The sequence below is a fragment of the Balaenoptera acutorostrata genome, chromosome 12, assembly GCF_949987535.1.
Source record: "Balaenoptera acutorostrata chromosome 12, mBalAcu1.1, whole genome shotgun sequence".
NCBI lineage: Eukaryota > Metazoa > Chordata > Mammalia > Artiodactyla > Balaenopteridae > Balaenoptera > Balaenoptera acutorostrata.
This window is the reverse complement of record NC_080075.1, coordinates 40,833,894-40,905,982: the sequence shown is the minus strand read 5'-3', so window position 1 is coordinate 40,905,982 and position 72,089 is coordinate 40,833,894. Positions and strand designations below refer to the sequence as shown.

Genomic DNA, 72,089 nt, shown 5'->3' with positions numbered 1-72,089 from the left:
ATGAATCATGAATGTTTTTAATGACATCAAGAGTGGTGAATCCTTTTCAGAAGTTTTTCAGTTTGCTTTGCCCAGATCCATCAGAGGAATTACTATCTATGGCAGCTATCGTGTTATGAAGTGTATTCCTTAAGTAATAAGACGTGAAAGTTGAAATGACTCCTTGATCCATGGGCTGCAGAATGGATGTTGTGTTAGCAGGCATGAAAACAACATTAACCTCATTGTACATCTCCTTCAGAGCTCTTGGGTGACCAGGTACATTGCCAGGGTAGCATTTAAAAAGGGATTTCTTTTTCTGAGCAGTAGGTCTCAACAGTAGTCTTAAAATATTCAGTGAACTGTGTGGTAAACAGATGTGCTGTTATCCAGGCTTTGTTGTTCCATTTATAGACCATAGGCAAAGTAGATTTAGCAGAATCCTTAAGGGCCCTAGGATTTTTTGAATGGTAAATGAGCACTGACTTCAAATTTAAAGTCACCAGCTGCATTAGCTCCTAACAAGAGGGTCAGCCTATCCTTTGAAGCTTTGAAACAGGCGCTGGCTTCTCCTCTCTAGCTATGAAAGTCCTAGATGGCATCTTCTTCCAATAGAGAGCTGTTTCATCTACATTGAAAATCTGTGGTTTAGCATAGCCACCTTCATTAATTATCTTAGCTAGATCTTCTGGATAACTTTCTGCAGCTTCCACATCATCACTTGCTCTTTCACCTGCACTTTTATGTTATGGAGATGGCTTCTTTCATTAAACCTCATGAACAACCTCTGCTAACTTCAAACTTTTCTTCTGCATCTTTCTCACTCCTTTCAGCCTTCACAGAATTGAAGAGAATTGAGGGTTTGCTCTGTATTAGGCTCTGGCTTAAGGGAACATTGTGGCTGGTATGATCTTTTATCCAGACCACTAAAACTTTCTCCATAGCAGCAATGAGGCTGATTATCTTTCTTTTTTTTTTTTTTTTTTAAAGATTGATTGATTGATTGATTGATTGATTGTTATGTTGGGTCTTTGTTTCTGTGCTAGGGCTTTCTCTAGTTGCGGCAAGTGGGGGCCACTCTTCATCGTGGTGTGCGGGCCTCTCACTATCGTGGCCTCTCTTGTTGCGGAGCACAGGCTCCAGACGCGCAGGCTCAGTAGTTGTGGCTCACGGGCCTAGTTGCTCCGCGGCACGTGGGATCTTCCCAGACCAGGGCTCGAACCCGTGTCCCCCGCACTAGCAGGCAGATTCTCAACCACTGTGCCACCAGGGAAGCCCTGATTATCTTTCTTATCATTCATGTGTTCACTGGAGTAGCACTGTTAATTTCCTTCAAAAACTTTTCTTTTGCATTCACAACTTGGCTAACTGGCACAAGAGGTCTCGCTTTCAGCTTATCATGGCTTTCAATATGCCTTCCTCACTAAGTTTAATCATTTCTAGCTTTTGATTTAAAGTGAGAGACGTGATTCTTCTTTTCACTTGAACACTTAGAGGCCATTGTAGGGTTATTAATTGGCCTAATTTCAATATTGTTGTGTCTTGGAGAGTAGGGAGGCCTGAGGAGAGGGAGAGAGAGAGGGGAACAGCTGGTTAGTGGAGCAGTCAGAACACACGCAGTATTTATCAATTAAGTTCATGTCTTATATGGGCTTGGTTTGTGGTGCCCCAAAACAATTACAATAGTAACATCAAAGATTGCTGATCACAGATCATCATAAGAAATATTTATTAAATAAAAAAGTTTGAAATGTGAGAATCACCAAAATGTGACACAGAGACATGAAGTCATGAACTGAGCAATTTATGTTGGAAAAATGGCACTGATAGATTGGCTTGATGTGGAGTTGCCACAAACCTTCAATTTATAAAAAATGCAGTATCTGTGAAGTGCAATAAAATGAGGTAGGCCTGTATATGTAATTAAAGCTTCTAAAAATAATAAGGGAAACAATTCTGTATGGAAGGAAAGTAGGATACGTGTTTTTGGTTAAAAAAAAAAAAGGTATGAGGGATGGAGATACATTTTTGTTGAAGGAAAAGGAAGTAATTTTGTCCTAAAGTAAAGCTGATTATTTCTGAATGGGAAAGAGAGCAACTGACAAACTAAAATAGACATTAAAAGTTATAGAAGTTTTAGGAAGAATCAATATTGTCAAAATGACTATATTACCCAAGGCAATCTACAGATTCAGTGCAATCCCTATCAAATCACCAATGGCATTTTTTGCAGATCTAGAACAAAAAAAAATCTTAAAATTTGTGTGGAAACACAAAAGACCCTGAATAGCCAAAGCAATCTTCAGAAAGAAAAACAGAGCTAGAGGAATCAGGCTCCCTGACTTCAGATTATACTATAAAGCTACAACAGTAATCAAAACAGTATGGTACTGGCCCAAAGACAGACTTATAGATCAGTGGAACAGTATAGAAAGCCCAGAAATAAAGCCACACATCTATGACAAAGGAGGCAAGAATATACAATGGAGAAAAGACAGTCTCTTCAGTAAGTGGTTCTGGGGAAACTGGCCAGTCACATGTAAAAGAATGAAATTAGAACATTCTCTAACATGATACACAAAAAATAAACTGAAAATGGGTTTTTAAAGACCTAAATGTAAGACCGGATACTATGAAATTCTTAGAGGAAAACATAGGCAGAACACTCTTTGACATAAATTGCAACAATATCTTTTTGAATCCACCTCCTAGAGTAATGAAAATAAAAACAAAAATAAACAAATGGGACCTAATTAAACTTAAAAGCTTTTGCACAGCAAAGGAAACCATAAACAAAATGAAAAGACAACTCACAGAATGGGAGAAAATATTTGCAAATGATGAGACCAACAAGGGACTAATCTCCAAAATATACAAACAGCTCATGCAGCCAATATCAAAAGAAACAAACAAAGCAAAAACAACCCAATCAAAAAAATGGGCAGAAGATCTAAATAGACATTTCTCCAAAGAAGACATACAGATGGCTAAAAAGCACATGAAAAGATGCTCAACATCGCTAATTATTAGAGAAATGCAAATCAAAACTACAAGGAGGTATCACCTCACACTGTTAGAATGGCCAGAGAGTGTGGAGAAAAGGGAACCCTCCTACACTGTTGGTGGGAATATAAATTGGTACAGCCACTGTGGAGAACAGTGTGGAGGCTCCTTAAAAAGCTAAAAATAGAGCTACCATATGATCCAGCAATTCCACTCCTGGGCAAATATCCAGAGAAAACCATACTTCAAAAAGAAACATGCACCCCAATGTTCATTGCAGTACTATGTAATAGCCACGACAGGGAAGCAACCTAAATGTCCATTGACAGAGGAATGGATAAAGAAGATGTGGTACATATATACAATGGAATATTACTCAGCCATAAAAAAGAATTAAATAATGCCATTTGCAGCAACATGGATGGACCTAGAGATTATCATACTAAGTGAAGTAAGTCAGATAGAGAAACACAAATACCATATGATATCACTTATATGAGGAATCTAAAAAAATGATACAAATGAACTTATTTACAAAACAGAAACAGACTCACAGACTTAGAAAGCAAACTTATGGTTACAAAAGGGGAAAGGTGGTGGGGGGGGAGGGATAAATTAGGAGGTTGGGAATAACATATACACACTACTATATATAAAATAGGTAATCAACAAGGACCTACTGTATAGCACAGGGAACTCTACTCAATATTCTGTGATAACCTATATGGGAAAAGAATCTGAAAAAGAATATATATATATATATATATATATATATATATATATATATGTAAAATATATATATGTAAAACTGAATCACTTTGCTGTACACCTGAAACTAACACAGCATTGTAAATCAACTATAGTCCAATATAAAATTAAAAAATTTTAAAAAGGTATAGAAGTTTTATAAAAAAGGAATCTTGGGGACTTCCCTGGTGGCGCAGTGGTTAAGAATCCACCTGCCAACGCAGGAGACACCAGTTCAAGCCCTCGTCCGGGAAGATCCCACATGCCACGGAGCAACTAAGCCCGTGAGCCACAACTACTGAACCCGCATGCCACAACTACTGAAGTCCTTGCGCCTAGAGCCCATGCTCTGAAACAAGAGAAGCCACTGCAATAAGAAGCCCGCACACCGCAGTGAAGAGTAGCCTCCGCTCGCCACAACTAGAGAAAGCCCGTATGCAGCAATGAAGACCCAACGCAGCCAAAAATAAATAAATAAAATTAAAAAAAAAAAAGGAATGTTGGAAAAGGAATTTTATGTGTGATCAAGCTGACTAAGATTAAATAATTTATTATAAGGGTTTTAAAAATAAGCTTTAATATCAAGTTTACTTATGTAAAATCTGAACTTAATTTTCTTTCATCTGCTAGAAGAACAAAGTTTACTTGAACTATTGGTCTGCTCCTATCTCTCAGTTGCCTCAGCTTGCCATCTAGCAGTTGATAAAGGTATGCCAGGCCCAAGTTAATTGAATTTGCACTGTCAGTATGTTCTAGAAAAGTCAAGCAGAAAATTAAGGTGGTCTCAGGTTGGTAGTGTCCCAGAAGTGAATGCCAAACACACATCCTCTTCCAGAGACCTGGGCTTCATTCCCCGCTGACAGCCATCATAGGATACCACCAATTTTTGGACACATCCAGATTTCAGTGATGTTAAATGTGAAGAAATGTGTTCCTCAGAATTAATAATATATATGGGCATGAAACAGATGTGCTATTGGCTGCACTGGTGATCAACTCACCCGGATTTGCCAGGAACTTTTCCTGGTTTTAGCCGTAAAAGTCACACTTCCAGTGAAATCTGTCAGTCCTGGACAAAGTTTGACCACTCTACCTAACTCAGTCCTCTTCTGGGGTCATCTTCTCTGGCCTAGGGGCCTTGTCTGCTACCATGCATCCCTACCCAGGGGGAGGCTAATTGCACCACGCTGTGGACACCTGACCCGGGGCTTTCTGCCCACAGGTCAGCCAGCACCTAGGACTTGAGGTCTAATGCGGAAGGATGGGAGAATATGGAAATCTGGACTCGGGAATCTAAAGAACCGAGGCCATGCTCTGAGAACACTAGACCTGGCCTGGCTGTCAGGTTCTCTTGGGTTCCTGTGAGTTGAAAAATTACAGTAAACGCTCCCTCTTATTTATTTACTTTTTGGGGGGTGAAGGAGTTAACTTCAGTACATCTTTGGCCCTTCTGGCTTAAGGGGCCCTGACTGAGGCAGGGAGGCTGTGCGCAAGGCTTTTTAGAGTCTACATGTCTGTCCTAGGTGCTGCCAAGAGGGGACCAGCCGTGCCAGTCAGCCGGTCCGAGTGCCCGGGGGACAGGTGCTCCTCAGGCTCAGGTGTATAAATGAAGCAGAAGTAACACGAACTCCATCCAACGTAATCAGCAGAATGACATGAATTATTTCCTAAACAAAGGCCAAGAGAATAGTTTAACAATCTGTTTTATCTGTGTGCTAATTAACTGTACTTGGGGGTGTTTTTGTTTCCAAGCTCCTTTTCACATGTTTTCCATTTTCTCCTCTCCCTACTGCATCAGTAGACTTCTCCAGGGAGGAATTATGTCTCCTTTCTCATATTTGCCCCTCACAGGGCCCAGCAGGGTGCTTATTCTCCTGTAAGCTCCTCAACAACAGGGGGCAGGTCTTTGTGGCTTGCTAACACTGAGCACTATCATGGCACCTAATAAGTTCTCAAAGAGTGAGTGTTGAATGGAGATGAGCTTTAGACTCAACAGTAAATATCTGAGCTATGGATGGAGTTCATCCATTCATTCACCGAGTATTTAATGAACTATTATATGCCAAGTACTACGCTAGGCCGTGAGTATTCAGTGATGAATGAGGTAGGTACTGTCCCTGCCTCCACACAGCTTATGCTGTAATGGAAGTTCAGACACAAACCTAATAAGCAGACAAATAAAGTCATAATAAGTTTTGATAAATGCTATGAAAGGGGGCAGAGACCTAACTGAGATAAAATGATTAGGGAAGATCCCTCTTAGGTGGTGACAACTGTGAGGGAGGAAAAACTTTTCCTCTACCCTCTTGGGTTTAGTAATAGGGGCCTGTGAATTAAAGTGACAAAAGAAGTTAGCAAGAGAAGAGACAGAATTTTATTCATGTACGTATGCAGGAGTTCACAGAAAAATGTGACTGAAAGAGGCTAGTACAATTTGGGGCTTATATGCCATCTTAATAGGGGAAGGAAAGGGGGAGAAAGGCACTTATGGGAATATAAATGACTTGTAGAAATGATTCTCCAGGGCTTCCCTGGTGGCGCAGTGGTTGAGAATCTGCCTGCCGATGCAGGGGACACGGGTTCGAGCCCTGGTCTGGGAGGATCCCACATGCCACGGAGCAACTAGGCCCGTGAGCCACAATTACTGAGCCTGCGCGTCTGGAGCCTGTGCTCCGCAACAGGAGAGGCCGCAATAGTGAAAGGCCCGCGCACCGCGATGAAGAGTGGCCCCCACTTGCCGCAACTGGAGAAAGCCCTCGCGCAGAAACGAGGACCCAACGCAGCCATAAATAAATAAATAAATAAATAAATAAATAAATAAATAAATAGTATAACTTAAAAAAAAAAAAAAAAAAGAAATGATTCTCCAAAGATGGCCCTTAGGAGAATAGATGGGAGATGTGATAGTTTTGTGACAATGTCTGGGTGATTTCTCATCACCTTGCAACTTCTCCCTCGGTGATAGGAGTCAATGTTTCCTGGTGCAAAAGTCTTAGGGAGGGGATTTATGATAGTTGAATTCTTTGGGGAGACTCTGCTTTTAGGCAGAAAAAGGGAGTTCAGGAAAAAAACCTTTTCACTGTGGTATATTCCGGACCCCTTCACTATGAAGGTGGACTCTTAAAGGATGAGGAGGAGCTAGCTACACACCCCAAGAGTCAGAAGAGGGTTTTCTAGCCAGAGGGACTGTGTGCGTAGAGTCCCTGGAGCAGAAAGGGCTTTCTTCCTAGAATGTAAGCAACAGGAAGAGAAGTAAGAGAAGAGCTGGAACAGGAAGGCAGGGCCAGACCATGAGCTGGGTCTGGGGGGTCCCGGCATGGATTTGTGATCTCTGGGATTTTGGAGTGAGCTTTCTAGAAGCCACAAGGCTTATGATTTTCCATGAGGTCTCCACTCCCAGATGAGGAAGCCCGAGGCAGCTTCTCTGTGGGATCACAAAGCTTTACAGCTGGAAGGACCCTGAGACATGACAGGTTCCCATCTTTATTTTACAGCTGTGCCGCCAAGGCCCAAGGGCGTGTGGATGGGGCTCAGCCTCCCCCTGAGGGGCCCTGCAGCCCTCCTCACCGTGGAGCATCCTCAAAGCACACCCGGGACACAGAAGCAAAGGCCCGCATATGCCTTCACCGACCAAGTCAGGCGGCTAGACTCTCAGCTCAGTGATGGGCATAAAAGCAGGTATCTGGTGAATTCATGAACAGTCACAGCGCGCCCTGGGCCTGGCTCTGAGCTGTTAAGAGACACGAATACCTCATGTTTACCCAGGGCTCTGTGCTTCTCAAGGTGATTTCATACAGATTAAATCATGTGGGCTTCTCAGCAGCCCTGCGAGGGCTGCACGGTGGGGTGAAAGAGCTCGGGCCTTGGGGTGGGGAGAGCTGGGCCTGAACTCCCCCTGAACCGTGTGATCTTGTACACGTTACCTCTCTTCTCTGAGCCTTAGTTTTCTTCAGCTGTAAAATGGGATCCTGGTCTCCGTGAGGCTCCAGAGAGCCTGTGTGTGGAGTACCGTGTGGGGCGCCAGCATGCAGCAGGTTCTGCTATGAGCTGCGGTGTTGCTGCTGCTGGAATGTGCTGGGGGGCAGGTCCCATTCGATAGAGGAAGAAACAGGCAAATGGTCCACGTTCTCTCACTGAATGTTCACCACCAACAGTCAGTTGAGGATGAGCGAAGGCAAGCAGCTTGGCTTAGGTCGCTGAGCACAGAAGGTGTCAGCTGGAGCCAGCTCTGAATCACCTTTGGGGAGGGGTGGCAGGACCACCTAAGGCTTCAGGGGAGGGAATGTTACACTGACCTCACTAAGACTGCCTTCCAGTCACTTCCATCTCAGACCCTCTCCCCTAAGGTACCTGCAGGGCTGGGAAGTGGTCCTGTCATGGACACCCCACACCTGGCTCAGGTAGGGCAGTCATGCCCTCTTCCTTTCTTCTGGGCCTCTTGACCTTCTTACCAAGTGCCGAGCTTGCCTGAACATCCCTGCTTCCCTGCCAAGGCCAGGAGCTAACCAGGGACCAAGAACAGGAGCTCAGAGCCAGAGGCTAGTGGTGGCCTTAAAAATGTGTGCGAGAATGAATTCTGAGCCAAGGTGGCTTTTCAAAAATTTTAAAAATTGACATGTACCCACTGCAACCAATGAAACATTCAAAGGGAAAAAACAAAACAAACCACCCTCAGCTGGTCCACAGTCCCTCAGGTGATCAGTGTTACCTGCTTGTGGGTCACCTTTCACAACTTATCCTATACTCATTGTTATGGACTGAACTGTGCCCCCCAATTCAAATGTTGAAGTCCTAACCCCCAGTGTGACTATTTGGAGATGGGGCCTATAAGGAGGTAATAAAGGTTAAGTGAGGTTGTGAGAATAGAGCCTTCCAAAGCAGAGGCCATGTGAAGACACAGTGAGAAGACAGCTGTCTACAAGCCAGGAAGAGAGGCCTCACCACAAATAACGCTGATGGCATCTTTGTCTTGGACTTCTGGCCTCCAGAACTGTGAGAAAATGCATTTCTGTTGTTTAAGCCACCCAAGCTGTAGCAATTTGTTACGGCAGCCTTAGAAGACTAATATTGAATACATTCATATAACCCCTATGCAAAGATGCAGGCACAAAGAGGAGAGGGAGTTTTATTTGTTGTTTATTTGAACAAAAATGGGATCATGTTATACTCACATTACTGTGGAACTAGCGTTTCTCATTAATACGATTTAAAGGCCATCTAGGGGTTTCCCTGGCAGTCTAGTGGTGAAGACTCCATGCTTCCACTGCAGCGGGCATGGGTTCGATCCCTGGTCGGGGTACTACGATCCCTCATGTCACGCGGCATGGCCAAAAATAAATAAATAAAGGCCATCTGGCTCCTTGCTCACACCCACCTCCAATTCCATTAGGGCATCCCACAGCCCCCGAACCCTTCAAAACCTATCCAGAATCCCATCGCTTCTCCCCACCTTGCTGCTTCCACCTTTGTGTAAGCGCCATCCTCTCTCTCGGCAGCAACCTCGTCATTCTTCTCTGCTTCCACTCTTTTTTTTTTTTTTAATAAATTTATTTATTTTTAATTTTTATTTTTGGCTGCGTTGGGTCTTCGTTGCAGTGTGCGGGCTTCTCATTGCAGTGGATTCTCTTGTTGCAGAGCACAGGCTCTAGGCGCATGGGCTTCAGTAGTTGTGGCTCGCGGGCTTCAGTAGCTGTGGCTCCCGGGCTCTAGAGCGCAGGCTCAGTGGTTGCGGCGCACGGGCTTTGTTGCTCCGCGGCATGTGGGATCTTGCTGGACCAGAGCTCGAACCCGTGTCCCCTGCATTAGCAGGCAGATTCTTAACCACTGCGCCACCAGGGAAGCCCTCTGCTTCCACTCTTGCCCGCTTCGGTCTACTCTCCTCACAGCAGCCGCTGGGATCCTTTAAAAACCTAAGTCAGGTCGTGTTGTTCCTCAGCTCAAAACCCCCCCAGTGGCTTCTCCCCCCAGTGCAGAGTAAAACCAAAGTCCTCACCAGGGGCTACAAGACCCTACATGATCTGCGCGTGGACGTGCGCGTGCGTACCGCCCCCCGCCCGCCCCCCCCCCACCCCCGCAACCAGTCTACTGCTCTCCTCTCTCATCTCACCTCTGAGCCCTGCCCTCCACCACCCTGGCCTCCTTGAGGTTTCTAATCCTACCAAGCACACTCCCAAATCAGGGCCTTTCCGCTTGCTGTCTCCTCAGCCTTAACTGCCCTTCCTCCTGGTAGCCCCAGAGCTCCTTCCTTCACTTCCTTCCAGACTCTATCTCCCCACCCACCTTCATTCTTCTTCATAGCACTTAATGCCATCTGACATACTACCTATTTATTTGTTTATTTATGGTCTGTCTTTCCCCATTAAGGTGTGAATTTCATAAGCAACAAACCTTGTCCTCTTCCCTGCTGTATCCCTAGTACTTAGAAGACTGCCAGGTTCATAACTGATGCTTGGTAAATGTTTAGTGAATGAAAACATGAATAAATCTCTCCAAGTCAATAGATGTAACAACCTTTTAACAGGTTGCATAACATTTGCTAATATGGATGGACCATGAGTGACTTAACCAGCCCCTATTAATGATGTTGTTTCTACTTTTTCTTACTTTAAACAATGTTTGTGATAAGCATTTTTGCATAGCTACTTTAATATGCTGGTTCTTTTATTTCTGTAGGATGTTTTCCCTAAAGCTGGGTTGACGTATCAAGAGCTAGGCATATTTTACATTTAATGGCCATTCCCAAATTTTCCTATCACAGTTCACAGGCAAATCCTGAAACAAGGTCTCAACCATTTCCCCAAACTGAGGCCAGGGTAAGATTACCCTTAGGTCAGGCAAGGGGGCCTCTGTCCTGGGCCCTTACATTTTAGAGGGCTTTGCGTGTCAAAAAATTAAATTCATTAAAGGCCACACGGGACTTTTTCTCGCTTGGGATCTTGCATTCAGCACTGGGCTGGCACAGTGTGACCTGCAACCCTGAACGTGAAAACTCGTGATTAACACCGTCTCCACCTTTCCTCCTATTTTCTCGAAACAGAAAACAGCTGAATCCAAATACTGCGAAGGCTTGTGGGTTGACCCCCTGCTGACCTAGTAGACAGTCACAGCTTTGGAGGGAGAAAGAATTTATTGGGTTGATATTTGTAGATAAAATACTCCTTTGTTGCATCCCTCCTCTCAGAGAGCATGAGTTCAGCAGGTCCTGGCATAACCAAGTATTATTTTTCAATAGTGCCAAGAGTCTATTTTCTTCTTTTTTTGGTCTAAGTTGTGATTCTGGAGGCAGTCACAAGTTAGCTGAATATTCACAACTGTTGTACATGGTGTCTATGTCAGTTATCTATTGCTGTGTAACAAACCACAGTGAAACTTGGTGGATTAAAACAACAGCAATTTATTTGCTCGCAATTCTGGGCTGGGAGCAGCTGGGCAATTTTTGTTCTGATCTCCATTGAGGTCACATAGGCAGCTGCTCAGCTCAACTGAGACTGGACGGTCAGGGATGGCTTTGTTCACGTGTTTGGCAGTTATGCCGGCTATTGACTGGGATACTTCAGTTCTCCAAATGGCCTTTCATCCTCTGGGCTAGAATGGGCTTTTTCACATAATGGTAGAAATGTTCCAAGAGAGCAAAAGCAAAAACTTTTTAAGGCCTGGCCTTGGGAGTTGTACAGTGTTACTTCTGTCTCATTCTGTTGACCAAATGAAGCCTTAAGGAACACCCAGATCCAAGGTAGGAGGTAGCAGCGGTAATAGACTCTATCTCCTGATCTTATTGCAAAGGAGCTGGACACAGGGAGATGTGATGTGTTGGGTACCATTATGTAAAAATATACCATGGTGTCTGAGGAACATTTTGCCATATTAGAGAATTATATTTTTCTTACATTTGTATACACGTAGTTGTAGTTGTAAGATATTTGAAGTGTAATACAGATTCCTTGCTTTGTTTATTAAGTGCACATTAAACCCCCAGAATTGTGAAGTTGTTGGGTTTTTTTTTTCATGATTTGAGATTCTACTTTATTTGTTATGGCTTAGACAGAAATTGTAAAATACATTGTTAAAAATCACAATCACAGAATTCAGTAAGTGGCAGCTGCTATTGTTGTTCTTGTTAACAGCAGGACCGAGGGTCACAGCAGTAGCAGTACAGCACTGGCGTGGAAAAAAACAGGGTCTAACAGATTAAATGAGCAAAAGCACATTTTTTTAAATACTTTTACTACTCAATCACATACATTTCAAGAGCATTTTCTTTTCTTCAAATCAATTTAAATGCTTTCCATGAGCAAGGCACTATACTGGACATCAAATAACAACAAGTAACCGTAGCAGACAAGGATTCTGTGCTTAATATACGCTGGGCGCTATGCTGAGCACCGTCTAGACGCTGTCTCACTTAATCCTCACAAAAATCCTATAAGATGTTCTCGCTTATTGTACCAGTTTTTGGATGAGAAAACTAAAGCCTGGAGGGATTAAGTACCTTAGCCAAGGTCACACAACTAGTGGCGGAACTGGGACTTAAATCCATGTCTCTTTGACTCTGATTTTAGCCAGTATACCTTGTGTAGCGCATTTTGATTGGACCCCATAACAAAATCATGAGCAGGGCCAACATCGTCACTATATGAAGAACACAGCTCCAAAATGCAAGTATAAAACATTTAAAACAACATCCCGCACACAGTAATGAGTGCTCAATAAACATTTGCTGTTATTGTTAAAAAAAAATAATCTGTCAGACTAGTCTCACAAAAAGAAAGTCACTTGCATCTTTTATGCTCCTTGGCCAAAAAGGCAAAAATACACAAGTATCCTCCTCTGTATAACATTAGAGGAGGGGAATTAAGGTCAAATTCATGTAAATTAACACAAGTTGCTGGGGAGCAAGGGGGAGGTTTTTGTTTTTTGTGTTTTTTTAAAAATCTAAGGTCCTTTTCCTTAGACTTAACCAGTAGAACCCATATATTTTAACAGATTGATTGATTGATTTCAACAGATTGATTTCAAAGAGTTACCAGTCTGACTGGTTTGGTAAGATGCAGAATATAGGTCAGGAGCTTCTGAAGGAAGAATAAAAAGTCCATCCAAAATGCCATCAATTTTGGGCTGTAGATTTGACTCCACATTAGAATGAAGTTTAGATAAGAATTAGACTGCACCAAGATCAACCAAATGCTGGACTGCTGGGGATACTTAACCAATCTGTTTGACAGACTCAGAGCCTCTTCTTTCATTGGAACAGACAGAAAATTGAACCATTCCAGCAAATGGAGAAAAAGTAGCCTCTCCTGAAACAGATCAGCACAGCAGATTAAGTTGTGCTCCGTTTTGCAGAGAATATTCTTGAGAGTGCACTCCCTGATCTCTGCCAGCTGATGACCGAGTTTCCCGACGAGCCCCATCAGGCCCATCTCGTCCTGCTCAATCAGCCGCCACCGGAGAATTCTGAAGTTTTATTTTTATAATAATATTTAATAAGATTTAATTGAAAAGTAAGGGACTTCCCTGGCAGTCCAATGGTTAAGGCTTCGCCTTCCAATACAGGGGGTGCGGGTTTGATCCCTGGTCAGGGAGCTAAGATCCCCCATGCCTCTGGGTCAAAAAACCAAAACATAAAACAGAAGCAATATTGAAAAGTAAAATATATAAATAAAAAATTCAGCTTTATTTAAATACTTTTGATTTTAAAATTTTATATTTATTAATTAAAGTTCTTGTGTTTTGCTTTGTAATATCAATAAGTTTGAATGTTTTAGAAGAATGACTTTATTTTGTAAACTCTTAGATCATTGGGAATGAGTACAAGTTGAGTTGGGATTGGTTTAGAAAATATGACTGTGTAGCCCAGAAAAGAAAAAAGCCAGAAAAGGAAAGGTATTCAAAAAGATGATCTGCTTAAATTTTTAAAAACCAGAAACACTGAAAGTGCAATCTTCTGTTGAGTAGGTTTCTCATAAAATATGTGAGCAGAGAACTTCAAAAATTATCTAATGAACTTTTAATTGCTGATTAAAAACTGAAAATGAGCAAGAAAAGTATTCTCATCCAATTCATGACTTGAACAGGTTAAATGAAATCCCTGCAACTTTATATTTTTTTACTAAATGAGGATTTAATTACAGATCCAAAGAATAAGAATGTACGTGGCCTTCATTTGCACTTGAGAGACTTAGGGGTGGTGAAAATGTGCCTGTCAGCCTCTCTCCAGCGTCTGTTTTCAGATTAGGCAGCAGAACAGTGCAGAGTCATTTCCAGAAGTCTGTGCTTGTCAGACTCTTCAGGAGGGATGAGACCCCCAGGACACTCTGGGGCCCTGATGGGGCTGGAGAAAGAGCCACACAGACTCCTGCCAGAGCGACTCCATGGGGCCTGGGCCCTGATGCCCCTGTGGCTGATGCTCTTGCCCCCTACTCTGCACCCCTGGAGTCACCTGGGCCTTTGCTCGCCCGTCCCCCTGAGTAGGTACAGGTGTCACTTCTGGAAATGAAGGCAGCTGCTTTTCTGTTTGCACTTCCCTCCCAACACAGCCCAGAGCCCTATTTACCTACAGGAACCACTGCAAAGTGACAGCCCCGTCAGATCTGTACGTCTAGTAGCTGCCACAATTCACTCAGTGTAGAATGGGAGGAAATAGAACAGGTTCCTTATCCCTGGATTGAGGCAGTGGAGGCCCAGAGAGGGGAAGTGATTTCTTCAAGATCACACAGCTCCTCAGTAGCAGAACCAAGACTCTCAATGTCCAGTTTAGACTCTTTCGTTGTGAGAATTAGGACTACTGAGCTGTCTTCACATCTTGGTAGAAGCTTGTTGTTTTGGTTTTTCCCCCTTTTGTAAGACAGCCCTACTATCCTGGTAATTAGTAAATGTCCACAGGCTCAGGGATTGGGTGAATTTATGAATGAGAATCAAAAATCTTAAATAAAGATAATGACATTCTCCCTTTTCTAGGACCCTCTGCTTGCTGAGGCAGCCCCGCTTCCAGCCATCAAATCCTGTAGGAGACTTTTGTTTAGTCTGGGGTGTGAGTTATACTTTCAACTGCATAGATTTAGAACCAAAGTTAGGGAGTCATAAAAAGACCTCAGCATCCTTTTTGTTATGACATGTGAAAAGTAAATATCTAGACCCCCTGATTTTTTTTTTTTTTTTAGACCCCCTGATTTTTTATAGCAGAAGTTTGGAAATAATTGTCCATCAAAAGAGGACTGATGAAATGGCTTATCCTACAAACACACAGCAGCCTACACTGGAGCCATAAAAAGAAAGAAATGACACGAGAGCTTTCCTTTTTACTTTTAAAGTCTTTGGCTAATTAATAATCTGCAAATAGAATATCTTGAAAAGCCGGCTTCCCACTCTGTCTCCCAGGTATCAAGTTCTCTTTCCTGCAGGCCACCAGCATGTCCTACTCCTTCTGTAACACTTTAAAAGACATTTCATGCACATAGAAGCATTTACATGGATAGTCTTTTAAAAAACACAAATAGAAGCATATTGAAAAACACTACCCAGCATCTTTTTTTTTCACATAATACATTCATTTATTCAATAAATATTTACTGAGTACCTACTATGTGCCAAGCACTCTTTTAGTCATTTGGAATTTGGTAGTGACCAAAACATTTCTTCCCTTCATGAAGCTTGCATTTTTGTGGGACATAAATAAACAAGTAAATATATAGTGATAAGTGGTAAGTGCTATGGAAAAAAGCAGGATAAGAGGATAGGTAGTGTGTGTGTGTGCGTGTGTGTGTGGTTTGTGGGGGAATTGTTGCTATTTTACATGGCATGGTCAGCAGAAGCCTTGCAGGTTAAGTGGTATTTGAGCCAAGGCCTGAAGAAATGAGGGAGTGAGCCATGCATGTATCTGGAGTTGAACAGTCAAAGCAGAGGGAACTTCCCATGCTGAGGCCCTGAGGGAGGAAAAGACTTGCTGTGAGGGTCAACAAGACAGCCATTGTAGTTGGAACTGAGTGAATACATCTCAGATATTCTGTATCATGAGAACTTTCTCATTATTTTTTACATCTGCATTTTATTCCATTGTGTGTGTGTATCATAGTTTAATTAAGCAGTCTCCTATTATGCAAATTTCGGAGACTTTTGGTCTCTTGTGATTGCAATGAATAACCTTATCAGGTGGCCCTTTGCACATGTTCAAGTTATCTGCAGGATTATTTCCTAGAAGTGGAACTACTAGGAGGTCAAGGAGGTGTGTATTTGTATTTTTTATAGATTTTGCCAAACTGTAACCAACAAAGAAGTTGTACTATTTTTGTCCCACTGCCAACAACATATTGATTTTTTTAGTCATTCAACAAATATTTATTGAGCACCTACCAGGAACCAAGTAAGTGTAAAGGACTGAGAATTGAAACAGAAACCCCAACTTGTCAAACATATCCTGACTGACAGAACAGATATACTGTGCCAGACCGAGCCATGATAGGCTTCACGTACTATCGAAACTCGAATCTGCAACACCAGTTTGTTCAGACCTAGAATTCCAAGATAAGACCACTGGCACTTCCATTAATTCTCTAGTTTACAAAATCTAACTGATCCTTGCAAAGAGCACCCTATGGCTAAGTACCATCTAGGGCAAAATGCACCTGGCAATTAAGGAGATCATTTTTTTCAGGCTAGGGCAATAGGGGAAACATTCATGAATGAGAGAGGTCTCAAAGAAGGGGAAGAAAACGTTCAGTTTTCTAAAACAAAGGAGTCATTGAGGAAGAGCAGAGGCAGCTCTTATCTTGGAACTGTACCGTCACTTCCAGTGTACAGTTCACTGGTTTTTGGTACATTAGCAAAGTTGTGCAGCCATCATCACAATCAATTTTAGAACATTTTCATCACTCCCAAAAGAAACCCCGTACCCATTAGCAGTCACACCCCATTTCCCACTGCCCAGTCCTAGGCGACCATTAATTTACTTCCTGCCTCTATAGATTTGCCTATTCTGGAAATTTCATATAAATGGAATCATACAATATGTGGTCTTTTGTGACTGGCTTCTTTCATTTAGCATAATGTTTTCAAGGTTCATGTTGTAGCATGCATTAGTACTTCATTTCTTTTTATTGCCTAATAATATTCAATTGTATAACACATTTTATTTACCCATTAATCATTTAGATTGTTTCCATTTTTTGGCTATTATGAATAATGCTGCTATGAACATTTGGGTACAAGTATTTGTGTGAGCATATGTTTTCAATTCTTTTGGCTCTATACCTAAGAGTGGAATTGCTGGGTCTGCTGGTAACTCTATGTTTAATCTTTTGCAGAACTGCCAAACTGTTTACCACAGTGGTTGCACCATTTTTACATCCCTACCAACAATGTAGGAGGGTTCCAATCTCTCCACAGCCTTGCCAACACTTGTTTTTTTTTTTACAGCTATCCTAGTGGACATGAAGTTGGATCTCATTGTGGTTTTGATTGGCATTTCTCTGATGACTAATGATGTTGAGCATCTTTTCATGTGCCTATTTATCTTAGTATAGTTTTAAATTGCATATCACTTTTTTATGAGTAAGGTTAGGCATCTTTATATATGTTTAAGAACCCTTTGTATGTTCTTTTCTATGAATTGTTTATGTCCTTTGTTTGCTTTTCTTTGGGGATGTTGTCTTTCTTTCTTTTGTTTTCTTTCTTTCTTGGATTTTTCAAAGAACCAGCTAATAAATTTATCTATTAGTGCTATAATTTTTATGTTTTCAAATTCACTTCTCCTTTATTAATTCCTTCCTTTTACTTTCCTTAGGGATAATTTTCTTTTTCCCCTGGACTTTCTTGAGTTTTAGGCTTAATTTATTTATTTTTTAATTTTTTTTTTTTTGAATTTTATTTATTTATTTATTTATTTATGGCTGTGTTGGGTCTTCGTTTCTGTGCGAGAGCTTTCTCTAGTTGCGGCAAGCGGGGTCCACTCTTCATCGCGGTGCGCAGGCCTCTCACTATCGCGGCCTCTCTTGTTGCGGAGCACAGGCTCCAGACGCGCAGGCTCAGTAATTGCGGCTCACGGGCCCAGTTGCTCCGTGGCATGTGGGATCTTCCCAGACCAGGGCTCGAACCCGTGTCCCTTGCATTGGTAGGCAGATTCTCAACCACTGCGCCACCAGGGAAGCCCTAATTTTTTTAACTAAAGTATTTTTTAGTATATATTTTTCCTCTGAGAACTGTTTTAGCTATATCTTATGGGTTTTGATATATAGTTTTTATTAACATTTTTTTCTAGATAGTCTACAGTTCCTTTCTTTTTCCTTTTTGAACCAAGTATTAATTAAGGGATAGTTATTTTTTAACAAGCCCCTAAAGGTAATTACTAGATAAGAAACACCAACTTTCCAAATTATCACTGAAAACACAAACACAATAATAAAACAAAACCTATAGAACCAAACGTAATTGTCATAGCAATAAGTGTAATTAGGCCAAATTGACCTGTTAAAAGAGACTCTCAATATTAGATCACAAAGTAAAACCTAATGATAAAATGATTGAGAAAGATTGAAAATGAAAGGATGAGAAAATGTGTTTTTACCAAGTAAGTGTAAAAGTTTAGCAGAGATCATTATCTTAATACTAGACTTGGATGAGTTCTAGGATAATAAGGTTGTGAAATTCATGATATAACTTTTTAATCTACGTGATATATAACATTTAACATCTATGTAACAAATAATACACATTAATAAAGCAAAAGCTAGAGGAAATACAAGGAAAAAATAGAAACATCAGTAAGGGAGATCATTTACCTCTCTTTTAGGCCATGCTAAGGTAAGACCTAAATAATATAATTTTTTAAATAGAGCTGCTTGACATATGTTAAACATAATCTGAAAACTAAAAATTTATTTTATTTTCATGTATCTCTGGTTACATGAAATTAAATTGACTTAACAGTAATTAGTTCACCAAAAAAACTTCAATGAACTCAAAAGTAATGTAAATGTAGTAGAAAAAAGAAACTTTTTTCTTTTACCCTCCTAGGTTCGATATGCAGAAGGCGTTTCACAAAGATATGAGACTCAAGAAGGAGGCCAGATGATGAGGCTCATATTCCATTTTAGGAATATACACACATGTACACAAATATATACACAAAGGAAAGAGGGTTTTGGGCTTTTGGGTTGACAGATAGTTATAGATAACCAAGCAGTAAGGTCTTTTTATTTTCTGGTTCTATAATCAATTTCTAGTTTTGTTACATTATGATTAGAGAATGGTATCTATAGTCTTTTTGGAGTTTATTGAAAATTTTAATAAATTCTTATTGAAGAATTATGGAGGGTACCAGAATATCACCCAAAAATATGCCACTTTGGCACATACGGATTATTTTGAGCTAATTTAAAGGCAATTGAGGACCAGAAGACTCAGGAAAAGCTCTTTACCTCCTCCACTTGCCTAAAAATAAAGGATTTCCCCTTTTGTAAAGGAAATTTACATTTATGAAGGAAATTTCCATTTGCAAAGATGTCTCCATACCAAGAAGAGAGCTACTTTGGAGACAACTGCTTATCACCTGAGAGACTCTTAACCACATAACAAAACAGTCTTATTTACCATACCCCTCACCAGCCTTTTCTATATATAAGATCATGTCATCTGTAATCAGAGATAACTTTACTTCCTTTTTTCCAATTTGGTTTGAATGCATTTTATTCCTTTTTCTTGCCTAATTGCTCTGGCTAAAGACATCTAGTACTACATTAAATTGAAGTTTTACAAATTTTCTTTGTAAGGTGAGCAGCTCATCCTGGCTTTAGCACTGAAAGTCCCATGTCCTTGGAAACCCCTCAGTCCCTGGAAAGCCAGGACAGTTGGTCACCCTAATTTTCTTTTATAAACAATAATGGAATTATCATATTTCCTCTTCCTTTCATTTCCTTTCTCAGGAAGCTCTTTATATAAGTAGTACACAACCTTGGCTGTACCTAAAGGAGGTTAAAAAATCCTGATGCCTGTGCCCCCCACCCCCATAGATTCTAATTTAATTGGTTTGGGGTGTGGCTTGGGCATCCAGAATTTTTTAAAGCTACTCACATAATTCTAATATTTAGCCAAGGTGGAGAACCACTGGTATATAAAGATATGGAACTATCTCCAAGATATATTGAGTGCAGGATGGTGTGCATAATATACTACCACTATGTAGAAGGTGGAAAAGAAGAGAAGATATTTATATATTTGCTTATGTATATAAAATTATCTTTGGAAGAACGTAGAAGGATCTGTTAACATTGGTTACTGCCGGGGATGTGAACTGGGGATAGGGAGGGAGACTTTTCACTGAGCACTTTTTTGACTTTGTGAATCTATCATCTATTTTTAAGTTATTTTAAAATTCTACCTCTTTAACCTAGAAAAAATATTCACTGTCCTGAAAAAGTAGATATAACTGAATAGACAGTATGATCTTTTATTTTTTTTAAAGCCCCCAAACCACACAAATTTAACAATAAGACCACCAGCAGCAGCTATGCATAAAAAACATTTTCTGGGGAAGGAAATTTAAAATATACTACATACAAAATTACATTAATGTAACATATTACATTACAAAATTAAAATACATATATAAGTATATATGAGTATACATGTACATATATGTATATGCTGTGTACACACGCACACAAAGGGAGTTTAATGGTGATACTGTAGCTCTTTTGTTTCTTATAGATTAAAAAATAAACCATATTCATTATTTTTATAATAAATATAAAATAAAAAATAGAAAGAAACCTAATAATCATGTTTTCATCTAAAGGCAGAGTGTTTTTTTTTTTTTTGTCTGTGTTGGGTCTTCGTTGCTTCATGCGGGCTTTCTGTAGTTGCGGCGAGCAGGGGCTACTCTTTGTTGCGGGCTTCCCATTGTGGTGGCTTCTCTTATTGTGGAGCATGAGCTGTAGGCGCACGGGCTTCAGTAGTTGTGGCGTGGGCTCAGTAGTTGTGGCTCGTGGGCTCTAGAGTGCAAGCTCAGTAGTTGTGGTGCACGGGCTTAGTTGCTCTGCGGCATGTGGGATCTTCCTGGACCAGGGCTCGAACCCGTGTCCCCTGCATTGGTAGGCGGATTCTTAACTACTGCGTCTCCAGGGAAACCCTATCTAAAGGCAGAGTTTTGCTCCCCTGGAAGGAGTCAGCTTTTTTTGCTCTTCTCATTTTCTTTCTGTGCCATGTGGGATCCTCTTTTCTTGCTCATGAGGAAACCCAACCACTGAGGTTTCAAATCAGCCCAGCTGCCTCATGGCAGCGGCTGGAAGAGGGCTACCACTGGAGCTGGGCAGCTGCCAGCAGATGCCCAGGCAGACTTTACTGATTGCTTCTCACATGATGGCATGCTAGGCTGTGTGTAGGGCAAACAATCAGGAGACAGGACCCTTCCAACAAGGCCTTGCCTGTCTGAAGTGGCAGCCAGGACAAATGCACAGAAGCAGGCCTGTCCTAATATTTATGGGGCCAGGATGAGAGTATCAAAAGAGTCCCACATCCCATATGTCAAATACTTAAAAGCTGTAACTCAGGCTAACACACTGTTGACTAAAATATTTATTCTCCTCCCTTAATAAATATAACTTTAAAGCACCAGAGAAGGCCAGGTTTGAATGTAGAATTCCCTCTGTGATTCTTTGGAGTTCTGTGCTTGGATAAGGCTGTGTCAGGCAGCTGCTAAGATGGTGTCCACTGATCTCCACCTCTTACACTCTTGTGGAATCCTCTCCTCTTGAGTGTGGACGTGACCCACAACTTGCTTCTTTCTTTCTTTCTTTTTTAATTTAAGTATAGTTGTTTTCCATGACTTGCTTCTAACCAATAGAATGTGTTAAATGCGATGGGATGTCACATCTATGGCTAGGTTATACAGGATAGTGATTTCTCTCTTGCTAGCTGACTCTTTCCCTTCCTGGTTTTGATGAAGCAAGTTGCCACGTTGGAGAGGCCTCTGTGGCAAGTACATGAGGGTGGTCTCTGTCCAACAGGCAGCAAGGAACTGAGGCCTGCAGTCCAATGACCCTTGAGGAACTGCAATTCTGCCAATAGCTACATGAGTTTAGAAGCAGACGCTTCCCCAAACAAGCCTTCAGGTGAGACCTCAGCCCTGGACAACACCTTGGCCTCATGAGAGGCCATGAAACAGAGGACCCAGCTATTCCCTGCCTAGATTCCTAACTCACAGAAACTGTGAGACAATAAATGTGTGTTGTTTTAAGTCACTAAGTTTGCAGTAATTTGTTACACAACAATAGGAAACTAATATAATGGCGCTGCTGGAAGAGTTGTCCTTCAGTCACGGCCCCCAGTTAGCTACTCACTTTCTCTTCTGACCCCCTCTTCATCTGGAATCTTGAGGGGCTTCACGCTCATCTTTATAGACACCCCAGCTTCCATGTCAGTTCTGCCTCCCCCACTCCCTACTCCTAGGTGCCCTTCAGGCCTAGAGGGGGCACAACTTAAGCTGGTGTAACCAGCTTAAGAACAATGCTGCCCTCGGAAGGGTGGGCTAGGGGATGATTTCACGGCCATTCATGCAGGGAATTCCAGGGTCCCGGGTACTCAGAACATCTTAGAAGAGGGGATTCAAGTCCTTGCCCCCTCCCTCCCGACTCCCACCCCACTGGAAAGGACATGGCTAGAGAAGGGGCAGAGCAAGGCCCTCCAAAGCACAGGGCCAAGGCCAGGGACTCCTCTCACCCACCCTAAGGCCAGCACTGCCCTCATGAGAGGTGCTGGTTGAGGGCCAGGTGGATTGGATCAGACCCAGAGAGCTGCCCGAGGAGCGTAAATGAGCAGAGCTGCCCCACGTCTGAGGGCAGTCTTCAAAGCAAGCTGTGGGTTGAGCTGGACCCTAAAGGTGGGAGGGCTTAGAGAGCAGGGAAATGGGAAGGCCTCCAGCAAGGCAGCCAGCACTGAGTTGTGGGTTCCCCACAAGGTAGTTTCTTTAGGGCAGGGTGGTGAGAAGTTTGGGCTATGGAGTCAGAGTGCATCTGTTAAAATCCTGCCTCTGCACCCTGGTTGTGTGACTTTAATCAAATTACCACACTCCTGAGTATCATCACCTATAAAATGAAGACAATAATGGCACCTACTCCCTAGGTTCTTGGAGAGGATCAACGCGTGTAAAAGGCCTGGGAAGTACTTCGTGAATACTGGCTATCACTAAGGAAACTGAGGCTTAGAGCAGATGAAGGGTGATCTCTCTGCTCCCCAGTGCTACTTGCCTTGTCTCATAGATCGGAGGGAGAAGTGAGGAGCGGTTTATACAACTGCTAAAATACTCATCTGCTTAACAAGCATTGATGGAAACTTTCAGTCTGGTCCTAAGTTACGCCAGCCTTCCTCAAACTACCAGAGCCATGAAGAGGTGTCGGGAGTGTGGAGATCTGGGTTCCGTGGTGCCTGCCCGTAACGAGTGTGCTGTCAGGCAAGACACGCAGTCTCTGCTGCTTCCTCTGTGAAGTGGAGCGGTTACCAGTGTCCCTCCAAGTGTGGACCATGGACCTGCAGCCTTGGCATCACCTGGAGCCTGTTTGAAGGGCGAAATCTCAGGCCCCGCCCCAGACCTACTGAGTCAGAATCTCTTGGTCTGGGGCCTGAGAATTTGCCTTTCTAACACATTCTCTAGGTGATTTTAAAAGCCCACTGAAGTTTGAGGATCACTGGTGTGGACTGCCAGAGGTCTTCACAGACCTGGCTCCACAGACCCCCTCCCAGGTACTGATGCAGGAGGCCTAAGGGCTGGGCCTCACCAGAGCGGCTCCACTGGTATAGGCACCGATGGGGTTTGGAGGAATCAGATGTTCCGCTTCTACCTGTTAGAGTTTAGAAACTGCTTGTTATGGTCTGAATGTTTGTGTCTCCCCAAATTTGTATGTTGAAATCCTAACCCCCCCAACGTGATGGTATTAAGAGGTGGGGCTTTGGGGAGGTGCTTAAATCTTGAGGGTGGAGCCCTCGTGAGTTAGATTAGTGGTTACAAGAGGCTCCGGAGAGCTCCCTGCCCTCTTCACCTGGAGAAGCTGCAGTGAGAGGTCTGTGACCCTCACCCGCCCATGCCGGCACTATGATCTTGGACTTCCAGCCTCCAGAACTGTGAGATATAAATTGCTATTGTTCTTAAGCAGCCCAGCGTGTGCTATTTTGTTATAGCAGCCTGAATGGACTAAGATACTGCTGGGCTAGGAGCAGGGCCGCCAGTGTGAAAGGAAAATGCAGGGCGCCTTGTTCAAAAAGCAGGAGGAGAGCCTTTTTCTTTGGTCTGGGGTCTCCCTCATGTCTTGTTGTTTTAAAATTTGCTATTTAATGTTACGCCCTCTCAGGCAGGGGATACTTGCGGGGTGAGTACAGACCCTCACAGGCTTCTGGGGTTCTGCCCTAATCCCCACCCTTCCTGAGCTTGTGCCCAGGCCCCTGCTGAGGGCGCTGCAGCTGACAGGGAGACCTCTGAGCTCCGGCTGGAGCAGAAGTGATTGCAGCTGGAGGAAAGCAGTGCAGCCAGCAGCCACTGGGTACTTAAGGGTGATTAATGAATGCGTTTGGAAATTTCCTCCTGCTTCAGCCTCAGCCGGCACCTGAACTGTGGTCGATGCAGCAGTACATTTCTGTATAATCTCTTTTGACAGCTGGGAGGAGGGCAAACCCACAAGACTAACCCAGTTACAGCAAAAGAGAAATCTGGCTGCTCCCTGCTGACAAGGGGAACACAAGGGCGTCTCAGTTCAGAGATATAATGCTTCAGGACCGGCGAGCTGCCAACACAGAAAGTACTTGCCTGTCCAGCTCTCTGGCATATTTTTACTTCGTGACAAATGGTGGCTGTCACTGCTCGGCTGTGTCAAGTAGGGTGACGTGGAGGGAGCCAAGGGGATTGGGCTCCTCGTACCCCCATAGCCAGGCCTGCGATGTGTCAGCCCAGGAGGAGATGTACGGTGATAAGACGCCTGATCAGGGACTCGGAAAAGCTGGGGTCTCTTCTGATTCTCTGTCTCACGGGGTGGCCTTGGGTAGACATTCAGCCTGCCTGGCCTCAGTGTTCCCATCTGTAACATAAAGGTATTCAATGAGATTATCTCCCAGCTCCACCTCTCCCATATTTATACATTTCATATGATTCATATGATTAAGGATTAAGAGATATTTCAGCCTGTGCAGTTGGTTTTACAGGAGGAGCGTTAAGAACGTAGGGCAGAGTGGGATATAAACCGGAGGGTGAGTTGGTTACATCACAAAAATGTCATTAAAGAATTTGATGCTTGTTTGTAGGCCATGGGGGACCACTGAAGGCATCTCAAGAGGAAAGGGTTATGTTCAGAGCTGAACCCTAGAAAGATGAAGTAGGATGCCAAGTTTCAGAAGAACTGAGGACAAAAGAAGCCAGTTAAGGGGCTACGCACACACATCTTTGCCCTTACAGGACGGCACCACTGCCTTCCTAAGGATGGTCCTAATTTACATGCCCACCAGCAGACAGTTCTTGTTTCCTCATAATCTCACTATTACTTGACATTATCAGACATCTGCATTTTTGCCAACCAAACGTGTGTGAATTGGCATTTCACTGCAATTTTAACTTGCATTTCCCTGGTTAGTAGTGTGGTTGAACATCTCTCTGTATATTTATTGGATGTTCCCTCTTCTGTGAGTTTGCTGTTCAGTCTTTTGTCTATTTTTTCTTATGCTTTTCTGTGAGTTTGCTGTTCAGTCTTTTGTCTATTTTTTCTTATGTTGTTAAAAAAAAACAAAACCCATAGATTCTGGTTACTAATCTTTTGTCAGTTACATGCAGTGCACATGTATTTTCCCAGCTTGTAGTTGGTCTTTTTTTTTTTTTTTTTAAATATTTTATTTATTTATTTATTTATGGCTGTGTTGGGCCTTCGTTTCTGTGCGAGGGCTTTCTCCAGTTGCGGCAAGTGGAGACCACTCTTCATCGCGGTGCGCGGGCCTCTCGCTTTCGCGGCCTCTCTTGTTGCGGAGCACAGGCTCCAGACGCGCAGGCTCAGTAATTGTGGCTCACGGGCTCAGTCGCTCCGCGGCATGTGGGATCTTCCCAGACCAGGGCTCGAACCCGTGTCCCCTGCATTGGCAGGCAGATTCTCAACCACTGCGCCACCAGGGAAGCCCTGTAGTTGGTCTTTTAACTTTGTTAATGGTGACTTTAGAAAAGCAATCAGATAATCGTTAACATAGTTGAATTTATCAACATTTTAACTTATGGTTTGTTCTTTGATATCTCTTTAAGAAATTCTTCTTGCTCTCAAATCATAAAGCTATGTTTGATTTCTCCTATGTTGTCTAAAAGTTTTCATGTTTTCTTTTTCATCTTTAGGCCTTTGCACACTGAATTTATTTTTGGGTATGGTATAGGATAAGGAAGGATCAGATTGGCTCCGATTTTATCTTTTTCACACGGATACCCAATTGTCCCAGCACCACATATTGAGTGGTTCAAGGCTCGGCTCTGGTGCCCAGGGCCCAGGAGAGGGTGAGATAAGTGAGGTGCCCACTCTCAGGGGCGTGAGGGTCTGCAGCAGAGAGTGAGCGCTTCCTTCAGTTTTGTGCCCTGGGTGCCTTGCTTGCCTCATCCTATTTGGGCCCTGAGCTCGCTGTCCCCTTCCCTTCAGGGGACCCAGACTGTGGCAGGAAGGCTTGTCCTGATAAACGACACACATGGACTTTGGGTCTCCTGCCCAGGAATGTTGGTTCCTGAGACAGAAGAATCTTTGTGAAGAAGGAGGAAAAGGAGCCCTGGAATCTCCTGTCAGCCCCGGCTTGGGCTAGGGAAGGAGGGATGCCTGGGACTGGGTCGGGGGAGAAGGGCAGACTGGGACTGGTGTCCCTGAAGTGCTATTTTCTGGGGGCAAGTGGCTGGTGCCTAGGGGGCCTTTCCCCTCCACGAGGCCTTGAGCAAACCCTGCAGGGTCTGGTACTTGTGGGTTCTGCCCCTGCCTTCTCCACAGAGTGTGGGAGGTCTTGAGGGCAGCCCAGAAGTTTAAGCTACTGCATAGACTTGGAACAGATAACAGAGTATAGAAAGATTATTTTTCTTTTAATTCTCTTTCAATCCTTCTAATTGTATCTGGGAGAAAGTCTCCCTTTGGTCTGACTTGTCTAATACTTGCTAATCCCTTCTTTTAACTCCTAGAGATTGGACCTCAGTCTTTGCAGCCTTGGGAGCTATGGTATCTGACTAGATAGTTAATCACATTGTTTTGTTTTCACTGTATTTATTTTAGGGGAGTTGCCTTCTATTCTGGCAAGTGATGGCAGTTTGCTGTTAGTGATGCTAATAGGAAGTTTCCTTTTTGATCAAAGAAGTTCACTTTATGCATGTAAAATCACATTTATGTGTGCATTTGGATAAAGAGAGGTATGTTGATGGTGGTGATCTCATGGTTTTTTGCCTTCCTTATTTTTTTTGTGTTGTTTGCATTTTTTTTTTTTTTACAGTGAGCATACGTTATTTACATAATCAGAAAATAACTATTTTTGTTAAGGAGAAAGGATGTATGTTTACATAAAGTATGTTTAAAGGAACACATTAAGTATAGAATAACACAAGGACTATGGCTTTGGTGACATAGTTGACAGCCAGGGGCAGGGCTCCCTCTGGGAGACTGAGGAAGGGGGAAGAGCAGGCTGAACCCAGGCAAAGGGCAAGGACAGCTTTCCTGTCGTGGGAAATTCAGGCACCTACGGCCCAGAGGTTGGGCTTTGTCCCTTCAGCATTGTTCAGAGGATTCTGTTTTAGAGTCTCAGTTACAAGTTTTGAATCACGTGGATCCTTTGGCGAGATGTGGCCAAGTTTCTGTGGTGTGTTAGATCTTTGCCTTGCCTGCATTTACATGCCCCAGGTTGGGGTGCACAAAGGGAACCTGGCTGGGGTCTAGATATCTCTTATTTGAGAGTGCTGTTCTTTCAGAGGTCTGTTGTGCCAGAGCTGACAAGTGACAGCTTTCTCCCTGCTGGGCTGTTCCCCGTCTGCAGGTGACCGCTGTCTGGCTCTCTTCCCAAAGAGTCCTGGCAGCTGGTACCAGTCCACGGTGCCGGCCCTTCCCCGGGGTGGGGGGCATAAATTAACAGGAGCCCCTGGGGCAAAGGATTCCTGATGCGTAGCCCTCTGAATCCTCAGTTCACTGCCCTTAGGAAAAGGCTTTTTCCAGATCACACCCCGAGTTACTGTTTAATCTTTAATGGGGTCAACAGAGTCCAGACACAACACAGAGCAGATAATTAATCCCAGATCTTTCTTGAGGATTTATCTGGCTTCAAGGTCTGATTCCTGGGCCTCTGATTATGGGATAGACCATGTGGCCACTAATCAATAAGCACTGTAGTCAGTGGGACAAGACAGTCACAGGCCCTGCCCTCCTGGAGGTGGCAGTCTGATGGAGAAGGCAGACAAATGATGGCAGGTGTGAAGAGGGTTTGCAGGAGAGGGGGTGGGCTGCCGTGGAACTCAGCAGTCATTTGAGAAGGGGATGGTTAGACTGAGACATATAGACAGAGCTTGCCAGGTGAGGAGATGTGGGAAGGGGCGATCCAGGAAGAGGGAACAGTGTATGCAGAAATCTGGACCCTGCTGTGTTCAGCTGGGAGATGCCCTTTAGGTGGCTAAAGAAGAGAGACCAGGGTGGGGAGATGGGCAGGGCCCAGATCCTATAGGATCTCTTTGGACAGGAGTGGGGGACAGGGCGACTTTGTGCCCCAGGGACATTTAACACGGTTGTCACAACTTGCTTGTCACAAGTGTGTGTGGCGGGGCCCGGGGTGGGGGAGCCACTGGCATCTAGTGGGTGGAGGCCCGGATGCTGCTAAACAAACCACAGTGTCCAGGGCGCCCAGCCCGGCAACAAAGAATGGCCCCGCCCAAAATGTCAGTAGTGCTGAGGTTGAGAAACCTTTGTGTGGGACCCCACTTTAAGGGCTTAGTTCCTTATTCTAAAGCCGAGGGGAAGCCATGATGGGGTTTCGCACAGGAAAAGGACATGATCAAGTTTATGTTTTAAGGTGATCACTCGGGCTGCTCCTAGGAAGGTAGTTCTGGACCCATTCATTCTCCAGCTTGGGAATTTCCAGCCTCTGTGATTCCCTGCCTTGGGGGCTTCCCTTTAATTGCTTTGTGGCTGTCTGGGTCTCTACTAGGGCAAGGAAACCGATTCAGATGTTTAGACACTGAGCAGGCCAGGGGCTTTCCGCTGGGCACAATAGGCCCTGCACTAGAGCCTATAAAATGTTTAAGGCCCGTGTGGCGGACAGAAAATGTCCCCAGAGATGTTTGTGTTCTAATTCCCAAACCTGTGAATATGTCACTGTACATGGCAAAAGGGATTTTGCAGATGTGATCAAGTTAAGGCACTTGTAATGGGAGGATTAACCTGGATTTTCTGAGTGGACCAGTGTAATACAAGGGTCCTAAAAAGGGAGCAAGAGAGTCAGATTCAGACATGTGGTAACAGAGACAGAGTCCAGAAAGAGATCTGAAGAGGCTATGCTGCTGGCCTTGAAGGTGGAGGAAGGGGCCAGAGCAGTAAAATAATGAATGTGTGTGCCACTAAATTTCTACTGATTTGTTAAAACTGCAACAGGAAACTAACACAGCCTGGAAAAAGTTTTAATTAATTCTGAAATAAAAAAGGAAAACTGCACTATAGGAATTAAGAAATGTCATTTATTTAAAACTTTGTTTTATAATATTTAATATATACAAAAAGGTACAAAGATGAATTCAACACACAGCCAGATATACTTACCTGACTCAAGAAATCAAGCAGTTCTCATACACCTGAAGCCCCTTGCAGACCCACCCCGGATCTCATTTCCCTCTCTTCCTTCCAGAGGTAATCAATATCCTAAATTTGGTATTTATTATTCCCATACATTTTTTAAAAATTTATTTATTTATTTACTTTTGGCTGTGTTGGGTCTTCGTTGCTGTGCGGGGGCTTTCTCTAGTTGCGGCGAGCGGGGGCCACTCTTTGTTGCGGTGCACGGGCTTCTCATTGCTGTGGCTTCTCTTGTTGCAGAGCACGGGCTATAGGCGCAAGGGCTTCAGTAGTTGTGGCTCATGGGCTCTAGAGCGCAGGCTCAGTAGTTGTGGCGCACGGGCTTAGTGGCTCCGTGGTATGTGGGATCCTTCCGGACCAGGGATCGAACCCGTGTCCCCTGCATTGGCAGGCAGATTCCCAACCACTGCGCCACCAGGGAAGCCCCAGACTTTCTTTAGTTGCGGTGAGCGGGGGCTACTCTTCATTGTGGTGCGCAGGCTTCTCATTGCGGTGGCTTCTCTTGTTGTGGAGCACGGGCTCTAGGGCATGTGGGCTTCGGTAGTTGTGGTGTGTGGGCTCAGTAGTTATGGCTTGAGGACTCTAGAGTGCAGGCTCAGTAGTTGTGGCGCACAGGCTTAGTTGCTCCGTGGCATGTGGGATCTTCCCAGACCAGGGCTCGAACCCTTGTCTCCTGCATTGGCAGGCAGATTCTGAACCACAGCGCCACCAGCGAAGCCCTGTAAACATTTTTGTGCCTGCCTTTTGGTGCGCCTCTGCAAGGGTTTCTCTAGAGTTGATTCCTAGGAGTGAAACCCCAGGGATCTTAGATAAACGGATTTTCCAGAGAGTTCCAAATGCTCTTCAAAAAGGCCAGGCCAATCTATACTCAACTGGCAATGCATAGACTTGGTAGTGATGGTAGTATTGGTAGACTGTAAAATTTTTGCTGATATGATGGGTATAAAACGATATTTTATTTCTGGTTTTAACATTTATTTTCTAGATTCTTATGGAATTGAGTATCTTTTCCTATGTTTATAGATCGTCCCTGTTTCTTCCTCTGTGAATTGCCTGTTCATCTTTTTGCCCATTTTTCTATAGAGCTTTTTAGTATTAATTAGTACGTAGAAATTCTTTATTATTATTTTGGATACTAAATCCTCTGCAGCAACATATGTTGTAAATATCTCCTCCCACTTTGTGGTTTGCTTTTCATGAAGACATTCTGTCTATTGAGGCAGGGATATCATCTTACTCCAAGGCAGCATTTGAGCAGAAATTAAGTTCCACAGTCCCCTCAGGATCCTGGTCTATTACTTAGTTTCAAGGCTCAGCTGGTGCAGATCGTTAAGGGGTGCTCCATAAAATGATTTTCAAAGGTGAAGAGAATCTTCCGGACATGCTCTGAATTATTAACATAATTCATTATGAAATGATGCACACATATTTATTAAAACCAGAGGTTACGAACTCAACGCCTGCAGGGGGCCAGGTGGGTGACATAAAAGATTAAAGTAGGCTGGGTAGGATGTGTAGCCCTCTCAGAGGCACTTATTTGAGGCTGCCCTAAGCGGTTTAATCCTCCCAACCCTATGAAGTAGATTCCAGAATTACGCTCATCTTACAGATAAGGAAATCTTAGGCTTGGAGAAGTTAAGCAGCTTGCCCAAAGTCACATAACTGGAAAGTAAAAGAACCAAGATTCAAAATAACCCTAGGGGGCTTCCCTGGTGGCGCAGTGGTTGAGAATCTGCCTGCCAATGCAGGGGACACAGGTTCGAGCCCTGGTCTGGGAAGATCCCACATGCCGCGGAGCAATTAGGCCCGTGAGCCACAACTACTGAGCCTGCGTGTCTGGAGCCTGCGCTCCACAACAAGAGAGGCCGCGATAATGAGAGGCCCGCGCACTGCGATGAAGAGTGGCCCCCGCTCGCCGCAACTAGAGAAAGCCCTCGCACAGAAACGAAGACCCAACACAGCCAAAAATAAATAAATAAATAAATAAAATTTAAAAAAAAACAAAAACAAAAAACTAAAGCCACATTGAAGGGGGCAGGTGAAATTAATTGTAATGGTATATTAAAAAAAAAAAAAAAGAACCCTAGGGCCGTCTGCCTTTAGGGCCCATATTCTTAACTGTGATGCTAAAATGATGCTCAGGGTATAAGAAATAGTTCACGTTTCTCTTAACTCTATGATAAGAAACATGGCAGTGCAGGTGAGATTATAAGTGGCAAATGGTGTTGGGAAACATTAGGGCACAGTGAGGACTGTAGCAAGCTGGAGAGAAAATGCCTGTTACGTGGGTCCTCGATTCCAGCTTCCTGATGTCAGCAGGGAATGCAGATCAAGTGTTGCCAGATTTTTTTTTTCCCCAAGAAAACCTAGAAATCTAGATTTTTATGGGAATGGCAACTAAGTTTTAAGTACTGGCTATCAAATTCAATACTTTTACAGTATTGCTCAGAACAAATAAAACATTTTTGGGGCTGCCACTCTAAGACCTTTGATTTAGCCCAGAATAAATTATTTGTTTACAGCCTGAACTACCTTTGAGAGTAACCACTTTCATAAGAATCATGAAATAATATTTCCTTCTACTTGCACTAAAATAACCTCTTTGAAATAACAAGTATCTCCCTGTATCATAATGCTTAGGAATTTGGAGTCCCCAGTACAATCTCACAGACTTCAGTCATATCTCATATTCATCATCTTCTTTCCAGACAGAAGTTACAACTGATGAAATAGTCCTAGAACCTGGGACTGATGGTCCTGGTATTGACTAGCTTTTTACTGAAACTTATGAAAATGTTTGTTTTCTTCCTCCCAGGTCAAAGCAAGTGTCTTGATGTCAGTAATTTACTGGAAAATACTGCAGCATAGATGGTGTAATGCTGGGTACTCACTAGTTAGATTAAGCGTCAATTCTAGGAGCAGTCTACACCCCAGGGCATCAGCTAGCATTGTATCAGAAAGAAATTAATATAAATTAATTTATATTTTGATCCACAGCAGACACTGCTGATCAGCACAATGAATATCCTAAACGGACTTTATGTGATGGAATTAGTGGCTTGGTAATTAGCATGAGGAATGATAGAAAAGGGCTCTCACTGACAAAGTTAAAGGTAGTCAAGTATGTGAATAGGCTAAAATATTGTAAAGGCACTCCTCGTGTTTGTTTGGACAGAGTATCAGAGCCTAGCAAGACCTTTAGCATGAACCTGTGAGGATGGTTCCAGACACTTGATCCTGAGCCACTCCTGTCTCCAGACGTAGCTTTGGGAGGGTTCTGGTTGTCTGATGCTGTTACCACAAGGATAATGAAATCCTGCCTCTGAAATGTTGTTGGTTATGCCTCCAGTGGACTGTTCATGCCAGGTAGTGGTTGGATCCCTTAAAAGGACAAGAGCTGGGACTGCATGGAACCTATGGAGCCAGTTGCATGAAGTGTTCTGTGCCTAATTGCTCGTTAATATTTGTTTAAAAAATGTCTATATACGTGGATGGACCTAGAGACTGTCATACAGAGTGAAGTAAGTCAGAAAGAGGAAAACAAATATCGTCTATCAACGCATATATGTGGAATCTAGAAAAATGTTACAGCTGAACCAGTTTGCAGGGCAGAAATAGAGACACAGATGTGGAGAACAAACATATGGACACCAAGGGGGGAAAGTGGGGGTGGGTGGTGGTGGTGGGATGAATTGGGAGATTGGGATTGACATATATGCACTAATATGTACAAAATAGATAACTAATTTTAACAAAATGTCTATATAGGGGGGACTTCCCTGGCGGTCCAGTGGTTAAGACTCCATGCTTCCACTGCAGGGTGTGTGGGTTCGATCCCTGGTCGGGGAAATAAGATCCCGCATGCTACATGGCGTGGCCAAAAAAAAAAATGTCTATATAGGGGGAACATTTTGGTCTGAGATTTACTTTCATTATAACTTAATAGCCAGGTGGTGAGTGAGCAGCTGACTCTCACCCACTTCAAACTGTTTGGACTACTTATAGACGAAAATGATCTTAGGCCGGTTCCCAACCACAAGAAAATGGAGAAGCCAGACCATAGCCACGAGAGGTGGTAACTACAGGCCTCAGGAGTCTGCACGCCATCGTCCTCGCTTCCCGGGCCCTCCACACTGCAGATGGGCCTTTGAGACTAGACTCGAGACCCCTCTCTTCTCTTTCCTCCTCCAGCCTTGGAGGTTGCTTGTGAGGTCTGAAAATGTGCACGTGCCCAGTAGAATCAGGCAGCTCCTGTAAGTCTGGCCCCTCCCACAATAAGAAACACACAGAAAAGCTGGGCTGCAGAGAACCAGCCCAGTGGAATGCTCGCCAGCAAACATTTTAATCTAAATTCTGAATTAGTCAAAGAAGTAGTTTTTCAGTGTGTGTATTTTTGGAAAGTATCCTCCACACTGTGCTAGATTACAGAAACTTACAGACATGTTCCTTGCCCTTAAAAGATTAACAGGATATCTTTCTGTTTCAATAAATAGATTGATAAATATAATAAAGCTCTCCTTCAGAGATTACCATAGCACAAACCAGTTCTTCCCTCGGAGAAACCCCTGTGGTTTTCCTTTTTCTTTAAGTCCATTCCTTTCTTTGTGAGATCTTGACTTCATAAATCTTTCTCTTGTCCCCTTTATTTTTGCCTGCTATGGTCCCTAAAAAGCTTTCTGTGGTCCCCCTTCAAACTTCAGCATCCATTGCTCCTTAAAGTTTTACTCATTCGCTGGCATGAATCTTTTTTTTTTAAATCATTTAAAAATATATTTATTTATTGATTTTGGCTGCGTTGGGTCTCAATTGTGGCATGCGACCTTCTTATTTGTGACATGTAAACTCTTAGTTGTGGCATGCAGCATCTAGAACTTAGGCCCCCTGCATTGGGACTGCAGAGTCTTATCCACTGGACCACCAGGGAAGTCCCTCTGGCCTGAATATTAACCTTCAAAATTACACTCAAAGCAGGGACTCTCCCCTGTTCTCAACAGAGATGAGTGTCAATGGATTTCCAAAGCATTCCTCTGCTTCACGTACCGATATCTTTTCTCCCTAACTTCATTTTAGACCTATCAAGGACAGGGTCTAATTTTAGCTTCTTTTGTATCTCCCTGCCTTATAGCACCTGCCCTACAAATAAATTCTCAGAAGACAATCACTTCTTACCCCATCTGGAAGACTGATAATCCATAAGTGTACAGTTCTATGTAATGGAAATGGAAAGCTCTAGATTTGAGTGGGGGGCACCATTATTATAACTAACATTTTTTAACATCTATTAATCTAGCATTTCACTTCATCGTCATAGAACAATCCTATGAAGTAGGTACTATTATTATCCCCAGTAACCAATGAAAAAATTGCAACACCATAAAGTTTAGTAATTTGTCCAAGGTCATGGGGGAGCCCTAACTGAGGGGAGTCCCAAGCACTGCAAAATGATCTGGTAGAAGAAGGGGAAGGGTTGTACGGGGGGGCGCGGATTTGCTTCTCAGCAAGACTATCAAGTAAGGCCTCTTAGCTATTTTGGTAGTTCAAACATATATTCACAAATTCTTTGATACTTCTCCCTTCAAGAAGTGAAACCAAATTACCTCCCCTTGAGTGTGGGCTGGCTTGCTTATAGGATAGCATGTGGCAGGAGTGACAATGTTTGACTCCTGAGACTAGGTTATAAAAGGCACTGTGGCTTCCTCCTTGCTTTCTATCCTGGTCACTCACTCTGGGCGAAGCCAACTGCCATGTTGTGAGGATACTCACTCAAGCAGCCCAGTGGAGAGGTCCATGTAGCAAGGAATGAGGCCTCCTGCCAACAGCCAACAAGGAGCTGAGGCCTTCTGCCAACAGCCACATGAGCAAAACATCTTGGAAGCAGATTCTCCAGCCCTAGTCGAGCCTTCAGATGATAGCAACCCCAGCTGACTTCTTGACTGCAATGTCACAAGAGACCCTGAGCCAAGTCACTTGGCTAAACCACTGCTCAATTCCTTACCCATTCAACCTGTGAGATAATAAATGTCAGCTGTATTAACACTGCTAAGTTTTGGGGTAATTTGTTATATACCAATAGATAACCAATGCAACTAAGTTAACCTCTAAGTAAGCAGTTCTTAACCTTTGGTGAGGTATCAGGAACCCCTTTGAGAATCTCATAAGAGCTATGAACCCTCTTAGAAAAATGCACAGACACAAAAACATGTAGCTCACAGTTTCTCGAGGATTGTATATTCTGATAAAGCCCATTCATGGATCTCAGGTTAAAAATGCCTTCTCTAAAACTAGAATAGTCCAAGTATAAATTGTTTCCCACAGAATCCTTTTCCTGTGGATGACTAATTTAAAGCATTTTTAAAAAATTCTTTCCCTCAGTTTATTTTTCCTTGAGATAGAAGAATCAGTTAAAGAAGAACTCTCCCCGCCCCTCACCTCTACCCCTCGCCCCCACCCGATTCCCCCAGGCTCTTTCCACCCAGCACATTTCAAAGAGCAAAGGGGTCAAACTCACTTTTCTCATGGTTCTATTTTTGTGATTCAATTCTTTTGGAAGAGAGAGGGTAACTCGTGGGATTTCCAGAAAAGTCAAACAGTAATTACTAGAAATACAGGAAGGAAGTATGTTCTTGAAAGATTAAAGCTCCAGAGTTCAGAGCTAAATGAGTTGGCCTGGTTTGTATTCTCGGGAAACATTGGCGCTTTGGGGGAAATCCTACTGAGCTCACTTTTCATCCACTTGAGGCCCCCAGACCATGTTTTCACATATACCCATCTCCAGGCTGACATCACTGGTGCAAAGGAGAAGCAGAGTTATTCCTCTCCATTTTCTACTTGGGAAGATAAAGATGTCAAAAGGAACACAGACACAGGAGGAAGAGCAATGAAACTTCCTCTCTGAGGTCAGTACCTCCTGAATCCCTGGAGGCCATGATTTCTGATCAAACAGTAACTGCGGCTCTGAGTTACTTCTGCTTTAGGGACCCAGAATGGTTTTCAGTTCTATTCATGGGCACGTTTCTCTGGGCTGCAGAAATGTATGTAATGCGATGCAGGAAATGTAACCCAGGAAGAGAGAGAGAGAGCTTTGGGGGCACCATGGTGTGTTAATTTGGGGCAAGTTAAGACATCCTATAGGGGTTGGATACATGCGACTGGAATTTTGGAGAGGTCTGGGTTGGGAGATTTTTGGTAGTTAAAACACGAGGATAAAAGAGCCTGCTCGCGGAGAATGGAACCCTGAAAGCTTATGGGTAGAGGAGGAAGAGAAGCCCATTGAAGTGTGGGAGGAATGGTTGGGAAGCTGGTGAGAAGAACCAAGAGAGAGAAGGATGTGAGAGAAATCAATGGCCAAGGGAGTTTAAAGATGGAGAGAAAGTAGTTTCAAATGTGAGAGGATGGATTAGGGAAGTGACAGTTGAAGCACGTCAATTGTATTTAGCATGAGTAAGGTTCACTGATGGTCTTGGAAAGAGCATATATCAGTGGCATAGAGGAGACAGAAGCCAATTCGAGCAGGCTGATGAGTGACTGAGCTGAGGAAGTGGCTCACATGAATATGGCTAAACAGAGTCACCCAAGATTTGAAACCAGACGAGGCAGACTTCTTTCAACACTATCGTGGGCAGGAGTGTAAGAGGCAGCTGGAAGGCTGTGGCGAAAGGACCATATTCACTTTGCTGTTTGTTCATAACCTACTTTCGCTGAATGAATAAAATCATGTCTTTAATAAACTGAGGGAGCTCTCTAGAGATATAAACTTTGGTATGGAGAAGATGCAGCTAAGTGAGCAAAAGCCATCTGCCCAAATTAGAACTATCAGAAGAAAAAAGTCTTGCCAGGCACAGTGACACACAAGAAGCTGATCAGGAATCAAAGAACTAAAGGGTAAAATGTGGTGAGGGAGCTGCAAGTAATCCAAAGGTCAGGGAGGGAGATAAGGTGGTCTCTGCTGCCTTGTCTAAATGCAATAAGCTCTGAGACACTCGGCCTCTCTGAATAATCAGCACCGGTCTTAGATGATCTAGAGAGCAAAGAAGAGATGAACAAATTGCAACAGACAATCCTAAGACTTAGATTCAGAACACAGAGAACATGGGACTTGTAGTATTATTTTATTTCAAATACATTGATTTTCTGTGTGTTTTAACAAATATCAATAATGTTATAATCTTTCTGGTTTTAAAAATTGAGTACAGACAACATTTTCTAAGAAGTTTCCCCAGACCGCTGGTAGGGGCTGCCCTCAGACTCTTGCTGTGTTTCTCTGTGTTCCCTGAAGGCCTATCCCTCCCTCTATGACTGTGTTACTATGACAACCTGTCCAGTGGTTCTGTCCCTTGGAGACACCGGTTGCATGTGATCCCCAGCCCTTTGGCAGAGCCCAGTCTGCAGGTCCTCCGGGCCACACTCTTGGCCTGTGTTCAGGTTTAGGTAACACTCCTAGGGCCTCAGGCCCCACAGGACTCGCTGGCCTAGGTCAGGACCCTGTTCCTACTGCAGACTGCCCTGCCGCTGCTCCCAAGCTTGTTCCTGCACCCACTGCTGCCCCTGAGCTGGTGTCTCCTGTTGGGACACCAGCTGTGTTATGCAGGCTAGAAAGATCGAATGTGAGGGCCAGCACCAACTTGCAGGAAGTAAGGCTGGAAGCCCACAACTTTTTTGTGATGTGCTCAACCTCACAAAACCTCAGCTGACTGCCTGCTGTATCCACAGAAAGCTCCACCACCTCCATTAAAATACAAGAAGAGAAGTAATCAAAGAAAATTTTCCTGTCGAACATTTGGTGACAACCAGGTATAAGGAGAGGAGCAATAAAATATGAAAATGATGACGACTGTTATGCTCCCAGATGCCCTTCCTGTTGAAAAAGTCCAGCTTGGAGGATGGAGTGGGGAACTTGGTCACACAGCTGTGAGCGCAGGACAGTCCCAGGGGCAGCTCTCTTGCTTGGGGGTCCAGAAGAACAGAGCCAGCCTCCGGGTTGATTTCTGGGAGCGTTGGCTTCTTTGATGTCACAATAAAGCAAATGTTGGACTTTGTCAAAAATTAGAAGGCAGGCCTGACTCACTTTGCTGAACTTAAAGCTATGTGGCTTCTTTGGGGACTGAGTCTGACTGTGGAAAGTCCTTAATGCCTGTAGTGGCATTTGCCATTGAGGAGTTTTCTGCCACAGTGGCTGCGAAAACAGACCCCCCAGTTGGGAAAGGGCCTCCTAACAACCCGGTCACCTTGTAACGGCTGTCACAGGACCCTGAGATCCTATATCCTGCCTTCTGGACCCACCACCTCCTGGGACCTGAAGTGGAGCCCCACCCCTAATGCCTACCAAGAAAGTTTTTTGGAAAATAATGTGAAACAATGATTTTATTGTTTTTGTTTAAAATAACATATTTATTATAAAAATTCAAGTAATGTAGAAAAGTACAGTAAAAAAAGTAAAAAAAACCAACTCACTATGAATCCTACTGCCCAGAGACAACCATTCCCAACATTTATAAAGCATCATTAGAGACTCTATTGGTATGTGAATAAATAGATAGAATGACTGAAAAACTTTTATAAAAATAGGATTATACTCTGCATACCATTTTAGATGAAAAAAAATTAATATTGTTTTACTTGAATATAATGTTAGAAGAATTGAAGCAAAACTTAGAAATGACTAAATTGGTTGTTTCTTCACCACAAGTTCTTAAAAGAGTCTTTTAGAATTAAAAAAAAGCATGAAAAACATTAGAAGATTGAATTTGCTATGCTTTAAAAAAAAAGACAATTTTCAATTTTAAGTAATATCTATTGATCTTCTGCTGTGAATGATGAGGAATTACCCACTCTTACATTTTATCCCATGCCCAACTCTTGTCTCTTGACTTTTATTATATTCCATTGTTACTGTTTATCTCACTTCATTTTGTTCTCTGACTGTACTTCTTGCTGTTGTTTAGTTTTAGCTCTGTATTTAATGAACTCAGTGCTCACCCCTTCATGTTACCTCAGTGTTACAAGTTCAATTGTATTCTCCCCAAAAAAGGTATATTGGAGTCCTAATTCCCAAGTACCTCAGCATGGCCTTATTTGAAAATAGTGTTTACAAGGGTGATCAAGTTAAAATGACGTTATTAGAGTGGGCCCTAATCCAGTATGACTGGTGTTCTTATAAAAGGGGAAATTTGGACACAGATATGCACAGAGGGAAGACCATATAAAGAGACATAGGGAGACCACCATGTGAAGATTGGAGTTATGCTGCCACAAACCAAAGAACATCTGGGGCTACAAAAGCTGGAAGAGGCAAGGAAGGATCCTTCCTTAGCTCCTTCAGAGGGAGCATGGACTTGCCCTCACCTTGATTTCAGAATTCTAGACTCCAGAACTGTGAGATAATATTTTTCTAAGCCATCCAATTTGTGGTGCTTTGTTATGGCAGCCCTAGGAAACTAATGCACCTAGGTTCTCTATTCTAGAATTTATTTTGACTCCTTCCTTGGTTGGATAGATTTCATTCAAAAGTTGTTTTTTGATAAGGCTCCTGGATGCTTTATTCCCTAAGGTTTTGCATGCCTGAGAATGTTTGTCTTTATACTTGAAGGATAACTTGGCATGTACACAACCCTTGAATTTACTTTCCTTCAGACCTTTTTAGATGTTGGTCCTCTGTCTTTTGGCATTGGGAAGAAGCCTGAAGAAACTTGATTTTTCTCTCTTTATATGGTTTATTAACTATCTGACTATCCATGTGAGATTCTCTTTATCCTTGATGTTTTGTAACTTCGGTAGGATATATTCTGACGTTGAAGAGTCTATATCAATTTTTCTTGGAATGTATATGCCCTTTGTGATTTGTAGGTTCAGGTCATCTTTGTTTTAAGAAAGTTCTCTTCAATTTTATTTTTGAAAATAATTTATATTTAATTCCTTGTATTCTCCTTCTTCAGAAACACATATGCTCCTTCAGAAATGCCAAGGATCCCATTGGTCTTCTATAACAATGGCAGTTTTCTCTAGAAACATTAACAAATCTTGGTTTCGTTGTTGCTGTTCATTTTGTGTGATTTCCCAGATTCTTTCCACTATAGTTCAAACTACAGTCAGTTATTTGTATCCTTTTTTCTTTTGCATCTAATGTAGATTCCATCTTTATCAAGGTTTACTCTTCCATTTTTTTCCTGAATATACTAGCTTGCATGTTATCTTTTTCTTTCATTTTTAAAATCACTTCTTTGAATTCTTATGTCTTTTCTTTAGGGTCTTTTTCTAGAAAGATAGTGTTATCTGAAATTTCTTTGAGAATATAGAAAATTTATCTGAACATCTTTTCTGTTTCCTTGGGTAATTCTTCTTGTGATATTTATTTTTTAAGCAGCTTTTGTGTATATTCCCTTTCTCTACAATTTCTATGTGTAAATCCCATTATGGTTTCTTTTTGATTATTACTTGTCATTGAATGAGGTCTACTACTGGCTGAATAATAGTATGACAAGTAGAGAAGTTGGTGGGGGAATTAAAGTCCTTCAACTTTAACAGGTCTTATTGTCTCACACACCCTTTCAGTTATTTCCTTTTCTTTGGGGACCATCTCCTCTTAGCTTTTAGTGTTCTGGAAAGCCATGTGACTTAGACTCATAAGCTTCCTGTGGTGCAATCCAGTGGTCCCTGCCTCACTTGCACCATCCCCTTGCATCACCCCATGCACTGTTGTCACATGTCTCTCTCTCTGGAGGCAAGGTCAGCAAGGTGATTCCTGCAGCCCTACCTCCCCTGCCACTCTGCAGAATGAATCCCACTCTCTACAGGACATTCCCCAGTCTCTGGAGGCAGCCTGTGCTACCACATCTCAAAGATGGAATAAAAATGTCATCAGCCAACCTTCCACCATGGACCTTTGGAAAGATATGGGTCCTACCGTGGGTCCAAGGAGGCACCTGGCATCTCTCTTCCCTATTGTGGTTCTGATCCCACGGTAATCAGCAGGTTTACTCATGGTTTTTCATTGACAGGTTTGGTCCTTCCTTGTCTCATTGAAAACAGAGGCCTCCTCCCTCTATTTTTCATTTCTTTTGCTTTGTTCATTTGGCTTCATAAGAGGAGAGTGGAATAAATATTTTACAGGAAGCTTCTGGTCTTGAAATGCTAATTGATAATAGAATCTATTTATAGCTTGGGAAGATTTATCTGTATTATATTTATATCTGAATATACTATAAATTGTAAATAGGAACATGATCTATTTTTCCATTTGTTTATATTCTTCTGCTATCTTAGTTTTAAAAGTGTCCTTGTTTATGTCATGAATAGCACTCCTTAGATTCTCTTTGTTTGCTTTCAAAATGAAGATATCTTCATGACTTTTTATTACAAAAATAGCACATGCTCATTGTAAAATATTAAACAATACTAAAAAGAAAAATCACAGTGAAAATCACCTAAAATCCCACCATCTATACATAACTACTATAAAATTTGTGTAATCATCTTTTGAGACATTTTCTAAGTGTACATAGATGTTTCTGTAATTTGACAAAATGAGGTCATAAATGCTGTTTTGTAAAGTTTTAAGATTATAAAAGTTCTGTGTTAATACATTATCAATGGAAGAAAGTCAAAGGAAGCAGAAAGACCCTCCTTACTCTCTCCATCCTCTTCCCCTCTCTTGGGAAAAGCACTTGTCTCAGACTTCAGGCCTCTCTCTGTTATTCACTTACATACATTTATAAACACATGAAACATACATGATTTTTGAAAACATGAATTAGATCATACTGAATATGACTGAAATTCTAAATTCGGTATTTTCTCTTTGTTATTATTGTGAATAGGATCTCATTTTTAATTAATATTTCTAATCAGTTCAAAGGAATTAAGCTGTGTTTTGAATATACACTGCATCTTATATTTATCCACTTTACTCAACTGTTTTATTAATTCATATAAAGCTTCCGCATGGCTACAGTGGCCAGACGATCATTTTAGGTGGCTGGGGTGAAGGTGGGACTCATAGGGCTTCCTGTTTTGCTACTATTTTTAATAACAATGTCTGCTTTGCATTAAAGATAAAACCAGCTCTGTTTTAAATAGCTCCGTATTATCTTATTGTAATATATTTCTATTCCTGTTTTTTAAAATGAAAAGTGTCTATTGAATTTTATCAAGTGCTGTTTCAGCATCTGTTGAAATCATCACATTTTCATTATTTAATCCAGTGAATTGGATGATATTTTATTGTTATTATTAATAATAGTTGCCTTTGTGTCAAACCCTTCAGTCATTCTTGGGATAAAGCCTCTTTGGCCATAAATAAATATTAATGAAATTTATGTATATTTTAATGTGAGATTTGTGGGTGGCTTTGATCTATAGGTGAAGATTCCCTAGACCGTGCTTCTTACTCTTTTTATCACTATTGTCCCCCTAATAAGAATTTTTTTCCTTAGTTGTCCCCCATGTAATTTTAATTCCACAGATACACTATCTGTGTTTGTACTGTTTGTATATCTGCACTTCCTACATAAAAAAGAGTAAGATTCTTTAGCCCCTTCAAGAACCAAATTGCTCCATTGGAATGCATGGAGCTGTCACCCCATTGTGAATACATGGCCTATTGTATTCTTTGTTTGTACATTACCTTTATTAGATTTCAGGATCAAGCCCTGTGTATCTTCACATCTTGGAATGAACTATGCAATAGGTCACACTTTTCAAGGTTCAGAAACAATGTATGGAATAGCAGAGCTGCTTTAGGTAAAGACCAAGTCTATTCATCAGCTCCTCTCTGACCATCCTAATAAAAACAGACCAAGAAATACATTTGACCTTTGTCATCACTAACAAAGTCAGCCCCAGGGCCTTCCAATTCTGGTTCAGTCCGTCCCTAGAGAGACTTTGCCAGGCAAGACTTTGTAAATTGTAGCCCACAAGCTCTTTTCTTCACAGCATCAATCTCAGGCCCTTCAGCATGTGGATCAGAGTATTTGCAATACTTAGTGGATAAGACAGGTTATAGGACAGGAGAGGAAACCAAGGGGTGAGGGCCTAGAATGTCACTAGACCCCTAAAGCTGTATGCATTGCTTAGCAGGAGAACATGGCAGCCATGGAGAACAAGACTCCATTGGGGCAGCTGCTTGTAAAGCCAAGAAATGAAGCCAAGGATTGACAGTACAGTAGCTGGGTTTGAACCCAGAGAGAAGAAGTGGAGGGCAGAGGTTGGAGTCACCAGCTGAGCTGTAGATTGGGATGTTGCAATAGGTATTAAAGTACACAAGGGTGAGAGCCCCAGGCTCTGTTCTCAAAGGCTTATATTGCCTGTAGCACATGCCTCTTTTGGAGCTTCAGTCCTGTCTTAAAGGGCTAGAACTCCTTGATTTCCATTTTTCACGGGAGGTAATTAGTCTGGGAAAGTTTGGGAGGATTTAGTATTCACCCATATTGTGGTGGACACACCCTAAGGTGACCTCCAATAAATAACACTCCTGTATAATAATCCCCTCCCGTTAGATGTAAGTGGAACCTTGTGACTTGCTTCTTCTTTTTTTTTTTTTTTTTAAGTTTTATTGGAACACAGCCCTGCCCATTTGTTTTACATATTATCTGTTGTTACTTTTATTTATTTATTTATTTTTGGCTGTGTTGGGTCTTCGGTTCGTGCGAGGGCTTTCTCTAGTTGCGGCAAGTGGGGGCCACTCTTCATCGCGGCGCGGGGACCGCTCTTCATCGCGGTGCGCAGGCCTTTCTCTATCGCGGCCCCTCCCGTTGCGGGGCACAGGCTCCAGACGCGCAGGCTCAGTAGTTGTGGCTCACGGGCCCAGCTGCTCCGTGGCATGTGGGATCTTCCCAGACCAGGGCTCGAACCCGTGTCCCCTGCATTAGCAGGCAGATTCTCAACCACTGCGCCACCAGGGAAGCCCTGTGACTTGCTTCTAACTAGTGTATCATGGCAAAGGTGATGGGGTGTCACTCCTTAATTACATATGATATAGATATAGCTAGCTAGCTAGCTAGCTAGACAGACAGACAGACAGACTGACTGGAGAGAGTCTCCTGTTGACCTTGAGGAAGCAAAATGCCATGTTGTGAACTGCCTATGGAGAGGGTCACATGGCAAGGAGCTACAGGTGGCCTTAGGACCTGAGGATAGCCAACAGCTAGTAAGAAGCTGGGGCCTTAGGCAAACAGCCATAAGGAAATGGATTCTGCCAACAGCCAATGAGCTTGGAAGCAGATTTTTCCCATCAAGGCACCAGATGAGAACACTGTACAGTTAGCACCTTGATTACCACCTGTGAAACTCTGAGCCAGGAACCCAGCTAAGCTGTACCTGGACTCCTGAGCCAGGGAAACTGTAAGATAATAAATACGTATTATTTTAAGCCGCTGGATTTGTGGTAATTTGTTAGGCAGCAACAGAACACTTGCCATGTATGTGTGTGTGTGTGTGTGTGTGTGTGTGTGTGTGTGTATATATATACATATATATATATACATATATATATAATAGATCTATATCTATATACCTGGACACTTCTGGTTGAGTAGCTTTCTAAATTTCCTTCTCCCTCACAAGTTATTGGTTTAATATTTACTAGGTTAAGTATGGACTTCCATATTGTAAAGAAAAAAAAAATTGCTCTTTTCACTCATATGTTCAAATCTTATTAGCAACTGCTTTTGTGTTCTATTCTTATTTTTAAATTTTATATATTGGTTGGTATCTCCTTTCTCAATTCAGATTTTATTGAAATGCCTTTACTTTTCAAATACTTAGCTTTTGGTTTTATTTACTGAGTCCAGAGAAATTATTTTTTACTTTCAAAATGATCTCCTTCTGCTTTTATGGTCATATTTTCTTCTTCCTCTTTAGTCTGGCTTGTCTTTTCCTTCCTTTTCTCATATTGTAAACTGAATTCTTTCTAAAATATTCCCTTTTATCAACCACCAAAAAAGAGAAAATTTTAAATCATAAAATTTCCTAAAAGTACTGCTTTGACTACATTCCACAGAGATTACTGTGGCATGTTTTAACCAGCATTGTTTTCTGAATAAACTCCTTTTGTGTTCTTTATTTCCTTTCCAATTCAACTGTTGACTCAGTAAGTATTTTTACTTTTCCAAGTCGTTGGTTTATTTTTATTTGTTTTGGTTGTTACTTTATATTTCATTCTATTTTGGCCAGAGAACATAGCACATTTCATTTCTATTCTTTTTGAACTAGTAGAGATTATGTCTGTGGTCTAGCATGTGATGTATGACACCATATGGGCAATTGCCATGGACAGTTGGAAATTATACATAGTACAAGATATCCATTAATTCTCTCTCTAAGAGATTTTTTTTCTCAGGGGCTGGGACAGTCTCAGGAACTAAAGTGAGAGTTGAGGAATATCTAAAACTGTATTAGCAGGGGGACTCTGGTTCCAGGCTGAGCTGGGAAGGGCACCACTCAAGTAGCCTAGGAGTGTGTTGCTGAAATAGAGGGGGAATAGTTAAGAGAATAGCTGGTACGACAGGCCAGAGAGGTGGAGAAATAATGTGTCACACGCACAGTGAGGCAGGTCCAACAGTAGACAAGCAAAGAAGTCAAAGAGGAGATAAAGAGTGAGGGGTGGATCTCTCTGGCATATTTTGGGGTGGTATTTTCTGCTACCCTTCAAGGTCAAGAACAGCACACTGTAGGAGAGCCTGAAGTTAGGAGGAGCCGGAACACTTGATAACTTCCACAACCTCTGCACTGGCCCTGGAGGCCTGCCAGACTTTACCTTACTTAGGAAAAATACTCCATTTGATTAATCTGCCATACCTGCATTTCTATTATTATGCAGCTGAATTCAAGCCTCACTGAGGATAGGACAGTAAAATCTCTTACTATAATTGTTTTTCTAAAATGAAATTTTCTTGTATTTATGCCCATATTTGCTTTCTGCATTTTATAACTGTATTTTAGGGTCATATATATTCAATGTTCTTAATATTTTATTATTAAACATGTCTTTTCCATTATATGATGATCTTTTCATTCTTTTGAATACTTTTTCCTTTTATTTGGTAGGCAGTGAAAAGCAAAAAAAATTTTTTCTCATAGAAGAGAGTTAAAAGTTCTGATTGTTGTTAGTTAGGACCAAATGTAGAAAAGAAAATGTTTATTGTTTGTTTTAAGTTAATTGCCCATTACTGCTAAAAAAAAATATGACTTACCACACATACTTACTTGCAAGATACAAATAAGGAAAAGAGATAAGGAAATATAATAATTAAAATAAAATAGGAACCCAGGAAATGACTAAACATGATAGTAAATGAATACAGTCAAAATTCTTCTACTGTATACAAAGCACCCCAGTTCAGATCGAAAAACAGAATTCATTAGTAAATTATGAGGTACACTCAAAGGTTTTTTTTAAAGAAAAAACCTGGTAAGTTAGATGACTATTTCTATCAAAATCAAACAGAAAGAAGGGAAAGGAGGATTTCTAGAATCACGAGTGGCATTTGAGGGCCCCTCATCTCCTCAATCCGGTTCTCCCACGGAGAGGGGGCCACTGCCCCCAAATGCCTCGGCTCTAAGGTGTGCTGTCAGGGGTCCCTGGAGGCTCCCCTTGTAGTGGGTACAAACCTCAGTCCACCAACTCAAGTGAAGAAGAAACAGAAGCTTCTCTGTTCTCCTTGACGCAGCTCAACTTCTAGTATAGTCTCCCAGACCATCAAGGTGTCCCGATTCATCCCAGCCACACGCGGTCCGCCCCCTTTTCCTCCGGGTGTCTAGTTCTGGAGGACTTCCTGTGGCATGAGGATGGTACAGCAGGTGCTCCTTGGTTGCTATGGGGACGCAGGGTCCCTGGGGACTGGGCGCCCCTCCACTGCTGTGCTGCTCTTGAGCGCCTGCAGGTCTCCCCGCCAGGCCATGCCAGGCTCTGTCTGCCTTGACACACTGCACACCCCCTCCCTTCTGTGGGGTCTTGGCACCTCTCTGAATGGGATTCTATGTGGACGATGAGGCACAGGCCCCCTGTTCTCAGATCCTACATGTTCATTCAGGATTTTGCCCTCTCCCTGGGGCTCTGCTCAGGACACAGGTCCCCAAACCCTCTTGCCCATGATCCACTAACATCTAAGACGGGGGTAGCAAACAGTCTAGATCCAGTCCAGGAGGTTTTTATCTGGCTCAGACAGTATTTAAAGATTCTTTTGAAAAGATTATGAACATCTTTTTAAATGAGAGTTTTGGCTTTTAGATCCAGCTACCAATTTACAGGAAATGCAGAAGACAGAGGAAGTATGTTAAATGACACCAACAAAATCCAAACTGTGGAACCCTCTACACAATAAAGGACCTGGCTTCATTAACAGATACATCGCAAGAGTCAAAAAGGTGGGGAGCAAACCTAGAGATGAAAGGGAACTTAAAAACATCAATCACTTGCACAGTGTGGACTTTGGGTCCTATTTCAAACAAACTATAAAAATAAAATAATATAAAATAAAACACTTATGACCACCACGAGAAAACTGTAAATTTTAACACTGACAGGCCAATTGATTGGAAGTTATTGGAGTTTATTTAGTGATGATGTTGTGTTATGGTTTAAAAAAACATGAGTTCTTACCTTTACAAGGAAAACGATGAGTCTGGGATTTACTTCAAAATCATTCAGGACTGGGAAAGGAGGGGTTATAGAAGAAATGAAATTAGCCATGAGTTGAAACTTAGTCATGGGTACAAGGAAGTTCATTATACTAGTTTGCCTAATTTTACAGATGTTTTGAAATTTGCCAAAGTGACTTTCTTTTTTCTTTTTTTTGAAGGAGACCATCCACATAAAAATTCTGATTTTGTATTCTTTTGGAAAAATGGAAATACCTGGTAACACTAGCCCAGACCTCCACCGTGTAACGACCAGCCGAATTGAGAAGTGTTACACGAAGGTGCAGTCCAGGGAACCACAGACCCCACCACTCCCTGGTGCCCTTAAAGCCCACTTCCTGTATCTATGCTCCAGCCTCAGCATCAGCCTCTGGTTTGCAACCCAAAGGAACTTTCCTTTCCTTCCTTCTGGGCCTTCACTCTCCTCCACTGGGCCCAGCCATCACGGGTCAGGTCGGGCTGGGCCAAAGTGGGTGCTTGACTTTCCCCTCCTTTTCATGATGTTTTTCCTCCCAAATCTTTTTTCTGTGCTCTGAAACCTTTTTGGTCCCCCAAGAGTGGAAGATTTTGAAACTCAAAAGCCAGAAGGAGACACTTCTTCCTCCTCCATCCCCTCCGGGGCAGTGCTTCATATCACATCCCTTCCCTGAGGGAGTGAGAAAGAACAACCTGAGGCTTTAAAAGGGGAAACAGCAGAACAGGATGGGAAGGAAACCAGGGGGGAAATTTGGTTAAGCAGGAGATATGGGTCTTAGACATATCAGATTGGCAAATATTAAAAAGTTGGATGATATCAAGTGCCACCAAAGGTGGAGGAAAGCAGAATATCTCATAGGAATGTTAACTAATCTTTCTGGGAAGCAGATTGAAAGTGTTAAGTGAAATGGAATATGGGCCAGTCCTACAACCCAGTACTTGGGGACGCTGAGCCCAGAGACGTTCTTGCCCAGGCCCCCAAAGAAACGTGTGGATTTGTTCTCGTAGAATTGTTTGTAATAATGAAGATTTGGAAACACCTAGAAGTTTATTCATAGTAAAGTAGATAAATAAAAGGTTATATGAAAATGCTGAGTACCATTCAGCAGATGAAAGGAATGCTCTGGTCCATATTTACTTATATTAACTTGGAGCCATCTCAAAAATCTTATAGTCTTGACTAGAAAAAAGTGATAAAAGAATGACATGTTTACCAAAGACTACTTAAGCATATTTTAAAAAATATGCACAAAATAATACCAATATTGGGCCTAGATGCAAATAGAAATATAGATTGGCCAGACACAAAGAATCACAAGGACGTAAGAGGAGAAAAATGAGATTGGGGATGGGGTGAAGGGGTCAAAAAAATAAAGTAAAATAAAAGTGAGCCCTGCATATGCTAATAAAGATGGCGTGCATGTGGCTAATTGATCCTGAGCAAAGGAGGTCTCAGCAAACAGAAAACTGAAGCAAAAGAAAACATCAGTTAATGTTTAAAATATTAACCTGATGCCTGTGGAAAGAGAACTCTGTGAATAACCAGATGTCTGATGTGTGCCCAGAGGTGACAGAGCAGTTCTGCAGTCCCTGTGATTCCCTCCCGCTGATCTCCTGCTGGGGTCACTCCATAGCTTGGCCTTGAGTTGCTTTTATCCACAGACTTTCAGCCTCCTCCCAGCACCGCTGACTGCTCTCAGGAAACCTGTTGGATCACGAGATTTTCCCACAGAGATCATCACCCTGGGGTATTTTCAACCTGTTATTAGCCTCGAGTTCCTCCAGCAAAGTCAGGATATCCTGGGAACAAGTACTCCTCCAGCCCCTGAGCCCTCCTTTTTTATGTGCCTTCAGTACCAAAAACTTTCTCAGACAGAGTGTTATATGATGTCCAGCTTTTTTTGCTTGGGGTGTGGCGGACAGAGGTGAGCGGTTCTGGCCAGCAGCTCTGTTTCCATTCGAAGCCCCACTCTTGGGGAGTGAGGGGGAGAAAGAGAGACGATGAGTTATTTGCTGTCTCCCGAATCCATCCTTCTCTCTCTTCCTCTTCCCCTCCGTCCTTTCCTTAGAAACATATATTCAGTGCTGAGTGTGCACAAGGCACGTGGCAGCCCCCATTGAATCTGGCATTGTCCCCTGCCCTCAAGGAGAGTCGAGTCTAGGGGGGAGCAAGCGGTGAGTGTGGTCAAGCATGGTAGGGATTTGTGAGGGACGAGGGAGCTTTGAGACCACAGAGGTGGGAAGCTTTATCACATGGGAGGCTTCTTGGAGGTGGTCCTCCTTGAGCTGAGTCTGAAAGGGTAAATTAGAGGTAACAAGAAGGGGAATAATGGGGGAAAGGTATTCTATTGCAATAGCTGGGAGGCATGAAACAGCAGGACACAGAGGGAGCTGTCAGCAGTTCATCATGTCTGGATTTGGGGCTCCGGAAGAACCTTGGGTGCTAGGACTTCGCTCGTGTTCTAGCTCCTCCCTGAAGCCTGCAGAACTGCCCCAGTCCTGCCAGATCCCCCTCCTCTGAAATCTTGGACCAACCTTTTATAATTGCATGTTCCCCTACTGTTATGGTGTGTGTGTGTGTGTGTGAGTGTGAAGGTTTTGTTTCCCAGTCTCAACTTAGAGAGGGGCCCACAAGCCCAGGGTTTCTCCCACCCAGTGCCTTGCATCCAGCCTTCACTCCACCGAGGGGGTGGCTCACCCAGTTCCGAGTGGGTGTACTGTTCGGTGGGGAAGCAGACTGAGGTGGTGGGTAGCGGCACCAAATCCCACATAGTGCATTGGGTTTTCAGTCTTAGCGGCTTCTGTAAAGGATATGCCTGACCGGGCTGTCATCTGGGCCAATGCCGAGGTGAATGTCCTTCTCAGAGGGAGACCTGAAAGCCCTGGTATTCAGCCTCTCAGATGGTGCCCAGTGAGCCCCACCTCCTGGTTTTCATGGTCTTGTGCAGTCTCCTCCCACATTGTGTCAGGATTGATCGGTATGACCAACAGAATACAGCAGATTGATGGCATATGCCTTTGAGGCTAGCTCAGTAAAAGACACTATGACTTCTGCATTAGTTTCTGTCTTGGACTGCTCACTCTGGAAGAAGCCAGCTGCCATGTTGTCAGGACACACAAGCAGCCCTATCAGAGGTCCATGTGGTACGGAACCGAGGCCTCCTGCCAACAGCCATGAGAGGAGCCATCTTGCATGTGGACCCCCAGCTCCAGTCAAGCCTTCAGATGACAGCAGCCCCGTTCAACATCTTGAGACCTTGAGCCAGAACAACCCAGCTCAGGTGCTTCCAAATTCCTGACTCTTAGACTGTTAGAGATGATAAATGTTTATCATTTAAGTTCTGAAGTTTGGGGTAGTTTGTTACACAGTGATAGATAACTAACACAAAGCCCTTGGCAACACTGTGTGGCTTTTCCTGCTATGGGTTTGGGGGTTTCCTGGCTGGGGTTTTGCCTCCTCTGACAGCAGAAATATTAGGGCTCCCAAAGGTCACAGCCACTCACCCCGTTCCTTCCTTCCACAGGTGCTTCCCTTGATGGGACCAATAGCCCAGCAGCAGATGCAGAACTCTCCTCTGAACTTTCCTTATCTGCCTGGCACAGAGCATGGAGAATCAGCAGTCACCCGCCACCTCCACCCTCCAGCTGCTCTCCAGTCAGGGAGGCACCGACCTTGGGCACCAGGACATTCCCAAAGAAATTGTGTAAACAAGCCTCATCAGAGCCTTCCATCCTTTGAAGCCCTCCCCCTCCCCCTCCCCCGCCCGCCTTTGTTAAGTTGGTATACGAACCTTTGCTTCTGGTTACTCAGTGAGTTACTCATTACGCAGTGCTCCTGCACTCAGTGTGTGCACAAACTTTGTCTTTTCTCCCACTAATCTAGCCCCTACCTCCAACCCCCGAACCTAAATTGGTAGAGAAAAAAGTTTTTCCTCCCGATACTCTCTAATCAAAGGAATCCCCAGGGGCTATCAGCTAAGAAGTTCTGGAGCCCTTTGCACTGAGTTTGCTCTCTGGTCACGTGAACTTTCCTTAAGAACAACCACCTCAGCAGGGCAGCTGCCCCAGGGAGTCTCAACCCCACGCCCCAGCACAGGTGGCCAGGGGCCCCCAGAAACACAACTGCTGGACCTCAGGTCATAGCAGGGGCAAACTCTGACTTACAGAAGCTGCATCTCCTGGTCTGTAGCAGCTTCGTTTCAGATTTTGTCTTATTTAGCAAACACTTAGTGCTTGCTGTGTGCTAGGCTCTGTTCTAAGTACATTAAGTCATTTAATCCTTATAACAACCCTATGAGGTCAATGCTATTGTTGTCTTCATTTTACAGATAAGAATCCTAAGGCACAGAGAGGTTAAGCAATTTGCTCAAGGTCACACAGCAAGTAGTAGCAGCGTAGGAATTCGCACCTGGGCAGCCTGGCTGTGCATTCTGTCCTGAGGTAAGAATTGTCCATTCGGTGATCATTCTGTGCCACTGGGGCACCGTTTCTTGGCCAGGGCTCCTGGGGCTGGACAGGGTTATGTATTTGAGTTCTGGCTACAGGGAATGCAGAGGTCCACATCCAAGCTGGGCATGGCCTCCTGAGGAAGCCAGGCTACATCCTTACTAGGGAAAACCACGGGGGTTTACCTTCTGAGGTCAACCTCTGTACTCAGTCCTGAGGGTCTGCCTGAGGCCTGCCTGGGGCAGGAGGATATCCTCTCTGACCACGTTCATTCTTGCCTTCTCCCCTTAGCTCAGCCAGGCACCTGCGGAGAGACCCTCACACTTCCCCGTCTGCCTACACCAGTGGTTCTCAACCAAGAGCAGTTTTGCCCCCCAAAGGACATGTGGTGATGTCTAGAGACATTTTTGATTGTTGTGACCAGAAGGCTGCTACTGGCACCTAGTAAGTAGAGGCCAAAGATGGTGCTAAACGTTCTGAAATGCACAGGATCAGGCCTCACAACAAAGGGATTACCTGGTCCAAAAGGTCAGTAATGCCGAGGTTGAGAAACTGACCTGGGCCCATCTCACAGCCTCCTTGAGGCTGAGGACCCTCCACCACACACACGTCCACACACACGATCTGATTTCTGTTACGGTGGTGGTCCAGGGTCCTGGGGGTGGGGGCAACATGCGTCCTCACCTCAGCATCTCTTAGAGGCCACATCAGAACGTGAAAGACTCAGTTTGCACTGCAGCTACAAGTTTTTGGAAATTAAGAATTTTGAGGCACTGACAAATGTAGCTGATGTTATTTTGTATCAGGCTCTGTGCTAAGTAAGCATTTCACATATTTTATCTTAGGAAATCTTCATAAACCAGTCTTAGATGCTATTATTATCCCTATTTCAAAGATTGGGAAACTGAGGCTGAAAAAGGTTAAGGAACTCACCCAAGGTCACACAGCTAATAGGTGACAGGGCCAGGTTTCCAGCTGACCCAGGCAGACTGATGGCACAGATGTACATACCCAGGCAAAGTAAAGACAGCAAATTAACAGGGAGAGCCCGCCTGATGCCCACCCTGGGGCTGCCGGAGGTCAGGGGCTTGGTGCCCTCCCCTGGGACGGAGAGATCAGCACCACTCACTCCACTGCACAGCTGCAACCAAGACTCTCCAAGCTGGGCAGAAAGCAGCTTGACCTGCCAGGGTTCTTAAAGAGGGAGGAGTGGAGAAGGCAGAGGTGGGTTGGTTTTGTACAGGGACAGTAAAGACAGAAAACCCTCCAGGAAGAGATGGGTGAAGAAGGCAGGCTTGGGAGGTCTTTATTATTTACTATAGCAGGGGAAAGTATGGGAAGCTTGTTCCTAAGCCATAAATGCCCTCCTTTGATCCCTGTGCATATCAGAGATAAATGAGTCACTTAGGCCTAAGGAATTAATGATTGTTCTGATTATTACCTTAAGTGACCTTCCAGCAATAGTAATTCTCACCACTCCCTGCAAAGTAGCTGTGTCGGGGTTTGACCAGGGTTGGGGAAGAGGCCGGGACTGAAGTGGGGAGAGTTCCTTCGGTGATTGGGCTCAGTTTGCATACAGGAAATCAGCCTCAGCTCTTCAGGCCAGAGAACAGTTAGACTCAGACCCCAACTTCTGGGCTCTGCCTTCTTCTTTGCCTTCAGGGCCCTGTTGAATCCTGACCCCACTGAGAGGGTTGGACCAGAAGTGTGTGCAGAGCTACAGGGCCATCTGAAAGCAAGAGGTCGTTTGGTGCAAAGTTAACATGACCTTCCGCAGGCCCCTTCCCATTCAGATTCAAGGAAGAGCTTTGAAGTTTCCTTTGTGTGCATGTTTTCATAGCCCTGATCCTGCTGTACTGGAATTAGCCTGCAGCCCTGCCCATCCCTGGAGATTTATTCCCCAACTACAAAAATCTTAGAAAAATACTGCAAGCTCCACCCACCATCCCCAAGCCACTGGCTGCTTTTTCCTCAGGCTAAAATACAAAGGAGACCTCAGAACCGCCACCAGGAGACATTTTGTACGTGTTTATAGTTTCTCTAGAGTCATTCCGATGACCCCCTAGAACCGGATCTCAGGGCAAAAGCTTCCAAGATGTGCGTGCTGGGAGGTGGGGCGAACGTGGTAAGAGGAAGGGTGAGAGAACAGATTGTCCCTGAAGCTGCCAAGGGCCAGGGCAGTACCAGCAGGGTCCAAAGAGAAGAAAAAGCAGGTGGACTGAGCCTTTCCAGTCGTACCCCATGAGCCAACCACTGCACTTTGTGTAGACAAACATCAGTCTCAGGAATCTTTGTTGCTCTGAGCGTCACAAAAGGGCCTCTGCTATCATATTGCCCAACGCCACCAGGAGCTCTGTAAGTCGGTATTGAAGAAGGGGGGTGGGGCAGAGGGAGGGGGAGTGGAGGAAGAAGAAAGACTAAAACAGATAGACGGACAGAGAGGGAGGGAGGGAAGCCCGGAATCCCAAAGCAGCCTTAGATTTTGCTCGCCTGATTTGCTTGTCAGAGTAAAGACTCTGAGCAATGGTGCCATCTTGTGGTCATGAGGAGGAATTACAACCAGTCTCTCTCTCCCTCCCCCCACCTCCCTCCCTCCCTCCCTCCCTTTCTCCCCCACCCCCCACCTCTGTCTCTCTCTATTGGGTACATAAATAGATCACATAATAGGAAGTACTAATAAGTGTAAGGAAGAGAAATCTAGCAGGCGAATTGTAAGGCCATTTCAGGTAGTAATTGACCAGACACAACTTTTATTAAGCGGCTGACATTTGCTCAGAGGCCTGAAGGGGGCGAGGGAGCAGGCCGAGTGCATATCCGAGGGAAGAAGGAATCTCCAGTGTAAAGGATGCAAAGGCCTGAAGCCTCTGTGTGGATCTCCTCAGGGCTGTGGTTCTACCAGAAGCAGCTGTAGGAGATGACACACGATGTGATCTAGGGGTCTAGAGTCTAGGGGCTAAGAATAGATCTGACATGTATCCCTTCTCTGGCCAGCCCTGTCGTCAGCATCCAAAGATACCTCTAGAGAAATCCACCTGCCCAGGGCCCACAGAGACGTGGGGAGGCCATGCTCTAGGTCCACAGTCAGGACCTTTTCTGGCTCCCATCCTTCCAAATCCAGAAGCTGACTTTCTCCCCCCAGGTGGAGAAGCTTAATTAACATACAACAAGAAAATTACAATTTCTAGAGCCTCAAAAGATGCCCCTAAAACTCCATAAAAATGGAACTGACCCCATTTCTTAGGGCTTCAGTTCTGCTTCCTTTTTTTTTAGAAACATTTAATTTTTTTAAAACAAAGTAATATATGTTCGTAGTTTAAAAGTCAATAGTATTGTGATGTTCATAATAAAAAAGAGCATCATTTCTACCTCCTAGTCCCTTTCTCCAGGGGCAAGCATGTCTAGTACTTTTGGCTGTGTCTTCCCCTATTTGAGAAGCTGACTTTTGATGTGAGGAATCCAACACGCTTCACTGTCTGGGCCGGTGTTTTCTTTCCCCAAATTTTTGGACTCCCTTATGTGGCCAATGGTGATCCCACGACTCTGCCTTTGCTTATGTCAAACAGTCCAGATCTCCAGCTGAACGACATGTCCACTAAGAATGCAAAGGTGAAATAAAAAAAAGAGCAGCTCTTTCTGAGAGAACACCCAAGTGTTCGAGACCTGCCTACTGGCCAGTTCGTGTTCCGGGCTGGCCTGCTCTGCCCCTTGCTCATTTCACAAATGGTGCACAGTGTCCAGGTGTGTTTTGCTCCATTTCCAGGTTAACAGAGCACAGTTTGCAGCTGTGCTTACAAAATATCACCTGGAACATTATTTGGGGGTAGGGAGTGGGTTGCTAAGCTTTTTTCTTTATTTCTGTAGGTTTATGTTCTCTGTAGGCAGGGAGCCAGTTGCTTACAAGTAAAACTGCTCCAAACTAGATTGCTATCAGATCCCATTTGGTTTTGCTTTTCCAGCATATGAGTCAACAAGAATGAGTCAGATGCTTCCTGAGTGGCCTCTGGGTAGATGAGGCGACTGTTTCGTCAGGTTACTTGACTCAGAAGGTCAGAAATGCCCGCAACAAGAAACCCGAGGACTTGATAGCTTTTCTTCAGTGTTTGCATTCACAGTCCTGTGCAGGGGCCCCAGTCTTTTCCCTGAGAGCATTCGGTAGCCTGGGTGGCCAGGTCAAATGACCGCTACCAAAATAAAAAAACAAAACAAGACCCACGGGAATGTTACAAAACAGTGAATTTAATCTTTTCATTTTTGTGGTTTCGGCGACTGCTTTATTTGGGTATGTTCTTGACGGTTGATGGTTTCAGAGGGTTCTGTCCAAGTGGAAGTCCTCTGATGAGAGAGTGTAAGTTGTTCCTTGTAACATTCCCCGTGTTAGGGAACGTGGGCTGACTGCAGCTCCAAGCTCTTGCTCTGCGCTCTTCAGGGTCAGTGTCTCCTGCTCAGGTAAGTTTGGCAGGTAAGTTTGCTCAGGTAATACTGTCTTGTTACAGGGCTACCCAGGGGGCACCTGCCTGGGTCTGGGGAAAGGCCCTGGGAGAAGCTTCCTCTCGGAGCCTGTACCTGGGCCTGTGTGTAGGGAAGGCAGGTTGGTCACTGCTGCCTCGAAGCTAACCCAGCCTTACCTGGATCAGGAGCTATAATAGACTCACCTAGAGTAAAATCACTGGCTACCAGGGCAAAGCAGGACTTAGCTATCTTCTCCCTGCCACAAGAAACAGGCCTGCCGCTGCTACCTCTCCGGTGACAGTGAGGATGACATTTGCCTCCGTGTGGTTTTCAGTTTTAAGAAGATGGAGGTTGGGAGCTGGGGGCCCGGGGAGGCCTGGCAATTTTGACAAGGGCTTAGAGCAGGATTCTTGGGTGCTGCCCACAGGACTAAACCACGGCAATGTTTCATGAAGCCAGTTTGCCGAACGTATCGTGCCCTGGTCCATCCTGGCTTATTGTTAGTTATCAGTTACTGTTAAATTTTTTTTTTTTAACATCTTTATTAAAGTATAATTGCTTTACAATGGTGTGTTAGTTTCTGCTTTAAAACAAAGTGAATCAGTTATACATATACATATGTCCCCATATCTCCTCCCTCTTGCATCTCCCTCCCTCCCACCCTCCCCATCCCACCCCTCTAGGTGGTCACAAAGCACCGAGCTGATCTCCCTGTGCTATGCGGCTGCTTCCCACTAGCTATCTATTTTACATTTGGTAGTGTATATATGTCCATGACACTCTCTCACCCTGTCACATCTCACCCCTCCCCCTCCCCATATCCTCATGTTAAATTTTAAGATTACCCTTTTTCATACTTAAAAATGTCCTGCTTTGGGGGATAAATGGTGTGGCCACCCAATATTTGGGGTACCTTTGGGGAATGTATCCTAAGAATGTGTACAAAGATGTAGCTTCCAGAGATGTTTATCATAGGGCTACTAGGCACGAAGAAAAGTTAGAGATACATTATGTGTCCTACAATAAAGGATTAACTAAATTAGTTAAATAAATTATAGTACATCCACATAGTGGAATGCTAGGTAGCCATTAAAAAATGAAATGTAACAAAATAGTAAATAGCATAGAAGTACATGCATACTATTAAGGAAAATTACTAAACACTATATATATGTCTATATAAACATATATATATATATATATGGTATTATTCAAACCTAGTTTACAAAGAAAAGGAAACATATGCACTTAAAAGGACTGGATACACAACACTGTAAAGCAATTATACTACAATAATGATGTTAAAAAATAATAATAAAATAAGGACTGGATGAATACACAATAAATTGGTGTTGGTTATCTCTGGGAAGTGGGGTTAGAAGTGGCTTCTATATTCTCCCTTATGCTTTTCCTGTGCTTCTAAATTTTCTACAATGAGCATATATGTTGTAGCAGAATAATGACCAGAGATGTCTACATCCTAATCCTCAGAGTCTGTGACTATGTTAGGTTACATGACAAAAGGGAATTAAGTTTGCATATGGAACTGTCACTGCTAATCAGCTGACCTGGAGAAGGTGAGAGCAGCTGGGATAACCCAGGTGGCCCAATGTCATCACAGGGGTCTTTACATGTGGAAGAGGGAGGCAGAACATTGATGCCCTGGGAGAAAGTCTCCACCAGCTATTGAAGATGGGAGGGAGCCAGAAGTCCAGAAAAGCCAGCGACCCCTAGAAGCTGGAAAAGGCAAGAGAACCGGTTCTCTCCTAGAGCCTCCAGAAAAGGAACTTGGCCCTGCTGACACCTTGCTTTGAGCCCAGTGAGACTCATTTTGGACTTCTGACACCCAAAACTTTCAGATGATAAACTTGTGTTGTTTTAATCTTTTAGGTTTGTGGAAGTTGGTTACAGCAGCAATAGGAAATTAATACAACAAATTTCTCTTTTAGTCAGAAAAAAAGAGATGATGATAATAAAGGTCATTTTAGAAGAAAGAATTAGAAATCGCTCCTTGTAATTTAACCCAACAGCCATCCGAGGAGGAGGAGCTAGGAGGAGGCCTGGCACAGTCTTCTTCCTACAAAAAATCTGCAGGAGGTGCCCATAGGCACAGCAGGCTGTTGTTTTGTTATTAGTAGAAAATAATAATGCAAGGGATAACTAGATAACCTGAAGGGCCAGCAGCCTGGGAATTGTCCTACAGCAGGGCACAGTGAATTGCACAAAATCGGGCAAGAGCAACAAGTACCAGGGGTCCAGAGAGGGAGAACCAGGGAGCTGCTGGTTTTGAGAACTCTGGGACTAAGCAAGGAAACAGACTTGAAAGGAAACCCTTTTCAAGTGAGTGGAAATTGCCAGGTGGTTCTGCTGGTCTGTGCTGGCAAATCCCATTCTGGCACCAAGGGACAGAAGAGGCGTGATGGGCACGGCTCATGGGGAGGTTTTCCAGCCCCACCCAGGGGCGCATGTTTGCAGTCTTGCCCATTCTGGACTGTTCACTGAAGCACGCTCACGGTGGGGAGTTGCAGAGGATTCTCTCTTAGATAAAATCCTTTCCTGTTTGCTTTAAAGGAACTTTTAAGGAAACGCCAGACCCTTAGTAAAGGCTGCAGTGAAGAAGGCATCTGTAAATGGAAACAGCATTTTTTTTTTTCTTTGTTAGTGGGTCCAAAACCACCTCCTTTTCTGGAACAGATAGGACTCTGAGGAGGTGGGTGCTGAGCTGGGCCCACACGCTCCACAGGACACTGCCTCTGTTGCGTGGCTCTCAGCCCTGGACATGAGACGTGGTGCTTCCTCTCCTAGTCGGGTCCCCAGGCCTTCTTCACCTGCCCATGGCTGTCCCGGAGGCTCGGTCAGCCAGCACAAGTGCTCAACATTCATAATCCACTTGGTCAATGGGGCTTCATTTTATTTGCTCAAGCCATACCTGCCACAAATTCCAGAAGGTGACGCCTTTTCCTAGTAATTCAGAATTTGATGAGCAAGTGGTTTATTTTATTCATGCTGTTCACTATTTCATATATATGTTTAAAAACCTTAATATATCATACATGCAAAATGATACGTGTTACGTATATATAACCACGCTTGAGTACCCCCCCACCTCTTAGGAAACTTATTGGTACCTTTGAAGTCCCCTGTGGTCCCCTCTCTCCCAGAGGTAGCCCCGGGGATCACAGTCTTGAATTTCAGTGCATCATTCTTTGGTTTTCTTTACAGTGTGACCACCTTAGTATGCATTCCCACACAATATGCTATTTGCTTTTGCTAGTTTTAAAAAATTCATGTAAATGGAATGCACTGTATTCTTCTGTGATGCTTTCTTTTCACTCAATATTGTGTTTTTGGTACGCAGCCCTGCTGTGGTGTGTCATCTTACCTCTCAGGCAGCCCCTCCTTAGCCTTCATCTTTCCCGTGACCCTGCAGCCTGAAGGGCCATGGGCTTTGGGCTTGTCTTTGTCTGGTAGTCCCGTTGGAGACCCCCTTTCTTTCTAATTACCCTCCTCTTGCCTCCTCCTTGCCGTCTTCCACCGTAACCTCCTTCAAGTGCAAAGACCATCCCCACCCACATACCCAGGCATGTGCACCCACACACAGGGTTTTTGTGCCTTTGTGACAAATACACAACCATAACGCTCACGTGGAGGGGGTTTAATGATTGTGACTCTTTTACTTTGCTGAAGTCTGGACGCTGGCAACAGAAATACGTTTTTCTTCCTATTTTAGGAAAGTGAAGCTTGCTTTTACTGCTCTTGGACTACGCAGGCCATGCTTTGCAAATGTTAGTGAGCACAAGAATTTCCTGGGGGTGGGGATGGGGGCTTGTTAACGAGGAGTATTTCTGGACCCCGTTCCCTAGAGGTTCAGAGCCCGATTATCTGGGGTGGGGCCCAGGAATCTGCATGTTAGTAAACATGCCTCTCTCTGCCCAGCAATTCTGATGCAGACTATCTTTGGCCACTCCTTTAGCAAACACTGGCCACTGTGCCAGCCAGAATCAGGGGTGCTTGACTAGCCCTGCGGGGCGGGGGGGCGTTCTGTGGGCCTGGGGCCCACTGGGAGCAGCCTGAGATGGACCCGGGGAGAGGCAGGCAGGTGTTCTTGAGCCAGGCCTTTCATGCTACGCCAAGGGAGGGTTTAGCAGTGTGTGCCCTGGTCCTGCATCTTGGGAAGATCATCTAGTTGCTGTGTGGAGGGGTTAGGGCTGGAATCAGGGCACCAGTTAGGAACCTGTCCAGAAAATGACCTTGAAGTCATGACTGACAAGTCAGACAAAGCTGAGGGAGACACCAGGGTTCAATGGGGCAGCATTTTAGTGTCTATAAGGATGTATGGTCCTGAGAACCTGGAGAAATATGTTAAGAATGACACTCAAAGTTCTAGAGATAGGAGAAGACATTTATACTATCTAGAGAGCCAGGGAAATGCAAAGTCCAATCCAGTGACAAAGCCCACTGGCTGTAATCTAACTTGAAATCCTAAGCAGCGGTGACACACCTCTAAGGCAGGAAGGCCACCTCTCCTAGCTTACAGTGACCCTGCAGAGGAAGATACATAGGGTTGAGGTGTCCTTTCAGAGTTACTCACAAGAATCTAGTCAGAGCCTGGCTGAAATCTGGTCTATAGATGTCTGAGAAGAAATTTTTCCCTAAGTAAAGTGTTTCCAAACTTCTAAGATAAACCTGGGGCTTTTATGATCATGCAGATTACCTAGTCTTCTCCATGGAAATGCAGATTCATTGGATTTGGGTTGGAGCCTAGGAATCTGTATATTTAAGAAATGCCCCACATGGTTCTTATTTTCTGGGAAGTCTGGAAAATCCCACCGTCTGGGAAAACTTCTTTCAGCCCAGGAAGATTTATAACCAAGTATAGAAATGATTAAAGATAAACCTATAGTATTGATTCTTTTGTTCTAAGAATACCCTATGCATATTTGGCATTTTAAGTACTTGTAACGTTGACGAGAATTTGCTCTATTAGAGGAAGGGTGAGACTTATAATTCAGATTTTAAAGTGTAATTGAGTAAATGAGTTAGACTTATGATTTTGAGTTGAAAGTTTAATAAATTTATGTATGGTGTTGAAAGTTAGGAAAACCTAAATTGTTACTATATTTATCCATTTAACTTATTAGATTTATATGTTTTTCAAAAGTTCTTGGTAAGATTTTGTTTGAGCAATTGAGGTACTTAAGAAAAAATTGCATATGTTAAATTTATAAATGTTTGAATGTGTTAAATTAATGACGCTTATAAAGTGGACCAAATATTAACCAAGTAACTACTAGCCAAAGAAATCCTTAAAGATGTTTGTTATAGTTTTGTTTACTAAATTTATAAATAGGGAAAAAATATTTTAAGAACTTAAAAGCTAAAGGAAGATTTTTAACAGATGAATGGATAAACAATGCAATGAACATAGGAGTGCACAGATCTTTTCAAATCAGTGTTTTCGTTTTCTTCAGATAAAAACCAAGGAGTGGCATTGCCGGGTCATATGGTAGTTCTATTTTTAGTTTTTTAAGAAACCTCCATGCTGTCTTCCCACCAACAGTGCATGAGAGTTCTCGTTTCTCCATGACCTCGACAACACTTGGTTATATTTTTGATGATAGCCATTCTGACAGGTGTGAGGTCATGTCTCATTGTGGTTTTGGTTTGCATTTTCCTGATGAGCATCTCTTCATGTGCCTGTTAGCCATCTGTATGTCTTCTTTGGAAAGAATGCCTATTTTCCTCAGGAGTTCTTGATTTCCATTCTCCCAGTAGTGATCACATCCCAGCTATGCTGAGGCATCCTGCCCTTCATTGGACGATGCAGAACAGCTGCCTCGTTGGTGAATCAGCCCTCAGGCCAGGGCTGCCCTAAAGGAGGCGTCAGTGGAGGCTTTGTCTGGCCTCAGACCTCTGCTACTTGGAAAGGGAAGGCAGCCTCGGTCGGAATGGGCCTCCACACGGCCTTTCTTCCTCTTGGTCTCCCTCTCTTGCCTGATGGCTGGAAGAGAAGCTCCTCAGAGGCCAGGCCCCAGCCCTTGTCCACAATCAGGTCTCAGGTCCAGCTCCACGTCTGGCCTGGCTCCCAGGCCCTGGGAGAAGGTGGTGAGTATGGAGGGACTGTCCAGCTCCTCGTGCAGGGAGAGCCCGGCCTGCCACCCTCTTGCTCTCAGGGTGCCCCAGGTTGAGGGGTCCACCCAGGAGTGGGTGGCACATGGCTGTACCCCTGTGGGGATGGGGCCAGCCTCATCCCCCCACATTGCACACCAGCATCTTGTTCAGAGCCCTTTGGGGGCCCCCGGACAAGGGAGTGAAGCAGGGGGTTAGGTTCTTGGGGCCATTTGCTAGATGAATAAGCGGGGAAGGTGAGGAGGAAGTAAGGGGGTGAGAAAGGCCTCTGGAAAACAGGTGCTTCCTGTTCCTGCCAGGAAGCACATGTCTTGCTGGACTTCAGGCCTCTGGATAGTAGAGAGTGACACTTGTGACATCTACTGCCTGCTGTTGCTGCAGGCCGCCCCTGTGCCTTTAATCATGTTTAATTCTTGAAAGAGCCCTGCAGTGGGGAAGAACACCCTTCCTCTTCCAACATTTCTGCCAAAACATCAATGCCCCAGAGACCCTGCATGGTTATGACCCTGCACGGTAAGGCTGAGCTGCTGACCTCAGGACACCTGTCATCTGTGAGGGAGGCCAGGCCACCACCTCGGGCAGAGAAACAATAGTGACCCAGGTGAAAAAACTCTCAAAGAAGAGGTGGATGACACAAGTCAGGTAGGTTCCCAGAATGGGTATAAAGTCTCCTTTGTCATCAACATTTGGGGACTTTGGCCTTCGAGGAAATGAGCGAGGTGGTCATCAAATCATGACCCTTAAGACCAGGACGAATTCTTTTTTTCTGGTATCTACCTCTATCTTTACTCCCAAACTCCAGGAAATCAAGAGGAAACAAGGTCAGAGTCAGCCCTGGGGCCAAGTCTGCCGCAAGCAGCTGATGCTGGTTGATCCTTCCCTGAAGGAGCTCCCATCAGCCTCTACACAGTGTTGCCTGTAACCAAACACTGGCATTAGAGTTAGGGCCACGGGATGGCTTGTAACCTTCTTAGGATCTCAAAGCTAACACCATTTGGCGTAGCAATAAAATCCTGAGGTCGGGCCTGGGGAGAAGCCCATTGGCCTGGTACTTGATCTCTGCTTAAGTGTTCCTTGTCCCTGTATAGAGTCATTTCTCAGAGCTGAGCAACACGGGACTGCCAAGCACCAGGGCCATCAGAGGGCCCAAATGAATGATCCAAGTTAAACAGAGAACTCGCCATGTCGGCACTGACATTCCTGAGTTAGGAGAGAGTACAGCAGCTTTTCTCAGTTTTGGCTGAAATATGGGAATTACCTGGGCAGCTTAAAAAATATCAAGGCCCAGGTCCCACCCCCAGAGATTCTGACTAAATTGGTTTTAAGTTGGGCCAGGTGACTCTAATATGCAGCCATCAGCACTGAGAACCACGTTAACACCTGGCTGGCCAACTGGCGTCTCTGTCGGGATTGAAGCCCATCCGCACGGCTTCTGGTGCACGCTCTGTCTTTGACGTCTGTTGTGTTGGTCCGAGGAGAAAGGACAGAGAAGAATGCTGCTCTTGGTATGTTTCTGGGTGGTGTATTTCTGGCAGGCCAGAATTTAGAAGCTTTGGGTGAAGAATGAATTTTCTGCTGCCTTCTTCTGTCTCCAGCTGTATCGGGGGGTCTTAATGACCCAGGATGAAGTCATGTCCTGGTGCTCACTAGATACCCCTAAAGGTCGCCCAGTGGGTGGTGAGTTCCCGAGGCTGGGGGTCATCTCCAGGTGGCAGGGGCACATAGTGGGCTCTGTGGACTCTTGTTCCTGCCATAGTTCTGAGCCCTTAAAGTGGATATTCACAACTTGGATTTGCTCTTCTTCTTCTGGTCTGAGATGAGGTGAAACAAGCCTGTGGAGTGACTAGGAAAACTAGTGATTAGAAAGATGATCTAGTGTCTAACCTGTGGGAGCAGTTCCACAGGTATGAAGAAGAGGGAGGGCATCGGGGACCCGTGCAGTCACGGAAGGCTCCGCAGAGGAGGTGAGACTTGAATCTGGAAGAACTTAGTTTTGAGGATCAGGGGAGGAGACACTTTAGCAAAGGTGAGTGAAGATGTTGAAAGAGGAGATGACAAAATTGTAAACAAAGATCAGCTATTAGGATCCATGTGGTGAAAGGAGGGGCAAGCATGTTGGCTTTCTTCAAATAAGTCTCACCCTGGGATTCTTTGGGCAGAAATGAAAAAGATTTTCAATTTTTTTTTTTTTTATAGTTCTCAAAATGAGATCCCCAGACCAGAATCATTAGCATCACCTGGGAGCTTATTAGATATACAAACTCTCAGGCCCCAACCTACTGAATCAAACTCTGGCGGTGGGGTCCAGTAATCGCTCCCTTTCCAAGCCCTCCTGAAGCTCATTTGTTTGAAGGCCACTGTCGTACTCTGCACCCTTATGTGCTAAGTGGACTCTGGTTATTATTGTCAGAGACAAGGGACATGTTTATTCTGGGATATGTCACTGCCCTCCCACTGGTCTATGGTCATATTATTACTGACCTTTTGTCCTGTCCAAGTGACACAGAGTCAAATAGTTGACAGACTCTTATTCACATACTCAGCCAGCCTTTATGGAACAGCTGCCATTTGCTAGGTGCTATTCTATTCTAAGCCCTGGGAATGCAACAGTGCACAAATCAAAGTGTGTTCTTCCATGCAGCTTATGTTCTAGTCAGGGGATGATCCATCAATTAAACATAAAAATATCTATAAGTTCTAGATCTGGAGAAGAAAAATATAAGTGATGGGGAGGGGTGTTTTCTCGACTGTGGTTAGAGAATATTTATCTGAGGTGATATTCGAGCAGAAACCTGGTTGAAATGAGGGAGAAACCACATGAATTTGAGGGAGAGCACCCAGGCAGGGAGAACAGAAGTGCTGAGTCCCTGAGGTAGGAACAGAATGTTCTAAGAAGAGAAAGGAAGTCAGTACAAGGTGGAGAGAGACAGGCCCGGGAGGCAATGGCTAGATCACGAAAGACCTTAGTGATCCTGTTCAGGTGACTTCCCTGTGAGTGAGGGCAGGCTGCTGGAGGGTGTTGAGGGTGTGAATGATGTGGTATCTCTCTGAACAAAAATCACGCTGAAGAATGGACCATTCCATAAGAGTAGAAGCAGGGAGGTGAGTTAGGAAGGCACTAGAATAATCCAAGTGAGAGATGTGGTATAGAGATGGGAATGAAAAGTAGTTGGAGTCTAGGTATGTCAAAGGAGGAGCCCAAAGTCCATGCGGATGTGTTCCTTTGGGGCAGAGAAGACTGGACAGTGGCTTCTGGGTTTAGGCGACTGGACCTGCCTTCTTCTCTAGTCTAAAGGCCTCTGAGGATTTCCCTGGCGGTCCAATGGTTAGGACTCCGCGCTTTCACTGCGGTGGGCCCAGGTTTGATTCCTGATCAGGAAACTAAGATCCCACAAGACACATGGTGTGGCCAAAAAAAGTAAATAAATAAAATCCTATTAACAAAATAAAGGCCTCTGTCTTCCCACAGTTCTACACCTGCAGGAGGAATGGGGACAACCTGGAAGCATTCAGAGGATCTCTCCCTTCCTCTAAACTCTGCACTGGCCATCGGAGGCTGCCTCGTAAGCTTTTTTTTCTTTATAAATGTCATTCTTTTCCCATAACTGAACTGTGTTCTCAAGGGCTATAGCTAAGCTTCCCTGAATCTCCCCACCCCATCCATTCCCAATAGAATAAAAACAGTTGTGAGAACACAGAAAAGCATGCTATGGATTAAACGTTGGCTAAAACCCTTTGAAGTAAAAATGGCAGTCTTAAAGACAAGAAAACTGAGATTCAGGGAGTAAAGCTACTAGCCTGATAACAGCTACCCATTAAGAGAGCTTCCTTCCTGCTAGTCCTTCCTGCTAGGGAGCTTTGGGTGTGTGTGTGTGTGTGTGTGTGTGTGTGTGTGTGTGTGTGTGTGTGTGTGTGTGTGTGTGTGTGTGTGTGTGTGTGTGTGTGTGTGTGTGTGTGTGTGTGTGTGTGTGTGTGTGTGTGTTTTCTCACCACCACCAAGCAATTATCCAATACCAGCTAGGTGTCCTACAATTCAACTCAGTTCTGAAACTACCTAGAGATAGCATCAGATTCCACTGGTTAAGGGCTTAGTCCCACAGGTCTGCCCTCACTTCAGATGCCAGTCATAAGTCCAGGTTGTTACTTGTGCCTCTGACTCACTGGCTGTAAATCAGAGGTTCCCATGACCCCCTCCTCAGGTTTGATTAATTTGCTGGAGTGACTTTCAGAACTCAGAAAAACAGTTTACTTATTAGATTACCGGTTATATGTAACTCAGGAACAGCCAGAAGGGAGAGATGCATAGGGCAAGGTATGGGGAAGGGGCACAGAGCTTGCAGCTCTGAGGGTACCACTCTCCCAGCACCTCCATGCGTTCCCCACCTGGAAGCTCTCTGCATCCCATCCTTCTGAGTGTTCATGGAGGCTTCTTTACATAGGCATGAATGCTTAAGTCACTGGCCATTGGTGACTGAACTCAATTTCCAGCCCCTTTTTTCCTACCCAGAGGTCATGCGGAGGGACTGGGATTTCCAACCTTCTAATCACCTGGTTGTTTCCCCTAGAAACCAGCCCCCATCATTAGGTGAACTAGGTGCTTTCCAAAAGTCACCTCATTAACATAAAAGACACATGTATCGGCATGTATCAGTGTCCTCACTTAGGAAATTCCAGGGTTGTAGGAGCTCTGTGCCAGGAGCGGCAAAGACCAAATATACAATTATAAATCGCAGTATCACAGGTGGCAATGGCTGAGCTAGGTGTGGGCCTTACAGCTTCTCAGGTCGTCTTCGTGCTCAGCCTCACTGGCCCCCTGTCCCCACCCATCTAGTCTCAGCAGGTGCCAGAGCTGCCTTTGCAATGTCTTCTATGAGGATGCTTTTCCTCTGTGAGTGACTTCACCCCTCGTCTCCCCACGTCCCTCCCCTTTGAGGGAATCAGTCTTAAATGCCAGCTGAGGGGAACACCATCTCCTACAAGTTGGATGTGATTTTTTTTTTGCTCTTATTTCTTAAACAAGCTCTCCTCACACCTTCCCCTCAACAGCTTGAAGGCGCTAGTCTCCTGGGCCAGGCACAGGAAAGGTGTGAAAAAGAAAAATATGAGCTTTGCTCTGTAGAGCACTCATCTGAACAGGGTTTCTTCCCAAAGCCTCTACCCAGTTTTTTTTCTCCTGCAGGACTTGGACCTTCTTGGACAGAAATCTACATCCTCACGAAACGCCGTGCCATCCTGAAAGGCAAGATGGGTGAATTCTCCATCCCGATGATGCAAAGTCAGTTTCCTCAGAATATCTGGTGCAGCTGGACCATCCGGGCTGGCCCCCAAAGCCATGCTGTTGTCTATGTCAGTGTGTTTAAGGTCACAGGAAATGATGACTGTGGGCCAAACCCTGACAAGATTGTGTTCCAGGGGGTCTCCCCTGTGGCAGAAAGCAGTATGGTCCATGCCTATTGAAAGAAAAGGGTGCACGTTTATGCCACCCAAGCTCTGGCTGTGCACGTGGTCCTGCTATCTCAGAACTATGCTCGAGGTGGGAGATACAGGCCTTTCAGGGGGAAGTGTTATGCCTTCCGAGATCCCAGAGCAGATTCAGGAGAAAAGATCATGAAGCCCCAGGTTACACAGGCTCCCATCTAATTTCAAAGACCTTTCTCCAAACCCACTGCTAGCACCACTGGGCCAAAGACTCAAGCAGAGAAGAAACCTGGGGTCTCTGGAACGTCTATGCCCCATCTGGTTCAGCCAGGCTTCCTCGTGTTCCTCACCAAGCCTGCAGCAGATGGCATCCTGGCCACTAAATCTGGAAATAAGTGGGAAGGATCTTTGAAAAATAGCCTCTTCTCCAGCCCCAGGGGAACAGCAGTCTCTGATCCCAGGTGGCCAGAGATCCCAGAAAAAAGTATCTTTGCCGGGCCCTCAGCCAGTGGAGAAGCCCCTTCCAGCGCCGTGATTCCTGTAACAAGCTCTGTGGCAGCCGCTCACCGGCAGCTTGGTCCTCGCCTGCAGAATGGGGAAGGCTGGAGGGCACTTCAGAGGCTGTGCCAGCCACGAGGCCCACCCCTGTGGACTCGCTGAGATCAGCCAGCCGCTCAGATTTGGGATTATGGGAAAGGACTGCACCCCAGGAAGGGGAGTTGCTTTCTCCCAGTCTTTCTCAGGTGGTGGAGAGCATTCCTGGAGGAGGCCAGCAAACGCCTGTCCAGACAAGAGTCTTGCCTGGTGAAACACGATGCTGCTATGGGATGAAGGGCAGGCCTGGCCACTGAGGCCCAGCTGTCCCTGGAAGGCAGGCCGTATCCTTTCCCTGTCATCACACAGCTTTCTCACATCTCCAAGTCCTTTTTCCTTGTGTCCCAGGCTGAGAGCTCTCTTCGGGGAATTCTTGCTGCTCCTGCAGACACCCTAACTTCTGCATCAGGGTTTGCTTGGCTAGGCGCTGGGCTCATCTCCAGTGAGGCAGGGGTCACCTTGGTGGCTGCACCTCTGGGTGGTGAAGTGTTGTCACCACCTACTCTCTCCATGGCCTTCAAGTGGCTCCCTCCGAGGCAGGGTCATAGCTTGTCCCTTGGATGGGCTTGTCCTCACCGCTTCCAGAGCCAGGACAGACAGGCTGCCCCGGAGTGTGACCTCTGAGCGCGTCTCCTCGTGGTATCATGGGCATCTCCCAGAAGGAGACCCAATACACACTTCCTGGAGTCCAGAGGCGCTGCCCACAGAGCCACTGGAGGGCCCGGCCAGAGTGATGCCGACAACGGCCTCCCGCTGAGTTCCTCCGCCACCGCTGGCCCTGAGTACGCTCCCCAACCCTCACTGGTAGTCCCGCCCTCGCCTACCACAGAGGTCCTGGGATACCAGAGGGGGCCACAGGGACATCTACACCAGCTTCATGGCTGGTGTCAGGTTTACAGTTGCCTTCGGATGCCCTGTCTGAGACTGGAGGGCAGGTCTCAGACAGCGATACCTCCCTCTCAGCTCCCTAAGTCCAGCCATGCCCCAGGGCTTGTCCAGTCAAGGAAAGAGCACAGTGGCTGCTGGCCTCTCTGCTGTGCTCCCTGGGAGCTGCAATTCAAGCTTTCTGTGATTAACGCTTTCCTTCTGCAGAGCTCACTGGTTTTTCCAGTTCCCTCTCCAAGTCTGGCCTGAGCAGAGATGGCATCTAGAAGTTTAGTGAGTGCTTCCCTGGCCTGAGCCCAAGGAAGCAGTTCCTACTGGGGCAATGGCTTATCCTCACTATTTGAGGAGTGGGAACTTGCTTCCAACTACATCCTAGAAGAGAGAGCACAGAAGTAGCAGGACTGCTTAAAGGAAGAACACTAGATGGTGCTCTGCGTCCTTTTGCTTCTGAGTTAATTTCCTGGTTTTGTTGTATGGCAAACTGCCCCAAAACTTAGTGGCTTAAAGAAACAGCCGTTGTTTCATCTCTCTTTTGTGGGTCAGAAATTTAGGCAGGTCTCAGCAGAGTGATTCTCCCATTCCACGTGGGATTGACTGGAGTCTCTTGCTGGTATTTAGCTGAAACTTGGGCTGGTCTGGAGGGTCCAGGATGGCTTTGCTCATAGGCGTTCATAATACGAATGTTGGTGGGGACAGCTGGAAGGCTGGGCACTGTGTGTCCCTCTTTATATAGTTTTGAGAACTCTTTAGTCACATTTCTACAAGGTGGCTGAATTTCCCCGGAAAAACTTTCCAAGAAACCAAGATAGAAGCTGAATGGTCTTGACGTTGCCTTGGGTGTCATGCCATGTGACTTCTGCTGTGGCCTGTGGATCAAGCCAGTTGCTGAAGCCAGTGCAGACTCAAGGGGAGAAGAGCAAGACTCTCCCTTTCAGTGGGTGGAGTAGCAGAGTTTTTATGCCCACCTTTAATTACTACTTTGTGCATCTTGGACTTGTGGATGCATGTTTTTTATCCGTTTGAGAAAACTTGCAGGCATTTCTTCCTCAGGTATTTCTTTAACTCAATTTTCCACTCATTTCTTCTGGGACTCCAATTATAGAGCTAAGCCTTTCTTATTCAATCCTCCAAATCTCTTAACTTCTCTCATAGTTTCATCTCCTTGTCTCTGTGCTGCATTCATGGGGGATTTATTTGGTTCATGAAGGTTTTTTCTTCTTCTGACATTTATTATAAATATTCAAACATATGACCAAGTTAAAAGACCTTTACAATAAATGTCCATATACCTACTACCTATATTCTACCCTTGACATTTTATTCAGTTTATCATATCTGTCTATCCATCTGTTCATCTTATTTTTTGATATCTGCAATTTACTTGAAATGTATCAGTAGCCATGGAGTTTTATTTCCATTCGTCATTTCTAGAAGTTCCCTTATTTTCTAATCTGCCCATTTATTCCTAATAGTGTCTTTTTGCTTTGATTATGTTATTTCTTTTACCATTTTCCCGCACAACAATGCTTATCTGACAATTCCAGTAATTCTTTGGGTGTCAATTGGCTTTTGTTGTCTTTTGCTAAAAGTACTTGATCTTAATCTATGTTGCATTATCTAATATGGTAACTGCTAGCCACGTGTGGCTACCTAAATTAAAGTTAATTAAAATGTGAAGTTAGAAATTTAGTTCCTCAGTCACATGAGCCACATTTCATGTTCTCAATAGCCCCTGCTGGCCAAGCCTTCGGGTTTGAAGGGCAAGAGTACAGAACACAAGGTTGTCACCTGGCCCCGCGGCCTGCTCAGTAGGTTCACGGCTAATCGCTCAGCAGGTACTGCTGGAGACCATACCCTTGTCCCACCCAGAGCTCCACAAAGGCCAGGACACAAGGCACAAACCCACAGGCTTCTTCCCCTGCCAGGGTGAAGAACTCGACCATCGATGGCTTGTCCATCTCAACCTTGGGTGTGGACAGAGGCCGGTGGGGAGGACGGACCACAAGGGGCTGGCATCCTCTGCACGTACACGTG

The 72,089-nt window shown here is 44.2% G+C and overlaps 1 long non-coding RNA gene across 1 annotated transcript; it reads left to right on the top strand.

Annotated features, from left to right (window-relative positions):
* The first annotated feature begins 23,762 nt into the window (after nt 1-23,762).
* LOC103013396 (uncharacterized) lies at nt 23,763-54,938 on the top strand. The gene is made up of 6 exons (XR_451695.2): nt 23,763-23,835; nt 47,749-47,885; nt 48,320-51,415; nt 51,659-51,838; nt 52,463-52,574; nt 52,872-54,938. It is a non-coding gene; the product is annotated as an uncharacterized LOC103013396 (long non-coding RNA).
* Nucleotides 54,939-72,089: the final 17,151 nt, after the last annotated feature.